This window comes from Otolemur garnettii, unplaced genomic scaffold, assembly GCF_000181295.1.
Source record: "Otolemur garnettii isolate 467f Iridium unplaced genomic scaffold, OtoGar3 scaffold00018, whole genome shotgun sequence".
NCBI classification, from domain to species: domain Eukaryota; kingdom Metazoa; phylum Chordata; class Mammalia; order Primates; family Galagidae; genus Otolemur; species Otolemur garnettii.
This window is the reverse complement of record NW_003852413.1, coordinates 15,903,263-15,971,489: the sequence shown is the minus strand read 5'-3', so window position 1 is coordinate 15,971,489 and position 68,227 is coordinate 15,903,263. Positions and strand designations below refer to the sequence as shown.

The 68,227-nt window shown below is 54.6% G+C and overlaps 5 protein-coding genes across 7 annotated transcripts in view; 1 reads left to right on the top strand and 4 right to left on the bottom strand.

Moving 5' to 3' along the window:
- The window catches only part of LOC100943746 (somatotropin), a 1,466-nt gene extending 937 nt beyond the window's left edge, over positions 1-529 (bottom strand). The window contains exons 1-2 of the mRNA XM_023511171.1: positions 520-529; positions 141-304 (exon numbers count right to left, since the gene is read on the bottom strand). Coding sequence (XP_023366939.1) covers positions 141-304; positions 520-529 — 174 coding nt within the window. The remainder of the gene's footprint in view (positions 1-140; positions 305-519) is intronic.
- Positions 530-9,274: 8,745 nt separating this feature from the next.
- Positions 9,275-12,624, bottom strand: CD79B (CD79b molecule). Its single transcript, XM_003786198.3, has 6 exons — positions 12,526-12,624; positions 11,797-11,847; positions 10,540-10,860; positions 10,212-10,330; positions 9,919-9,960; positions 9,275-9,811 (listed from the first exon to the last, which is right to left on the bottom strand). The coding sequence occupies exons 1-6, from the start codon at positions 12,590-12,592 to the stop codon at positions 9,713-9,715; spliced, it is 699 nt and encodes a 232-aa protein (XP_003786246.1). The 5' UTR covers positions 12,593-12,624; the 3' UTR covers positions 9,275-9,712.
- Positions 12,625-17,295: 4,671 nt separating this feature from the next.
- Positions 17,296-59,832, bottom strand: SCN4A (sodium voltage-gated channel alpha subunit 4). The gene is made up of 25 exons (XM_003786197.3): positions 59,820-59,832; positions 45,313-45,968; positions 45,111-45,229; positions 44,901-44,990; positions 44,483-44,611; positions 43,944-44,035; positions 41,200-41,514; positions 40,339-40,402; positions 39,964-40,105; positions 38,999-39,208; positions 38,264-38,417; positions 36,316-36,554; positions 34,081-34,254; positions 32,912-33,268; positions 28,072-28,548; positions 26,179-26,314; positions 25,505-25,659; positions 24,824-24,997; positions 24,147-24,269; positions 22,629-22,907; positions 22,335-22,388; positions 21,979-22,116; positions 21,349-21,453; positions 20,482-20,752; positions 17,296-19,701 (listed from the first exon to the last, which is right to left on the bottom strand). The coding sequence occupies exons 2-25, from the start codon at positions 45,583-45,585 to the stop codon at positions 18,497-18,499; spliced, it is 5,475 nt and encodes a 1,824-aa protein (XP_003786245.1). The 5' UTR covers positions 45,586-45,968; positions 59,820-59,832; the 3' UTR covers positions 17,296-18,496.
- A 3,723-nt stretch (positions 59,833-63,555) lies between these two features.
- The window catches only part of ICAM2 (intercellular adhesion molecule 2), a 24,463-nt gene continuing 19,791 nt past the window's right edge, over positions 63,556-68,227 (bottom strand). For all 3 annotated transcript variants that reach the window (XM_023511100.1, XM_023511102.1, XM_023511101.1), the window contains exons 6-8: positions 66,703-68,227; positions 65,953-66,215; positions 63,556-64,059 (exon numbers count right to left, since the gene is read on the bottom strand). The exon at positions 66,703-68,227 is cut by the window's right edge and continues 799 nt beyond it. The gene's annotated coding sequence lies outside the window, so the exon portion shown is untranslated. The remainder of the gene's footprint in view (positions 64,060-65,952; positions 66,216-66,702) is intronic.
- The window catches only part of PRR29 (proline rich 29), a 2,135-nt gene continuing 1,210 nt past the window's right edge, over positions 67,303-68,227 (top strand). Inside the window, exons 1-3 of the mRNA XM_012803185.2 lie at positions 67,303-67,362; positions 67,634-67,709; positions 67,910-68,013. Of these exons, the coding sequence (XP_012658639.1) occupies positions 67,303-67,362; positions 67,634-67,709; positions 67,910-68,013 (240 nt within the window). The remainder of the gene's footprint in view (positions 67,363-67,633; positions 67,710-67,909; positions 68,014-68,227) is intronic.

Sequence of the window (68,227 nt, the reverse complement as noted above, 5' to 3'; positions counted from 1 at the left end):
CCCACTCAGTTTATACTCATCTGATTGCATCATCACTCACATGAAACAACCCTGAGCTTCTCACTTTCCTCTTATTACTTCTGCGGGAAGGTCACCCCTCCCTGCCACCCCTCACCAGCACCCATTTCCCTGGAGCTTACAAACTCCTTGTAAGTGTCAGCAGCCAGCTGGTGCAGGTGCTGGGCACGGAGCACAGCATTGGCGAACAGGCTGGACAAAGGCATGGCCGGAAAGGCACCAGCCTCCTGAGGCCAGGGCAGGCCGAGCAGGGCCACAGCCAGGAGCAGGGTGGTGGTGTGAGAGCCTGGGGAGAGAGCACGAGGTCTGTTCCCTCCCTGCCTGGGGGCTTGCCTCCCCCTCCTTCCAGGTATTGAGAAGATTTTCAGCTTGGCTAAATGTTGGGCTTTAAGCATTCATATTCAGAAGCCCCAAACCGGAGAGTTAGTGTCCCCATCCTATCTGCAGGGCCCACATCTCCCTTGGACACACCATGCCCAGAGGGATTCTAGGGGGGCTTACCTGTGGCCATTGCAGCTGGGCGAGCTGTCCGCAGGAGGCTGAGTGGTTCGGGAGCTGGACCTTGGGATCCTGGAATTGGTCCCTTGCGGGCTCTTTTTATACCCTGGTCCCCCGGGGCCCCCACTTTTCTCTGTACATTTATGCATGGGTGTGCTGATGGATAATGTAGCTGATCCTCCCACTCATCCTGGGATCATGTCCCCTGGCCTGTCATCTTTCCCTCCCCACTGTCATCCACCTTGTGAGGGTTCTGCACACAGGGCCTCAGGCAGAGAGACCACCCAATCAAACAGCGAGATAGTCTGCATCCAGGTGTGCTCTGGCAGCGTGTCATTCCAGGGGTATCCACTGGGTGAGGAGGGCCCCACTTGGTCCCCCAAAAGGGAGCAAAGCCAGGAGGGCTGAGCCTTGAGGTCTGTGCCAACTCTTCCTGCTCTCTATCCTGTCCTTTTCCTCCTTCCCTGCATGCTTCCCCTCCACCCACCAGAGATAACTGTGTGCTGGGAGAGGAGGCCAAAGGCAGCCAATTGTTCCTGGGGTTCCTGGGCACAGGCCGGCCCTGGACCCACTTTCTTCATTTCCCTCCTGGTCCCACCCCCTGGGCCAACCTGACCCAGTTGACGCAGTGCTAATACTGACCACCAGAGGGCACCAATCCTGCACGTTGCCCTCCCTCCCCTTGCTGTGAGCCTTCAGGCTCCACCAAGTCCAGGTCCCAGGGGCAAAGGACTCAAACTTGAGGCATTGTCCCTGCCCCTTGGGTCTGCCATAAAGATGCAAACGAAGAAGTAGGAATCCCAGGAACAGACACGGACCACGGATGCTTCCTCCCATGGCCCTGCAACCATCAGAGAATCTCAAAGTTGGTAGAACCCTTAGGGGTTTGTGCCTCTCCCCTAGTACTGGAATTCAGAGCACAGCACCCCGAAATGTGCTCTGCCCAGTCATGACAGCCCTGTCTGCTTCTTTGTCCTCCCCCTCTTCATATTTGTATGGAACTTATCCAGTTGCAAAAGGCCTGCCTGTTGTGTCTCTCATCAACCCTCACAACTGTCTTGTGAAGGAGGAAGCATTATCCTCCCATTGTACAGATAGAGACGGAGGCTCACAGACTGACTTGCGTGAACTGCCTCAGTCAAGGTGGCAGGTCTCCATAGCCTGGCTCTCCTCATGTTGTTTCTTCAAAATCCTTCCTCCAAAGTGGCTCAGCATGCCTCTGAATACAGCATGCTTTCCCTGGTCACACGGGGCCCTTTACCTCACTTTGTCCTTCCTTAAGGGGAATGTTCTCCCTCAATTCCCAGGTGAGAGTGGCCCAGTGGCATGGGGTGCATGCACAGCAGGACAGGACCAGGACAGAGAAGGCTGGGTGGGAGCCTTGTAGTCTCCTGGTGCCCAGTATTGGGGCTGTTTCAGCAGCTGGAGGTCACAGATGTCAACTGCCCCCAGGAATGAGAGCGGGGAAAGAACACACTCCCTGCATTTAGACCTCCCCCACCCCTTGAGTCTAAAAACATATAGTACTTGACCCTGTGGGAAAACAAACAAATAAACAAACAAGCAAGCAAACCCTTCTAGAAGTGGTTGGTTATAGTGTTGGCAACTAACACAGACAACTCACACCCCGGTGGGCTAGGATGTGAATGCTTGGAGACTTGCCACCACCCCCTTTTAGGGCCAGAAGACAGAGCTCCTCTCCCTCCCTTCATTCCTGAACTGTCCCCTGGCCAGTGTTCCTGATTCACTGTCCTCTGGGAGGGCACAGGGGGTCTAGGGCTGTTCTCTAGGCAGGAGAAGGGGGTGTTGTCACAGATCTCCGGAAGATGGAGCCATGGGAAAGGCTGGCGCACCCCCTTCCTCTCCTTCCAGCTCCAGGAGGAGGAGACAGGTGGGAATGGTCTTGGTATTCATTTATTTACTTTTCTTTCTTTCTTTCTTTCTTTTTTTTTTTTTTTTGAGACAGAGTCTCACTATGTCGCCCTTAGTAGAGTGCTGTGGTGTCACAGCCCATAGCAACCAGCTTTTTTTTTTTTTTTTGCTGCTTTTTTTTGGCTGAGGCTGGGTTTGAACCCGCCACCTCCGTTATGTAGGGCCAGTGCCTTACTCCTTTGAGCCACAGGTGCTGCCCTGGCTATTTTGTTGTTGTTGTTGTTGCAGTTGTCATTGTTGTTTAGCTGGCCCTGGCAGGACTCAAACCCTCCAGCCTCAATGTATGTGGCCGGTGTCCCACTCACTGAGCTAGTGGCGCTGAGCCTTCCTTTTTTCTTTTTCCTTTGCAAGTTTGAAATAAAGTTTATTGAGGAAGAGAAAGATAGGATTACAGAGCAAGAGCAGGATAGAGGTTAACTGAACAAGATACATTTGCCACAGATAACCGGACAGGTTCCCTTTGCCCCAACAAGAGAAGCCATGCCAGGCTTGGCGCCTGTGGCTCAAGCAGCTAAGGCACCAGCCACATACACCTGAGCTGGTGGGTTCAAATCCAGCCTAGGCCCACCAAACAACAATGGCTGCAACCAAAAAAAAAAGCCAGGTGTTGTGGCAGGGGCCTGTAGTCCCAGCTACTTGGGAGGCAGAGGCAGGAGAATCACTTGAGCCCAGGAATTGAAGGTTGCTGTGAGCCGTGATGCCACAGCACTCTACCCAGGGCAACAGCTTGAGTCTCTGTCTCCAAAAAAAAAAAATCCATGCCATCAAGGGTATGGACCCCCCCCCCCGCCCATGTCAGAGGCTTTTAGCTAATGCTGGGGACTTTGGGCCATGAGAGAAGTCCAGCCTCCCTTGGGAGTGAGGGCAGCAGGGGACAGAGCTGGGGACTGCTCAGTAGCCACACAGGTGGGCACAAATGAAGTGTGGCTGAGGCTAGAGCTCATCTCACCCCTCACATCTGTTGACCCCAGAATTAGGGTAGTCCAGAAGACTGGGCATTTTGAGGTCCACACTGCCCACTGTCAGCTCCGTCCTTCCTTTCTTGAGGTCAAAGGCTGGTTACTACACCTGGGACATACTCTATCTCCTTTTTGCTACCAAAACCCTTTCCATGAGTCTTTGTTGTTGTTGTTGTTGTTGTTGTTGTTGAGACAGAGTCCCACCCTATGCCCTGAGAAGAATGTACTAGCATCATATCCCACTGCAACCTCAGTCTCAGGCTGTAGGCATCATTCTGCCTCAGCCTCCGGAAGCCGCTGCAATTACAGGCACTTGCTGCGGCACTCAGCTGGGTTTTTCATTATTTTTAGGAGTTGGGGTCTCACTCTCGCTCAGGCAAGTCTTAAACTCCTGAGCTCAAGCAATTCTCCCTCAGCCTCCCACAGTGCTGGGATTACAGGTGTGAGCCGCTGTGCCTGGCCCTTTCCATGAGTCTTAGCACCAAGGTGATCACTCAGCCCACTGGGTCGAGGTCTTTAAAGGACATTATGTGGGGATTCCCAAGGTTTTTCCTGGGGAGATGAGGAAGTCGGGCCATGTTTCTGAAACATTCCAGACATGCTACTGAGCAACAGGGAGCGTGAGTCCCATTTCACAGATGAGGACACAGAGGCTCAAAGAGGTAAAAGTAACTGTCCCAGGGAGTCCCCCAGTTCCTAAGTGATGGTGCCAAGCTTTTTTTTTTTTTTAAGGGACAAAGTCTCACTTTATTGCCCTTGGTAGAGTGCTGTGGGAGTCACAGCTCACAACAACCTCCAACTCCTGGGCTTAGGCGATTCTCCTGCCTCAGCCTCCCAAGTAGCTAGGACCACAGGCGCCCTCCACAACACCCAGCTATTTTTGTTGCAGTTTGGCCGGGGCTGGGTTTGAACCCACCACCCTCAGTATGTGGGGCTGGCACTCTACTCACTGAGCCACAGGGCCGCCCTGGTGCCAAGCTCTTTAGAATCCTCCTCTAATTAATATCGGTGCTACCGATCATCAATAGAACTTTATTCAGAACAAAGCCAGCAGGGCAGGGATCAAGTCCCGGAGAGCAGAGGATGTTCAATGAGGCCAGGGAATTAAATGCAAGGAACTTCAGCTGCAGAATGAGGTATCCACAGGCAGTAAGTGTAGCCTGACTTAGTGAACCAAGTCCTATCATCCTGTACATCCGTATTGCACGTTTCATCATACATCGTTTTCACTTCCTGTATCTCACTGGACCCTTGAGTTTGCCACACGATGTGGCCAGAGGGTTCATGTGTGGAGGAAGGCCCTTGGAGGGTGGGGGGGGGAGGACCAGGCAGGAACTCCTGTGTCTCAGTGGGGTTGTCATTTATACTGCTCGATGATCTCTGGACAACCTAGAAGTACGTAACCATCTACATAACTGGACATGCTGAGTGATTGTCGCTTTGGAGATTGTTCCCCAGGGAGACCATTCCATTGAAAAAGAAGTACTAAGCACGGAGGTGTGTCCAGAAGGTGTGGGAAGTCGGGAGTGCTTTCCTGATGGGTGTCCTCAGCTGGAAGAAACTTCTCCTTCCCTTTACCTTGTCCTACAGTTATTTGTGGACATCTTATTATGCTTCTCAGCCCTTTGGGGCTGGATTCCTGCCTTTCAACTATTCACTCATGCACTCAACTACCTCTTATGCACGCGTTAACTGATCCATCAAGGAGTTGTTGTCTGTCACATATGCCAGACATTGTATTAGGCAGATGGGTGTACCTGGATGAACAAAAGACACAATCCTTTTTGTTCTGGAACATACAGTCCACTGGAGGGAGAGATAATAGCAAACAAGTAAATACATAATGGTAAAGTAGAAGTTTCAAATGCGAAAAATTGCCATGAAGGAAATAGCTAATCTATAGAGGCATAAGCAAAATCCAGGAAGTGGCAGGGCGCGGGGAGCTGATGCGGCTCTAGACCTAGGAATTTAAGCAAATGTCCGATAAAGTGGACTGAACACGGAACAACACCGGCCAAAGAACACAAGTGTCCAGCTGGCTGGGAATGGCAAGGCGACCAGGCTCCATCTGATGTCCTTCTGCTGGTCTACTTATTTTAAAATAACAAGGGCAGGAGCAACCCAGGAATGGATTCACAAACTGTGGTATTTCTATACCATGGAATACTATTCAGCCATTTAAAAACATGGAGACTTTATATCTTTGGTATTAACCTGGATGGAAGTGGAAGGCTTTTTTTTTTTTTTTTGCAGTTTTTGGCCAGGGCTGGGCCTGAATCCACCACCTCTGGTATATGGGGCCAGCGCCCTACTCCTTTGAGCCACAGGGGCCAAACACATTCTTCTTAATAAAGCATCACAAGAATGGAGAAGCAAGAATCTAGTGTACTCAATTCTAATATGAAGGCAGCAGATGCAGGAAGAGGGAGGGAAATGGAGGGTCACGGTGTGTGGCACTTCTCTCGGGGGCAGGATACAATATAAGAGGGACTTTACAAGTGCAATCAGTGTAACCTAATTCTTTGTACCCTCAATGAATCCCAAACAATAAAAAAAGTTATAAAAAATTAAAAAAGAATAACAAGGGCAGGAGATTGAGGGTATGGTGACATGAACATAAAAGAAATTAAACCCCAAAGGAGACAGGGCAGTACACCCATGCTGATTCCAAGCGGACATGAAGGTTCTACACAGGCTCACGACCTACAGAATCTGAACCCCAGAGGTGTCTTGCCTTCCCCCTTCTGCCACCTGCCACATGGAGAAAGTGCTGTCAGGTCTGAGGGGAAAACGCCTTTTTAAAAAATTTTTTGAAAATTGTATGAGGATTAATCTGAATGTGTCTTAACAAACTATACTCTGATTGAACTCGGGATTGAATGCTGGTTGATTTTTCTTCTCTGCAGCCCCCTAAGTTTCCAAAGGCAGGTTCTTGGGTTGGAGAAGGCAAGTGGGTGTCCCAAGTGGAAGGTTTGTTGTTTGCAACTGAGTCAGGAGCAGGACCTGAGGGTGCCGTACCTGGAGTAGCTTGGAGCCCTGGGACACACCCGGGAATGTTACAGGCTGCACTTCGAGCCCACCTCTTGAGGTGGACCAAAGAGAACGACAGAATCCCAGCACCCCTCCCAGAAGCCCAGCCAGACACCTGCTAAGGCGTGAGCACTGCTTGTCATTGCCCCAGAACAGCTTGGCTTTCCACGTGTTGTTTTGTTTTTCTCTCACCTCTGATTCTGCTGGAAAAACAGCCCAACCCCCGGGTCAGACCACCCCAGCCATGGCAGCACCTGCAGCAAGAGGGCCGGAAGTCAAGCTAGAGCGAAGGAGGAAGCAGCCTGTGCTTAACCCAGGGTCCCGAGGGAGCTGGCTGGATTCCCCGGGTGGGTGGTGGGGCATGTGCCCACCAGGGGCGTCAGAGCTGTGCCCTGGGGAGGAGAGGGCCTCGGGAAGGACAGCCCAGTGGCTTCCTCTCCAGGGTACTCACGCCTCCATCTAGGCCCTGGTAAGAAGAGCTGGGGCCTGGGGGCTTCGGAACTTGTGAGTAATGGGAAAGCAAGCCCTCCAAAACACAACCCCCTAAAGACAGAGCTGTCCCTGGCTTCTCTCCCCTGGTCCTTTTCTCCTCCTCTGGGTCAAAGTCATCACTACAAAGTGCTTCGAGGGAGGTGGCTGAGATCTGGTGGGACAAATGCTAGGTTTGGAGTCTGAAGGTCTGTGTGTGGCTTTTGGCCAGTGAGGGTCATTCCCCTGGGCCTTGATGTGCTTGTTTGTAGACCGTGGATGATCTATTCCCTTCCAGGGTTACACTGGGGCTTACGCAAGGCAATGCAATACAAATGAGACAGAGGTGCTCAGTACTGAATACCATTTTACTAGCATTTAGCGGGTGCTCAATATATATTTGTTGGGCCCAGTAACAGTTTCTGGTTCACATTCTGTATCCTGATTATGGTGGTGGTGAGTCACATCTATACAAGGGCTAAAATTCTTAGACTTGTATATTAGAAGAAAACAAACTCAATTTTATCTTGTGATTTAAAAACAAAAAAGCATCTGCTTCAACTCCTTTCCCTTAGGATTGATTCTAAGATTCCCATTTTACAGATAAAACAACTGAGACCGGAGACATTCATCATCCCACCATCTTTACCCAGCTGTTTCCATTGCCTATGTCAGCTCTGGGGGCCAGGGATCGCCCCCCAAAGTCTAAGTCCCTAAAAGAGATCAGGGAGGGCCCCTACTTCATAACCCATGAAGGCAAAGCCTCCATGGTGGATGGAGCAGGCCCTGCTTGGATGATTTTCTGTCAACAACTCAAGTTATTCAATGTTATTAAATAGCCTTTCAGTAAAGTCAAGGGCTCCCTGCACCCAAGGCAGCCCCATGCAGGGGGGACTCTACTTGGGGGAGAAGTGAAGCTTCCAGCCCCTGCCCCCCACCTCGCTGTCTGCCCCAGTCCCTACACAGGCAAGAGGACGGAATTAGTGCCACTATGCAAAGCAGCAGGAAGAGGGGGCTCCAGCTCAGCAGAGGCAAAAGCCAAAACAAGCCAGTTCCCTCTGGCAGCGCAGAGACCAGGGTGGAAACAACGCTTGCCTGGCTTGGCCCAGGATGGTGGGGATTGGCCTGAAGCCCCAGGCGTGGATGTCTCACCTGCCTGCCCCACCTGGAGTTCCGAGAGGAGCCTGGTACAAATCAGGGCTTTTCTCACTGTCCTCGCATGCTGGCCTTGATTCTCCAGTTAAATTGGAAGCTCCCTGAGGGTGGAGAATCTCCTTTCTGAGTTCAGAGCAGGAATGGCAGAGAAGCCTTGCCAGACCCCTCCAAGGTCAATGAAAAGTGGAACACAGCACGGCTTGGGAGGGAGAGGCTCATTGCACTTAGCCTCCCAGGTGTGAGCAGTGCCCAGTACCTCCTATAGTGGATTGGGAGACGCTAGGGACCGTTTTGTGAGGACCTTGAGTTCTACGGGGCCTCCAGTGTGCTGCTGAGAAAATCTGAAGGGGTCATCTAAGAACCCCCAAACTTCACAATGGAAGGAATCTCTGCCTTTCCCCACCCCCTCTTTGGAGATATTGTCTCATTCTTTTGGCCAAGCATGCACAGCTCACTGCAACTTCCAGCCCTGGGGCTCAAGAGATTCTCCTGCCTCAGACTCCTGAATAGCTGAAACTACAGGGACTGACTAGGATACCTAGCTAGTTTTTCTATTTTTTGTAGAGATGGGGTCTCACTCTTGCTCAGGCTGTTCTCAATCTTACGACCTTAATCCACCCTCCTTCCTGGACCTCCCAGAATGCTGGGATTACAGGTGTAAACAGCTATGCCTAGCCAGGAATCTCTGTCTCAATGGCCTTGGGTCAAGCTTAAATAAAAGTCCTGGGTTCCATGGGAGAGTGAGGGGGCGGGAGAGGGGGTGGTAGAGGCAGGAAAAACTCTACACTCTGGGAGCTTCTAGTTTCACCAGGGAAAGGCCCCCATGTGCACCACAAGATCAGGTGGGGCTAAGCCACAGACGTTAGGGCTTGTCCCAGCAGGGCCTGGGCAGAGATGGCTGCAGTGGGAGGGCTTCCTGTAGGTGGGAGGCAGAGCAGGGCTCAGGTGCTGCTTGTTGGTTGATGGAGCACAGGTGAAGGCGTCCCTGCCAAGGGGCAGGGTAGGCCCAGCTGCCCTCTCTCCCATTGCTCTAGGACCAGCTAGAGCCCTAGCAGGCAGGGGTACAAAGCAGAATGTGGCCCCAGGTTCCAATGGGCCTTTAGAGAAAAGGGACGGGCCCACAGGTGCCACATTCAGACAATAGAAGTGCCCAAATAGACACTCCCATCCTCCCACACCCATGAGATGTCACGAGCTTATATATGGTTTCTCAAGACACAGTTTATTCCACGGGATAAAGGACTTGAGGGCAGGGCCTGTGGGGTAGGAGAGGTTGGGAGAAAGGAATCAAGTTCTCAGTGGCCCTCCTGGGGCCCAGGGAAGGGCCATGCCCTTTAAGAAGCTGACTGCTCTGAGTCCATTTGTAGCATCTGCACCAGTCTCTGCCCTCCCCATCCCATGTGTGGGGGTGTATCCCCCCTAGCACCCCTGAAAGGCAGGAGCCAGTCCACCCCAAAGAACTCCTACCATATCACCTCCTGGTTGCCCTTCTTCTCTAGCCCTTGGCCTGGCCCAGGCACTGGAGCAAGGAGGTGGCTCTGGCAGGCCAGCTTCAGAGGCCACTGAGGGCCAGGGGTGGGCTGTGAGCCAGGCAGCTCCAAAGCAGTCACTGAGGCCCAGGGGGCTGCGCCCAGGTAGGGTGGGCTCTGCCCTCACTCCTGGCCTGGGTGTTCACCCACAGACCACTTCACCTCCCCTGTCCGAAGAGTCACTATGTCCTCGTAGGTGGCTGTCTGGTCGATGTTCAGGCCCTGGGGACATGAAATGAAGCTCAAGCCTAGGCCATTCCCAACCACACTGATAGATGTGGCCACTGGCCACATGGCCTTGGAGCTGCTGGGTCCACCCTACTCCTTACCTCATAGGTGTGATCTTCCTCCATCCCAGCCTTGCCCTCATCCTGGGGGATGGAAGGAGATCAGAGCGTTAGTGCCCCCCACTCCCAGCTCCTGCTCAGGCTTTGAGGGCAGGGAGATAGACCCAGGGGATGAGGGGGATGTGGGAGTGAGGTGTGCGCTGCTGGTACAGCTGGACAGGTTGATAGGGGAGCTGGTGGGGTGTGCAGGCTGGGAGACAGAGACTCTGCCTGTGCCCGGCCTGGCCCTCGGCCTCCTCCCTGGCTCCCTGAGGCTCCCCCCACCCCGTGGACACCTTGTCCAGCAGCAGGAAGATGGGCACGACGATGAAGAGGATGATGAGCAGGGTCTGGATCATGATGATTCCGTCCTTCAGCGTGTTCCGCCGCTTCATCTGTGCCAAGGTGCTGAACCCTGGGGGAGTGGGGCTGTAAGCCGGGATGCAGGGTGCCCCAAGAGTGCACCCTTTGGGCCTCCAGTGTTGGCTGACTGCGGACCCCTCAGGACCTGCTACCCAGCGGCTCTCCTGGGTGCTCCAGGGCCATGGCCACCTCCACAGGCACTAGGCCAGATGGGGGTGGGTGTGGATGGCTAAAGGAGCCCCCCTGCTGCCTCACACGCACCCATGACTCGCAGCTCAGTGCCGCAGCCCAAGTTGACTGTGGCTCCCTCCTGGGAGGCCCTGGTGCACTTCTGCTGGCAGAAGTAGATGCCGTTGTCCTCAAACTGGATGGCCTGGATGGCAAGGGTGAAGACGGAGCCATTCTGAGACTGCACCATACGGTCTGTATTCTTCAGCTGCTGGGGCTCCAGGTCGGTCTCCTGCTTCCGCAGCCAGCTCACAGTGCTGGGGGTGCCATCCGTGTGGCAATGCATCTTTGCTGTGTAGCCCCTTTTCCTGGCTATGAAACGTGGGTTCTGCCAGATTTCGGAACAAGTGCTTCCTGTGGGTGCCAAGGCCAAGGCTGGGCTCAGAATCCTGCTTGGCATCTTTCTGAATGCCAGCCTGGACTGCCAGCCCCCTCCTGGTGGCACTGACCCCTGGGTTCCTCCCTGCGTCAGGAGGAACTGAGCTTGTGAGAGGTGGGCAACCTCCTCCCCCAACTGTCTCCTCCTCCTCTGGGCACCTCCACCCGCAACTGCCCCTCCACCCCTCTGAGTTTCTTTGGAATGGCTTTGGGGCCCATGCCCCTCACGTGGGGCCTGACCCAGGCCTCATTTAGGGACTGGGGGCCTGCAGGACAGCCTGTGGCTCCATCTGGTGCTTCTGCCTGTTCCTCGCCTGGGCTGCCCTGCACTGGCCCCAAACCCTCAGGAGTTTCCCACAGTCCCCAGAGACAAAGGCCAAATCTTTGACCTGGCAGTTGAAGCCCTCCTCAGTCAGCTCCTGCCTGTCTTATCCCCACCATCATCCCCTCTTCTCTCCTGCATGGACCTGCCCCACTTTGTGTTCCAGAACCTTCTTTCTCAGCTTGGAATGCTCTCCCATCTGATCTAAGGGCCTCCTCCTGCCTGTTCCCAGTAAGTGGCCCCCTAGGAATCCCTGAGCTGCTTACACTGCAAACCCTGCCTGAAGGGCTCATTCTGAGGCTGGGCCCGACCTCCCAGATAGACAGGGCCTGAGTCCTCTGAGGAACTGGCACCTCTGCCCTGGCCCTGGGCTCAGCCCAGCCTTTCAGCACCCAGGACTGGAGCATATGTGTCTATGGAGGATGACAGGTGACTGGGGGTGGGACCTTGGGGAAGGGATCCTAGGAGGCCTGGGGTGGGGGTCCGGAATGGGGATACCAGGCAAGGACAGGAGATGGGGCAGCCCCTGGGACAGTGGCCAGCGTTGGACACAGACATACTTTTCCTCAGAAGAGGGTGAGGTCACTGACCTTGGAGATTCTCCTTCAGGTCCTGTGTTTTGGCTATCGGCACCATCTGGGCTGCAGGGTGGGAGCAAGTAGGCGGGGCCAGTCAGGCCTTTCCTCTCTAGGCCGCCCTGCCCCGCCCCTGTGCCCTCCACACCCCCAGAGCTGCTTCCTCCTTCCAGGACCCCTCAACCCTCCCTGTCCCTGTGTGGGTAGATAGGAGTGGGATGACGGAACAGAAGCCCCTCTTCCAGCACCCAACCCCACTCCCACCCTTGGCAAGCAGGTATCAAAATGAGACAGGAGGAAAGCTGCGGGTGGGCAGAGCAGGGTGGGAGGCTCTTGCACCTTCCAGATGGGAAGGGGAGCATCTCTGAACCAGCATCTCCCAGGGTCTGGTTGGACAGCTTCTCTCTTGCCTCCCCCTGACATGGAGCCCTCAGGGGCAGGGGTTGAGGAACCACATGTCCCTTCCTCCTGGACCCAGTGCTTCCACAGTCCTGGCTGCCAGCTTTGTTTTGCCCCTCTCACCCAGCTAGGCCCAACTTTGTCTCCGGGGACTGTGGGAACAGCCTCCAGGCAGGAGAGGGCTTTGGGCCACAGACTCCTGAGCCCATCACCCAGTAGAAACGCACAGATCCAGGCCCCAGAGCAGGGAGAGGCAGAAAGTGAGAAAAACAGGATCAGGGAGGAGCAAGCGAGAGACTGAGCCACCCAGATGCAAGGTAACAGGGCCAAATCAGCAGGCTGTACCTGAGAGCAACAGCAGCAATACCACCAGCCAGTTGTTGGGCACAGGAGACAACACCAGGCTAGCCATGGTCACCGCTCTGTCCCAAGCCCGTGACAAGTCTTTCCGAGACTCCTTGAGGGGAAATGTGTAACTGCTGGGGCTGCAGCCTGTCCCCTCCCCGCCTCTTCCCCACCAGGCTCCTTCCTGCCATGCAAATTGAGACCCAGGGGAGACATCAGCTCTCTGGGGACCTGGGGGAGGGTGGGCTCTTGTCAGCTGGGCCACTAAGGCTTGAAGGCTGCCCAGCTTGGGCAGCACAGCTGGGGTCCTTGGTGGATGCCCCTCAGGGGGTGTGGCTTAGTCTTTTAGGGGCAGCCTGTGCTCCTGTCTATGTGTCCCCACCCCACAGCTGGTCATCCCCTGGGCCTTCCAGCCACCTATCTGCAGTCTGCCAGCTCCTTGGAGGTCAAGAGTCTGACAAGTATTTATTCCTAGGCACTTATAATGGTCTTAAGAAAAAATGAATTTGAGCTCGGCCCCTGTGCTGTGAACCAGCCCTCACCCTGCGGAAAGGGGAGCACCGAGGAAGGACAGTGCAGGGGGCCAGGCACCCGAAGGGGCCCAGAGCAAAGACTGGAGTCCAGGTGGCCATGTTGGAAATTGACCCTGTGGAGGAAGGGAGCCACAAAGGTTCTCAAACAAGGGCAGGCCAAGTGTGGCAGCCACTGGGTTCAAGATCTGGTCCAGGCCTTGGAGAGAGGCCTCCTTTCCTCATGTTGTGGGACCTGGCTGGGGGTGACCCAAATGGATGGACATGATTTAGACTCTAAACCATTGGGACTCTAAGCCCCTTAGGTGGCTTCTTCGGGGAGTCCTAACTACTGAACTCTGAGGGCACTGACTGTCGTCTGCAGCTCTAGGGGGTCTTAGGTAGGGGAGAGAAAGCTGGTGGTGGCAGGGGGAGCCCTCAGGTTCCCTGGCTTTACCCTTCCAGTCCTCAGGGTGGCAGAGGAAACCAGAGCATTCAGGGACTCATCTAAGTTTGGCTTTGTGCCTTTCCCCGGGTCCAGTACAACCCTCAGCCCTTGAGAACTGTCCTTGTGCAGGGCACAGCCTGCACAGCACACAGGGCAAGTTTGCCAGCTTCAGCCCCACAGCTGACTCCACTCTGAGTTTTATGTCTCCTGAAGCTGCTTTTCTCCCTCTCATCCCTTGATCTCCAGGACAGGAAGAGGGATGATAAGTCCGCCGTGTCCTCTGTCCATTTCTCACTCTTTCCATGACTCTTCATTTTTCCAACAGACTGTGTTGGCAGGGCTGTCTGGTTTAGGGGGCTACGGCCCTGTCCCTCATGTCAGAGTTGGAAGGTGGAGGGTCTGGGCACCCTCCCCTTACCATTCCCAGGCCTAGGCCTCCCCTGACAGTCCTGGGATCCACTTCCAAGGGGCGCAGGCCAGGACTTGAGCTATGAAAATTGGGGACAGGAAGGCTAACCTTTCATGTGAGGAACAGCTCTCTCTGGGCAGTCCCAGAAGTTCTTGTTTCCAGATGTTCCAAATGAAAAAACATTTCTCTGAAAAGGTGCCAGATGTTCAGTTCATGGAACAGTTCATGGAACAAACAAAGCCCAGGAATATAAACATCACCTGAGGTCAACTTGGGGCCCATGGGCCCCCATGCTTGTGGGGGTGATTGGAAAGAGACCAGCCCTGGGGAACGTGGGGCAATCTGGGAGTCTCTTGGTTAAGTGAACTGCCCTTCCCAAGCCTCCAACAATGGAGGTCTCAGTTAGCTTTGGGACTAGTGTCCCCTTAAAGTTGAGTGGCTAACTGGGGGAGGCTTGGGCACATGCATTTGTGTGTGTGTGGCATGCATGTGGCAGGCCCTGTTCAGGAGCTGGCCCTGAGGCCCAGGTGATTGTAGGGTGTGGAGATTGAGGATGGGGGCAGGTGACTGGCATCCTCCAAACTCACACACATCAACAGCCCAGGTAGGCAGGGATGCAGATGTGCCCTTTGGACTTCGTTCCCATTCACACTGGGCAGGGGGGATGTTCTCAGGAGGGGAGGCAGGCAGCAGGGCCCCCTACACCTCCCCCACCTTACCCGCTGCCTGCAGGGGTTATTTGTCACAGGTGGGGCCGTGCTGTTCCCTCACCAGTGACAACAGCACTGAGCTCCATCCTGGGCTCGTGATGTCCTTTTCATCCCAGAACAGGAGGCCTCGTAAACCCATCCCCGCCTCTGCCCCGGCTGCCCTGAACTGCACGCCCTGACATCTGGCAGCCCCCTCTTTCCAGGAAGGCAGCATCAAAACAATAGATGGGAGCATGGGGGGAGGGAAGAGGGGCTCAGGGATTGGGGATGCAAAAAGGCAGTGACACTCCAGCCACCCTGGAAAGGATGGGAGAGAGGAGACAGCTCAGACCTGTTTCCTTCCCAGCCTAGCCTCCCTGGGTCTGCTGGGCTGTTGGGACCAGGAGGAGGCCGGCTGGCTAAGAAGGATGTGGGTTCGAATCCTGACACTGCAGTGTACCAGCCAGAAATTACCCCCCCACGTTCCCAGTGGTTCCCAGCTAGCCTCCCCCAGTGTTTGCAAATGCACCAGCAATTGCACTCGTCACGTGAGTGGGTGTGGAAGGAGGAGGGACAGTGGCTCACAAAGCAGAGTTTCCCTGCCCCACATGCCAACAGCACCCTAGTTGGGCAACACCCATTTTTAACCTCTCATCAACCAAGTTCCTCATTTGTGGAAGGTAGAAATGCTCCTAATAGCCACCTCAGCACCCAGAGCTGATGCCTGGGGTGGGGGAATGGAGGTGAAGTATCAGATTGTGTGCCCCGTGTCTCCCACCTGGCATTTTGTCTTTCTTCTTCTGTCATTCAAGGCTCAGGGGAAGGGTGGACTGGATGCTCTACAAGTCTTTCTGTCCTTGGGGCCTGAGAAGGCTCCAGGTGAGGTCTGGAGAAACAGCAAGAAGCCCCCACCTCAGGGAGGGAGGCCCGGCCCTTACCTGTAGGGATGCTTAACCCCCTGGACATGCACAGAGAACTGCAAGGTGGCAGGGGACACAGGCAACTGAGGGATGTCTCAGAGGCAGCCTGGAGAGCCCCCTTCACTCCCACAGGAGACCCAGAAAAAGGGGGTGCCGGAACCCTGAAAGGGATCACGCATTTACTATAATGCTGGGAGTCAGAAGTCTTTATAGAAAATAAAATTACATGTAAGATCACATTTCACCCACTGGGTTTGTGGCCTGAGTTCACTACCTAAGAATACTGTCTGTCACAGGTTCATGTGACCCCTGGCTCTCTGGGGTCAGGGGCAGGCTCCTGGTTAGTGCCTCTGAGGGTGCCCACAGGCATCCTGAAATTTCTGAAGGGGACAGAGAAGTGAAGGACTGGGGACACAGTGTCCCAACATGTATTTCCTGTGGCTAGGGGGAGCGTGGTGTTGTCTGTTGGAGGAGGAGGGGGCAGAGCTCTAACCTCTGGCCTCTCAGGCTTTGGAGTAGGGGCAGAAGGGGCACAGCTCTGACCCCGGGCCTCTCAGACTCCAACTAAGGGGCTTTGGAGTAGGAGCAGGAGAGAGCTGGACTGGGCCACAACAGGAGCTGGGGCTCTCCTTCTTCTGCCCTCCTGCACCTCAAGGCTCCCATGTCTTTTTCACCTGGCCCCAATCCCTGCCAGCTCTTCTTCCTTCTTGCTGCTCTGATCCTCATCCCCACCTGCACATAGAGGCACAAATGGGAGAAGCTACACACCAGAGGCACCAGGGAGGGTTTATTGTAAGAAATGTACAAAGGAGCCTGTCTGCTGACCTGGCATGGGGCCTGTTCCCACCTGGACCAGGTGGGAAGGTGTATCAGTCTGCAGGGGAGGGGACCACAGGCAAGGAGAAGCTGGACCCTGCTCATCACTCTTCCTCTGCAATCTGTACACAGTCCACGAGGGAAAATCCAACCTAACAGATTGCTGAGGTTCTGGGGGCTGTGCAAGTCAGGGCCCAGGAGGGAAAGGCAGAGGGCAGGGTGCTGGGGAGGCAGAGCCCGGCCCCTACCAGCTGAGCCTTCTGATGGAAGAGAATCACTGACACTGATGGCCTTAGCTCTGCTCCCCTTCTCCCACTCGTGTCTCCTCTGTGGAAGAAGGCTTCCTCCTCCCTCCTTTCTCCTCCTTCCATAGAGGAGACACAGGTGGGCGATGGGCAGCAGAGCTGAGACCATTGGTGTCAGTTCGACAAATAAGAAGGGGGAAGACAGGTGCTCATGGGGAGTGAGAGAGAGGGGCACCTAGATGGATCAGAAGGGGTGGGAGAGCGGGAAGGACACCAAGGAAGACTCTGGCCCATAGGCATGCAGGTGTGTGTGCACATGTGTGCACACACAATCTTGTTTTGAAGGTTCTGCTGCTTCCTGAATTTTAATCAAACTGTTCATGAGAAAGAAGAAGAAAAAGAAGAGGAACTTAGGCCCACAGGGGACTCCACATGTTCACACTCATCCACACACAGAACAGGTCCACTCTACCACACAAAGGCACACTCGTATGAACACAATTGTACAGAAGACACACACACACAACAGCTATACTCACATGACGTGCAGACACTTTTGGGTGCACTGACACACATATACACAAAAATACCTAGACACACAGCAGGCGCCCATATGTAATTTTTCACATGCACACTTACAGTCACACACTTGAACACACACACAGCTATACACACAGGGCTACTAGCATACAAGCAGACACACACTAACACAGGTACACACAAGTGTGGGTCTCTGCCCTCTTCTTCCAAGCTCTGCCTCTGTTCTTTGGGAGTCAGACAAGGCCTGGCACTGCCATACCCAGATGAGTGGTACAGCAGAAATGCTTTCCAGGCAGCAGAAAGTTGGAGGATAGAGCCTGTGCCAGGTGGGGAGCTTTCCCTGCCATGTTCCAGTGCTGAAATCTCTAACATGAGCTCAACTATAACATCCTTAATGACTTTGAGGAGAAATATGGGGAGGATGAGGAAAGAAGGGATGAGTGTGGGAAGTGCTGAGATCGGGGAGCTCTCTGAGGCTTGGTGAGACCACAAGGAGCCCTGGTGGTGCTCATGGAGGAGTGAGGAAGGGAGAGGGAACACAGGAGAATCCCTTCCTGAGCACCAGGGTCCTCAGCCCTACCCCAGGTCCCAATAATCAGGCCAAGTGCAGTGATCCAGCTGGCAGGACCCAGCCTGTACGGTTCACCCCTGTTTCCTAGAAAAGGACATTCCCAAGTAGAATCCTTCCTCCCCTAGGGGCCAGCCAGGGGAGATGTGGGCCTGGACATGGCCCGGTAAAAGGTTTCAGGAGTCACAATCCCAGCCTGAAGCTTCAGGATCCAGTGGCCAATCAGGCTGTGGAGAGTGATTTCTGGACCAGTCACATTTCCGTTGCCAGGGAATTCCTGAGCTGGCGGGGGAAGCTGTACCCCAGAGTCAGAGGAGGCAAGCTAGCAGTGCCATAGGGTCAGGCGTCTGCATTCACTGAGGTTAAGACATCTTTGTCCAGACTAGGGCTGAAAGGCCTGCGTCACTTCCTGGGGAGAGGCCAGTAGCCCTTAAGACTCTGGTGACAGGAGGGCGGCCAATCCCTCCATTGCAGACCAGCTCCCCACCAAGTGGGAGGAAGAGATCCTGACACTCTGACCTCCCCCAGGCCAAAATGAGGGGCATCAGGGCTTGTGAGAAGGTAAGAACAACTTGAGGGGGAATTATGGAGGCAGAGGCCTCAGGCCCAGCATGGAGCCCCTGAGCACATCCCCAACTCCCATGGCCTGGGGAGCCAGATGCTCAGGCCTGGGTCAGCCCCAGTGTGGCCAAATCCTTCCTGTCCCCAACAAGGGAGCTGGATGCAGTCCCAGACTCAAAGCCCTGCTCCCCCACATAGAATGCAGGCAGCCTGGGGGAGCTTTAGGGGATATGACAGGGCTCAGCTAGCCATTTTGACACTGCCTGTTAGACAAGGGACTCCTTGACCCCTGGGCGCACTGTCTGCCCTGGTGGTGGAGAGGGAGGCAGGGCAGCGTCTGAGGGGCTGACTGGCACAAGTCCCACAGCAGGTTGGGCATTCCCCTCGCTGTGCACACTGCTGTTGCTGTTCTCATGGCCATACATCTGGTTCATGGTGTTAGCGATCAGCCCTTCCTTCTCAGGGGCGTCGTCGCCATTGCTATCCTGGCTGTGGCGGTACATGTAGGATGCCTGCTTCACAGAGCGCTGCAGCAGGTGGCGGCGGTAGGCCCTCTGGATCTTGATGGCACACACCTCCTCGTGCTTCCTCTTGAGGGTGGTGGTGATGGGCTCGTAGGAGACCTTGGAGGGGTTGGCTGCCATGAACTTCTCCTCCATGGTCTGCTTGAGGGCATCCATTTCTCCAGAGTCACCCAGGACCTCTTTGGTGAGGGCAAAGAGGATGTCCAGGCAGTGGATCTTGTCCCCCGGCACCATGGGCAGGTCCAGTGTGATAAGCTTGATCTTGTTGGGCTTGGCGATCCTCAGTGGCTCCTGCAGGGTGTCCACAAAGTCAGAGAGGCGGCTGTAGGCGATGAACTGGGTGGCGTCAGGGTCGAACTTCTCCCATGTCTCGTAGAACATCTCAAAGTCGTCCTCGCAGAGGGGCTCGCTGCTCTCCTCAGTGGCTACGTTGAAGTTCTCCAGGATGATGGCGATGTACATGTTGACCACGATGAGGAAGGAGATGATGATGTAGCTGCAGAAGAAGCAGATGCCGATGGAGGGATTGCCACAGTCACCCTTGACGCTGCTACCCGGGTTCTCCAGGTCAGGGTCACAGTCCGGGGGCCCGCTGTTGAGGATGGGGTTGAGAAGCCCGTCCCAGCCAGCAGACGTGGTGATCTCGAAGAGGCAGATGATGCTGTTGCCAAAGGTCTCAAAGTTGAACATGTCATCAATGCCTGACTCCTTCTTGACGTAGGCAAAGTTGGACATGCCAAAGATGGAGTAGATGAACATGACGAGGAAGAGAAGAAGGCCGATGTTGAAAAGGGCGGGCAGCGACATCATGAGAGCAAACAGCAGCGTCCGGATGCCCTTAGCTCCGCGGATCAGCCGCAGCACACGCCCGATTCGCGCCAGGCGGATCACACGGAACAGTGTGGGTGACACGAAGTATTTCTGGATTAGGTCGGAGAGTGCAAGGCCTGTGGGGAGGATCTAATGAGAATGGCTGCCCTCATGGGAGCTGCCCAGGGGGTGGGGCACGTGGGGCCCAGAAAGTGGTGGCAGAAGCTCAGCCCTCAGAGCACAGCCCAGTGACCTGGGGCTAGGGCCCCAACAACTGGGGGCAGAATCTGCCCGGTTGATGGGGTGTGGGTGAGAAGCATTCCTGAGGCTGTTTATAGATGCCTAAGGGGCGTGTATAGTTATGAGAGACAGAGAGAGAAGACAGACAGATGGAACACCCATGTGACTCTGGGCATGTCTGCCAACTTGTTTGTGACTCAGTTTCCTCACCTGTAAAATGGGGGTGATAATAGTACCTGCCTCGTGGTATTGTTATGAATGAGTAAGATGCTATGCAATGCCTGGGTGTGTGTAGCACAGTGTCGGGCACAGACCAAATGCTCAGTGAATGGCGGCGAGTCACTCTCACACAACCACGCCCTCCTCCAGTGTGTGCAGACCAGAACCATCTCCTTGTGTCTTTCACTCAGCACACAGGCACCTGAGTGTGCCTCTACCGGTCAGGTAAGTGTGTTTCCCGAGGTTCATTTGTGTGTGTGCAGGGGACAGGCTGCCGGTGAGCATACCCTGTGTGCCTCTGTGTGTTAGGAGTGAAGGGCAGGTACATATACACTCGCATGCGTTTGCATGTGTGTGAGGGTGCAGGTGTGTGAGGGCAGGTATACGTGCACAAAGACAGGCCTTCCTGAGTGACTCATCTTGGTACTGCCCCATGGGCCCAGCCCGGCTCCGCTCACCCACAATGGACAAGATGACAACCACAAAGTCGAAGATGTTCCAGCCAACAGTGAAGAAGTACTGCCGCAGGGCCAGCATCTTGAGCAGGCACTCGCCCGTGAAGATGATGATGAAGATCATGTTGATGTTGTACAGGATGTCCACCTTGAGCTGGCTCTGGTCGTCCGTCTCCACCATCATGGTGACCATGTTGAGGCAGATGAGAATCATGATGGCGATATCAAACACCTGGTTGGTCACCAAGTCGTACACCATGCCCTGGACCTTGTTCTGCAGCATGGGTGAGGGTGCCACATGCACATGTGTGGACATGGGCAAGGGCAGCGGTGGGCAGGCAGGAGACACAGGATGACAGGAGACGCAGCATGACAGAGAGGAGAGAAAGAGGGCATGTTGGGGCCTGTGGGGGGGTTGGCCAGGAGAGGAGTGTCTGGGACAGGTCACTCTGTGGGGTCAGTGGGCATCCCTCCTCACGCTGGAACCCTTCTTCCTTTCCGGGTCTCCCAGTCACCCCATCCCCATTTGCCCAAAGTCTTTGCTCCCTGGGGAGGGCATCTGGATATCCTCACCCTCACTCTTGTGGGAGCCTTGCCCCAGAGGCCACTGAGGGTCCCAGGTGAGGAGGTGGAAGCTGGGGGCTTGAGGGGGGGGGCTGGGTGAGGGGTGAACCAGTCCCTGGAGCTCAGCAGGAAGATCCTGCCTGTGCATATGAGGCCTCTGTGCCACTCCCGAGGGATGTCTCTCCCTGCAGGTGGACCTAGCCTCACCTAGGGACACAGCCTGGTGAGCAGAACACAGGCTGCATTTTTACCCCCTTGGGCAGGAGCGCAGTACAGGCCACAGGAGGAGGGCCCAGAGTGGGGTACCTGGGGCCGGGGAATTGGCTTCTGTGGCTTCTTGGAGCCAAGCTTCTTCATGGCATTATAGTATTTCTTCTGCTCCTCCGTCATGAAGATGTCTTTCCCTCCAAAGTATAGTGGGATAGAGTCCGTAAGGCTGAGATAGGGATCCCCTTCTGTGCCTCCAGGAACCCCACCTCAGGTACCACCCTTATGATAGTCCCACCCCCGCACAGAGGCCTGGTGGGAAGGGGAAGGGGGACCTAGAGGGGCCAGAGATGGAGGAAAGAAGGGGACAGAGATGGATTAAAGATCCAGAAAAGGGAGAGGAGGGGTGAGGGCAGAGGGAGGGGACCAATGCTGTCTTGCAGGCTGTTTGGGGCCAGATATCTCACAGATATCTCACTGGGTCCTCGGATTAGTCCACCAAGGTAGGTGCATTAACCTCATTTTACAGATAAGGAAACTGAGGGTCAGGGAGGCCAGGTCACTTGTTGGAGGTGCCCTGGTGGAATGGGGACCCATGCTGGCTGCCCCAACAACACTGCCAGTGACAGCACAGTGGTGCTCAGGGAGCACCTGTGAATGTATGTGGCAATGAGTAAGCAAGGGAGGGAGGAGGGAGACCTGGCGGGGAGGCCCAGGCTAGATACTTATCTTCTTCTTCTGCTGGTTGAAGTTGTCAATGATGACACCGATGAAGAGGTTGAGGGTGAAGAAGGATCCGAAGATGATGAAGATGACAAAGTAGAGGTACATGTAGAGGTTCACCTCATACTGCGGCTGCTGCTCCTGCTGCAGGGGCCACGGACGGGAGGGGCTGGGTGCATGCACTGGCCTTTGTCACTCCGCAAAGCACCATGGGTAGGACCCAGCCACCCCTGGGCTGCCTGGTCTCAGGGCTCCCAAGGAAGTGACATGGGGGCCAGGGAGAGGCAGAATGTGCTTTTGGTGTCTCCCTCTGCCTGAGTCCTGACTCACTCACCAGCCACAATCTGGAGACCCCAACTTACCTCCCGGGAGTCCACGGCTGCATACATGATGTCCATCCAACCCTTGAAGGTGGCCTACAAGAGTGTTATTGGGGTGTCAGGGGAGGGGCTGCTTCCTGTTCCCACCATCCATGAGCTTCCTTCCCCTGCCCAGCCTGGCCCTCCCCAGAGATCTTCCTGAGAGACCAGAGAGGCCTAGACACTGTCCTGGGGACCCACAGCATTGACACGGAGTGATAGGGGGCTGAGGTTCCAGGAGAGGGACTGCAGGCACGTCTGTCTTGGTTCCCAGCAGGGGCAGCAGGTCCCACTCACCACCTGTAGGAGGGAGAGGTAGCCCAGGCCCACGTTGTCATAGTTGACCTTCACGTTGAGCCAGCGCACCTGGCCTGTGTGCATGAGGCTCTCGCATTCAGACTTGTTATTGACCTCAGAAATGTCGAACCTCTCGGAGGTGGTCGTGTTGATGCAGTAGTAGAACTTGCCGGCGAACAAGTTCACGCCCATGATGCTGAAGATGAGCCAGAAGATGAGGCAGACGAGCAGCACATTCATGATGGAGGGGATGGCGCCCAGGAGGGCGTTTACCACCACCTGGGGGACAGGGGGTCATTGCCAGAGCCTCTCTGTGCCTCGACGGCAGGGTTCCCCACCTGCCCACTGCCCAGGGGACCAGGCAGAGCTGGGAGGTCTTCTAGAGAAGGGCTGCTCTGAGCCAGGCCCGGAGGGGAGAAGCCATGTGCTAGGGTGCGCATGGAGGGAGGGATGAGAGCTGTAGGCTTGGCGGTCAGGAGGGCTCTCTGCTTGGCTAGAGCCATCAGCCCAGAGTGGGGGCGCTGGGTTTCTCTGGAAGTAGCCCAGTCACGGGTCACCAGGCAGGAGACAAACACTCTTTCCTCAGCCCCCATAGGAAATTCAGCCCATGTGACCTGTCCCCACACATGGGTTCATAGCACCAAAGACACAGAGACAGATAAGGCACAAAGAGGCCACCGGGTTCTTCAAAGCAACAGGAGCCCAGAACTAAAGTCCTGTCCCCTCAGTGCTGGTCACACAGGCCTTCCTCCCTACTGCAGTCTGGGCTGAGTCTGAGAGCCACTCCACGACCCCCAGACAGAGTGGGTGGCACCAGCCTGCTGGTGCCCAGGGGAGCTCTATTCCTGGCTGGGGCACCGACCAGCTGTGTGGCCACAGGCAGGTTATTTCCCCTGAGTAGGGAGGGGTCCCTGGCTCTGGGGGTCGGAGGGCTGGGCAACTGGCTGGTCGTGGCATAAACAGGAGGAGCTGCTGTGTGGCACTCGCCACTGGCCTGCCTGTGCACAGGGATGTGTCCCTCGGGAACAGGTCTTCATCCCAGCAAACCTCCCTTCCTGGGGAAGTCCCATGTGTCTTGCTCAGGCCCTGTGTTTACCTGTCACTTCTGTTCTTAAGGGCCTGAAAAGCACTTCTCAGAACTGACAAGTGCATGACCCTGGCCATGACCCCAAGCTGAGGTGGGGAAGCTCAGAGCCGTTACTTGTGTTTCAGAGTCCAGGGGCCCACCCTGAGGTTGGGGAGGGACACCCATAAACCTACCCCTAAACCACCCCTAAACTCCACACACTTCTGCCTTCCTTCCTCCTCTTGCCCCTCTTGGGAGCTGTCACAGACTCTGCTTCCCTCTGGCGGCAGTGGCAGAGATGAGCTAAGGGTGCCAGAGAGGGCGGCAGGCAGCAGGTGTGCTCAACGGCTGGGATGGGAAGAGGTGGCTGGACTGCAGACATGCACCCACCACCCTGCCCTGTTGCTGCTCCCCCAGCCCAAGCCCACCCCAGAGGTCCCCTCAGCACCCACCCTCATGCCCTCAAATCGGGATAGCGCCCTCAGGGGCCGCAGGGCCCGCAGTGTCCGCAGGGATTTGATGGGTCCCAGCTCTGAGTAGCCCAGCCAGTTGGCCACCAGGCTGATGATGGAGACCTGCAAAGGGAGGGTGGGGTGATCAGCAGGTTCAGGGCCATGGACACAGCCTGGGGGTCAGGCCCACCATAGGCGACTGCCTACTCTCACCCTCCTGGATGTCTCCCTTGGCCTCCCTCCCTGGTGGGGAGTCCTGTCTGGTGTCTGGTGGGAAGAGCAGCCCTTGGGCCTATCCCGGTACCCACAGGGGCCTGAGCTCCTCCTCAGCAAAGTCACCAGTTAGCTAGAGATGATGGTGACCAGGTAGGACATGCCCACCACCCTCATAGGGTGGTGAGCCCACTAAGGAGGATAAGCGCACCCTCCACCCCTGTGAGTGGGCAGCCTAAGGAACCCTCCTGCTTCTGTCTTGGTCCCAGGGCCCCCTCTCCCTTAGGAGAAAGGAAGGTCTCCCCAGCCCCTCTCTGGGCAGCTGCATCTGAGCTGGGGTATGACTCTTGGACTGGCCTTGGGCAGGTCCTGCCCCTCAGGCCTGGGCTTCCCGAGGTCCTGGGCCGTAGAAATAGCCTCTGGATCTGGCTGCAGGGCTGGGGCTGGGGCTGGGGCAGACTCACATCCACAATGAGGAAGTCGAGCCAGCACCAGGCGTTGGTGAAGTACACCTTGAAGCCATAGGCCACCCACTTGAGCAGCATCTCCAGGATGAAGACGTAGGTGAAGACCTTGTCGGCATATTCCAGGATGGTGCGGATGACTCGCCGCTGCTCAATGTAGATGTCCTCGAAGGCCTGGGGACACCAGTACTGCCAGTATACCCAGGGCCTGGCAGCCACGTCCCCTTCCCTGCCTGACGCTGCTGGTTCCCAGGGGTCTGACAGAGGACCCAGCCCAGGGGGCGAACTCACATCTCCCAGACCTCCCTGCCCATCATGGGATAAGTGAGTTTCCTGCGGGGAGAAATCCCCAGCTCCTTTCCCAGCAGCAAATCTCAGTCATCTACCTGGGGCATCACAATGACCCATCTTCAGTCCTGCCACCCCCCACCCCCCCGCTTAACCCCAACTCCCAGGGCCCTCCTGCCCTGTAACTAGGGGCACACGTACGTCAGTGCCCACACTGACAAGGGAGGCCCATCTGTCCTATTAAGAAACACATCTCAGAAGTGCATGAGTTCCTTTAGGATTCTCAGGGTCTAGGACTGTCCCAGCCACGTCCCTCCCTGTGTGGGGAGTGGGCTCCAGGAGGGCCTGCCTCAGGCCTGGCACCTGCCCTGTCCAGTCCCCCGTGGTGCCTACCAGGGCCCCACTGCTGAGCAGGATCATGAAGACAATGAAGGTCTCGAACCAGTTGTGCTCGACGATCTTGAAGCAGGCCCTGCGCAGGGTCCACCACATCTTCCCGCGGCCCTGGGAGATGTCCACGGTGAGGCAAGGGTAGCGCTGCACACAGGCTAGAAGAGGGTGGGGGCAGCACAACCTCATGGTCCTGGGGCTGTCTCAGGGTCCATGGTCAGCATGTTCCTGTGGCTCCCAGGATTCCCTCTAAAACCCCCACCTTGCTGCCCCCAGACCAGGGCTCCCACCTCCTCCCAACACCTGGCCACTCTCCCCACATGCCAACTGATGGACATGCAGAGGAAAGACCTTCTGAAAACAGGCTCAGGCCCCCAGCCTGGGAACTGCAGCTTTCAGCAGTGCCTGTCCCCCCACCCCACCCAGGTGGCCTTCACTCTGCACAGCCCAGAGTAGATGATGATGTTTCTCCAGGGCTCTCAGCTGAAGAGCTGGGCAGGCCTCTCTCTTTGAAGAGGAGGAGGAGGAGGAAGAGGGGTCTCAGGAGCTGACATTGGCACTCCTAAACGTTAGAGCCAGGCCTGTGCTGTCACCACTGCACAGGTTCAAGGTCGCAGGCTGTGCCGGCTGTTGCCCCCTCTGGCCTGACCCCTAGCTGGCAGGGGGGGCACCCTCACCCTCAGTGAAGCACTCCTCAGGCTGCTCCCCCTCGGGGTTCTCCTCAGCCTGCTCCTCAGGGTCCTCCTCCGGGGGCTTGTAGTCGGCTGTGCTGCAGACGGAGGAGTCCCCATCATAGAGGGGCTTTAGCTGCTTCTGCAGGCGGGGGGGGGGTTAGGGGGGGCACCAGGTCACATGACCAGGCATGGCAAAATGGGTGATCAGAAGGGAAAGGAGGAAGAGAGGGTGAAGCAAACCCATCATTTATTCATTCCTTCATTCGCTCACTTAGCCCAGGATTACCATGTCCTGTGCAGAAGAACCACAGGGACCGAGACAGCCTCCATCCTGCCCTCATGGCACACACCTTTGGAGTGGGCAGGGCTGGGGCCTAGGAAGGGGACATGAGGGCCTTGGGTGAAGGAGGAGGCTGGGAGGGGAGGCGTGAAGAGTGCCAGCAGAGGCAGCAGAGTCTGAAGGTACTTTTGAGGGGTCAAGAGTACAAAAGGGGCCAGGATGGAACTGGGACGGCCACAGCCCACAGAGAATGGCAGGTGGCGCCCCCAAGGTCTGCTCCCAGGGTCCTTTTGGCAGATGAATCCAGAAAGGGTGGAAAATTTTCCCCAGCCAAAGCCCTAGTCCAGTGCCAAGGGAACCTGATCGGAGTGGGGGTGGGTGGGGAGAGGCTGGTGCTTGGGCCCAGCCAGGCCTCCTCCCACCCCTCCTGGGGCAGTTCCAGGCTGGCTTCCTGGCCCCAGCCTCTACTCCACAAGGGGACCCCTGTATGACAGAGATGGGAAGGCCCTGAAGAGAAAGACAGAGATGGCAGCTTGGTTGGGGAGCCCCATATCCAGAATGGTAACCAGAAAACTAGGGTATCTGTGTTCTCAGTGGACAGAAAGGGAAACCAAGGCACAGAGCATTAGGTCACCAAGGCTATCTACTGAGCTGCTTGCCCCAAATGTATACTCCAACTCCCTCAGTGCCCCCAGAGCCATGCCTGCCCCCCTCAAAAAGTGTTCCCAGTCCCTCCCCTGGCACAGCCTTGGACCTGGGTGCTCCCTATCCCTCCCCCACCCCTGTGTCTCATACCGAGGTTGGCGCCACATTTCCCGGGTATTTATAGCTCAGCGGGCACCCGGCCCCCTGGTAAGTCAGCATGCCACATACTTGGGGGGCATAAGGAGTCAAGAGTTTTCAGGGCAAAGTTCATCAGGCCCCAGTGCCCAGCCAGGCTCAGAGCTAGGCAGTGGGTGAAGGGAGCTCAAAGTCAGCACCCCTGGAGGCCCAGGCAGGGTCCTAGCCTCAGCACAGCTGCTGGGGGTGACTGCTGCTGCGTTCCAGTCCCTTCTGCACTGGGGGAGGGGAGGATGGAGGAGGGGCAGCAGACCCTGAACACCACTGCTCTCACTCTCTGCTCTTCTGTCCCCAACTCCTATTGGCCTCCAGTCCCTCTCCTCAGAGTCCCCTGGCTGGACTGACACATTGGCCCACCCTGGGAGGTGAGGAGCAACCCCAGGTGGGGTCTAAGCAGAAACAGATGATAATGGCAAGGACTTGGCAGGGGCTTCATGCCCAGAGGGCGCTTTAAGAGAGGCCTCTTGGGTCTCAGTCCCAGGGCTGAGGGGCCCAGGTAAAAGCACCCTGTCCAAGGGTGCCACCTGCTGGTGAGAGTGGCCCAGGTAGGGTTTAGGGACAGGAGTGAGGGGAAGAGACCAGAGTATGGAGACAGGCCCGGGCAATCACAACACCCATGTTAATAACTTGGAGCTTACCGTGTGCCTCACACACTGAATCTCAAGTAACACAGCGCTCCCATTTTACGATGGAGAAACTGAGGTTTGGAGGGGACTTGTGACTTGTTCTAGGTTACACGAGAGCCAGGTCTATCTGAGTCCTGGGCCCTGGCTCACCTTGCTGTCTTCAGGCTCAGAGAAAGTGTCCGTTTCCTCTTCTGTGGGCATCTCCAGGTCGGACTCCTCAGAGGCAATGGGCACCTGTATGGTCAGGTAAGGGTTGTTAATGAAGTTGAGGTGGTCCAGCTCGATGCTGGGCGGGGGGCCGTCGGCCAGGCCCACGTGGTTCAGGATGTGATTGTCCTTCTTCAGGTCCTCCTCAGGCAATGGCTCCTTCTCGTCCTTGGGGTCACTCTCCCCGGCTTCTTCGGCCTCCTCGGCCCCCCCAGGCTTCCCGAGGCGGAGCATTATGTCCTGTGGGCTCAGGATCTTGCCGTGCAGCAACCCCAACAGGAAGGCCTTGGCGAAGCCGATGCCCCACTTGATGCGCCCGATGGCGATCTGCAGGTTGTTCATCTCGCCGTCCTCGTCCGAGGCTGCCAGGCTGTCAGCGCTGAAGGAGCTCAGCAGCAGGGCCAGGAACAGGTTCAAGACCTGGGGGTGGGGGCCAGGAGGCCTCGATTCAGCCTCTGGGACCCTGAGGGTGCCACCTCCAGCCAGCACAAGTGTTCTTGGAACCATTAAATGCTGGGCATTCAAGGGAACATCCATGACTGCCCAGGGAGGTGAGGATGGTTCTCGCCACCCCCTGTGCAGATGTGGAAACTGAGGCTTCGGCATGTTAGAGGACTCTGCTGCTCAAGGCAGAGGTAGGGTTTGGGGAGGCCTGTTGGGGGACAAGGGCCCTTTCCGTGACTCTGTCCTCTACCTCCACTTCTGGAGGGTGCAGAATAAAGAACAGGGCTCCAGTCTCCAGGTCGCCAGGACTTACTGGGAACCTTATCTTTGGGGCCTTCTTTTCCTCATCTGTTAAGTCGGACTTTTAACAGACCCAGGCTCAGATGCCTGTCCCCTGTTGCCCTGGAAGGGACATCTGACCTTCTGCTACTTACCTCATTTTTCTCCTCTTGTGGGTTCCCTTCCCCACCAACTCCTGGTTTTCTTCCCACATCCCTACTGAGCGGGACCTAAGAGGCTACTGCTCTCCCCTCCAGCCGCCCCCCCCTTTATTTTCCAGCAGATAGGCATTTATTGAGCCCTGTCACTGTGTGAGTGGCCTCAGGGGGCTCCCAGCTCAGGAGAAGCAATTGATCAGATGCATCTAATTCTGTGTGTGTGGGGGGGGTGGCAGCAGACTGGGGTGCACAGGTTTTGAAGCCATGCTGCCTAGATGAACCCCAGTTTACTAGCTGTGTGTCCTGAGGCAATGTGCTTCACCGCCCTGTGCCTCAGTTTCCACATCTGTAGAACAGGGCATGTCTAGCATATCTCACATGGTTGTGAAGATTACAAGACCAACCCGGACAGACACACGGAGGTACTCCAAATGCATGGGCTGTTATTACATGCGCTGTTTGAGAAAGCTGGACAAGGTGCAGGGAAGAGCCCTATTAACTCCAAGGCCAGCTCAGCATTTTATAGATGAGGAAACAGTCCCAGAGGCATGGAGAGACTTGCCCTAGGACATACAGTATGGCCAAGACTAGAACCCAGGCTTCTAGTCACTGAACAACTTTCCAGGGGATCATTTACTTAGACTACTATGTTAGACTACAATGTGAATGGCAGCCCGGGAGGCTCACCGTGTGGTGGCCTTCCCCTCCACCAGTCTGCTTGTCCCTGGGTAGCGGGGAGGTAAAAGGTGAAACATGGCTGAGGCAGGGGTGGGTCCAGGCTCCTGTTAGCCAGAGGCATAGCCAGGTTTTAACTCTGGGGGTCTGGGCAGGGCTGGGGTGTGAGTAGACATATAGAGGTAGGGGAGCCCACGCATGTGGATCTGCCACCCTTGGCTGTCTCCTCCATGTGTCTCCCCACTAGTTGTCACTAGTGTCCTCCAAGGTCTTGTAGTCACTGCCTTCACTATGCTATGTTAATTATGTTAACATTACTATATTTTAATATGCTTAAAAAACATATTAAAATCCCCTCTGAGAGAATGTCCTGGGGGGTGCACTGTCCACTCCCCACCCTACCACGTCCCCTCGTGAATTCTGTGCCTTTGGCCCCTCCGATGTATTGGTCTTTCCTGTCCCTCTCTCAGGGGAGAGGCATCCAGTTGCCAGAAACACATCTGAGATGGGAATTAGCTGCTCTCTGGGTCAGGAGGGTTTGCACACGGCTCCTGCCTAAGACAGAAATAGCCACCTTGGGCCAGGCGAAGGGAGGGCAGGGGAGGGGGCCGACATCATGCTCCCTGGGGGCTCTGTGTGGTGGGTTACTTATGCCCTAGTCACTTCCTCTTCTTCTTCACAATAACCCAGAGGAAGTGACCAAGCGCCATGGGCACAGGACACATGGGTCCCCACAGTCCCTGGCAGGGTGTCCTTTGGCAGATACCTACTTCTCTGAGGCCTGGGCGGGGGAGGGAGAACAGGAGAGTACAATGCCCAAGGAGGTGACAGTGCTGCCCCCCTCTGGGCACAAAGCTGGGCTAGAAAAGGGTGTCAGTGAGTGGGGGTGTGTGCAATGGGGGTGACACCCACACTAAAGCAATGCCATGTGGTGTTTTTGGACTCTGGGGCCAGATTGTTGGGGCTCAAATTCTGCAAACATTACCAATCCACCTCCCAGAACCTGCGCTTCCTAATCTATAAAACAGCACGTGTGACCACAGAGTGGACTAATACGGGTAAAGTGTTGGGAATGCTGGGTAAATGCTAAATAGACACCAGCTGTCACCATCCTGGGGTTGACATCACAATAATGCTGCTATTATTGATGTTATTATGACTGGAGTCACACAGCCCTGGGTTCCAGTCTGGTTCAGCTTCTCACTGGCTGTGGTTCCAGGCAGAGCCTCCCCGACAGTGTGCAGATAACATTACCTGCCTCTCAGGGTGGCTGAGAGGATTAGGGACAATGCATGGAACACCCTTCACACAGGTACTGGCAGGAGCCAAACATCAATACAGGAATGTTAGGGCTGGGCACGGTGGCTCACATCTGTAATCCTAGCACGCTGGGAGGCTGAGGCAGGTAGACTGCCTGAGCTCACCGGTTTGAGGCCAGCCTGAGCAAGAGCGAGATCCTGTCTCTAAAAACAGCCGGGCATTGTGGTGGATGCTTATGGTCCCAGCTACTCAGGAGGCTGAGACAAGGAGATCGCTTGAACCCAAGAGTTTGAGGGTGCTGTGAGCTGTGACGCCATAGCACTCTACCAAGGGTGACAAGTGAGACTCTGTCTCAAAAAAAGAAAAAAAAACCAGGAGAGTTACACCAATGGCTTCCACCTAAACTGCCCCTGCTGCCCCTGCATGCTTGGGACATCTGAGCTCCCCTGGCCACGAAGCCAAGCTTTGCTAAGTACTGACAAGTGTCATGTAATCCTTACGACCACCCAGTGAAGTAGGTCCTCACCATCATCACCCACATTTTTCCAGATAAGAAAACCAAGGCTCAAAGAGATTAAATCACTTGCTCAAGTTTCCCAGTCAGTCGGTGGCAAGGTGGGGGGCTTGAGACATTCTTGAGTTTCTACACATAGAGACAGAAGCCCCCTGAAGACTCTGTTACCCCTAGGCCCTTGAATGTATATCCAGAAACTACTGGTTAGGGCCCACTAACCTCCACCTGAGTCCTACCCTAATGTGGGCTCAAGCACCTTCTCTTCTCTCTCCCCCCACTCCCTAAGACCTTCCTTTCAGGGACAGCAGGCCTGGGTTCTCTCTAGCTGCCCCATGGTGTCCTCCTCCAGCAGAGGTGACACCCCCTTCCTCCAGCCGCCCCTGCCCCCAGCCGGAGCTCAGCGTTATCTGAGAAGTGCTGAGCTGGCAGCTCAAGGATTCCACAGGCCTTTTCGGAACGTGGGGACAGGCGACTTCCCACTCCCTGTTGCCCAGGGCAGTGCCGGCCACTGTAGGGGACAGCTGGTACAGCACTGTGGCAGGAGTGACCCTCACCCACACCCCAAGAAGGGGAGGAACTGGGGTCAGCAAGGTGAGGAAATACTCTTCCACAGGCCCTAGCCATAGAAATGCTAGTGGGCTGGCCATGGCCCTGCGTCCCTGGCCCTCCCCTGTGTACTGCCCCCCTCGACAGCCCTGCATACCAAGCCCTAAGCCACAGAAAGCCGAGGGATAGATGCAGCCAATTCCCACCCTGGGTTCTCTTTCTCAGAGCCAGGACCCGCTAGCCTCAGAACAGAGGAGGTTACGAGGGTGAGGAAGGCCCAGAGGAGCAAGGGTCCTGGTCCCACCCAGGCTGTGACTTCCTGCACACTATGGGGGTTAGTCTCCCCAGCAACCTCATGAGGTACTTACTAATTTTTCTTCTGTGTGACAGAGAACCAAGACCAAGGAGAGAGCAGTAATCGGTTCAAGGCCAAACAGACAATGGTGAAGGAACAGGGATTGGAACACGGGGCTGTTTGACTTGTTATTGTGTTAATTTACTCAGAATACCAGGTTTCTGCAGTGTTACTCACAGCCTGGTCCCTGGACCAGCATTGGCATCACTTCAAGTTTGCTAGAAATGCAGATTCTGAGGCCCCAGCCCAGAGCTGCTTGATCAGATTCTCTGGGGGTGGGTCCAGGAATCTATGGTTTAAAAAAGTCCCATGTGATTCTTTAGCAAGTTAAAATTTGAGAGCCACTTTGTTAAACTGCATAAAATTGCCATTTGGCGGAGAAGGGGTAGGGGAGATAGAAAATAGTCAACTACCAGTGATTTCCTACAGATTGGGCGACTAGGGAAAGGCCCTGGAACGACAGCCTGACACGAAGAAAATGAAGGAACGGAGAGCGTCTTGCACTCTTCCTGGGCATGGGTGGTGGGGAGCCACGCAGCCAGCTTCACTCACCACCAGGTTGCCGATGACCATGACCAGGAGGAAGACGGTGAGGCACATGGGCTGGCCGGCCACCTCCATGCAGTCCCACATGGTCTCGATCCACTCCCCACACAGGATGCGGAAGACGATGAGGAAGGAGTGGAAGAAATCGTGCATGTGCCAGCGGGGCAGGCTGCAGTCCGAGGCGATCTTGCACACACACTCCTTGTAGCTCTTGCCGAATAGCTGCATGCCCACCACGGCAAAGATGAACACGATGATGGCCAGCACCAGCGTCAGGTTGCCCAGCGCGCCCACTGAGTTGCCAATGATCTTGATGAGCATGTTCAGCGTGGGCCATGACTTGGCCAGCTTGAAGACCCGCAGCTGCAGGGGGAGAGGGAGGGCGAGGGCAGGGGTGAATGAGGCCCCAGCACCAACCCAAGGCAGCTCCATCCTTAGGAGAAAAGGTGCTTTGCAGTAGCTTGAACCCGCCTGCCTTGAGCCATCTGAGGACTCAGTTGGCCTGTTAAGAGGCTATAGTCATACCCTACCACCTTGTGCTCTTCCTGTGTTAAAATGGGGGGAAAAGTCCTTATCTTTTAAATATACAGACAAAAGTATTTATAGGTGAAATTATATGTGGGGCTTTGCTTTAACGTACTGTCCCCCCCTCATAAAAGTTGGGGGGACAGATGAAACAAGAATTGTAGAATGTTGATATCTGGTGGAGCTGGGTGATAGGTACATGGAAGTGCACTATTCTGTCTCTACACTTTCATGTATATGTGTACAGTCTCGTCATAAAGGTTAAAAAACAATAAAAGTGGTCCTTATGGGATGGTAGAGAGACACTCCTTCAGAAGTCTCCATCCCATGCCTAATGAGCTTCCAGAGCCTGTTTTTAGGTCTGCACTAAGGGCCCGGGGTCCCTGCTGTACTGTAGCCCAAGGACGTTAATTAAGGAATCAAACTGAGTGTTGGGTCCTGGGCCTGTTGGTTTGGTCTCCCGTCAGCCCTGGGACAAGAAGGGAGGGTCCCTTTTCTCCCTCTTTCCTAGGTAGGAAAGGTTCTGAGAGGTCAAGGGGCATGCACAGGGCAGAGGGGTCTCATTCCCAGCCCTCTGGCTTCCTCCTCCCACCTCCTTCCTATCCCACTCCCACACCCCTCTAAGCCCCTAGCCCAGGCAGCTCAAGTACCAGACGGAAGGAGCGGAGCACAGACAGCCCCTGCACGTTGGCCAGACCCAGCTCCACCAGGCTGAGGGTGACGATGATACTGTCGAAGACGTTCCAGCCCTGCTGGAAATACTCATAGGGGTCCAGGGCAATCAGCTTCAGTACCATCTCCGCCGTGAAGATACCGGTGAAGACCTGTGGGGTGGGGTGGGGTGGGGTCCCTGTCACAGAGCCTCAGGGAACCTGGGGCCTTGAAAGTCTCCCATCCCACTCCCACCTCCTGGTGGAGGCTATGGGGGGCTAGGAGAAGGGGGCCAGAGCCCAAAGAGGGGCCGGTGGTAGGACTCTCAGCCCACATGTACGTATGTAAGAGGGGGATGGGCTCAATGGGCAAGCCATGGGGCAGAGGTGGGTACAACCCAGAGACCTGTTCTCATCTATTCCTGGCCTTGTGACTGTGGGCAAGTCACTTAGCTTCTTGAGGCCTCAACTTGACCATAATATTCAACATGTAGAGTGCTCTGCGGATCACACTGTAATCTCACTGGTACCCCAGTCTCTATAAGATTGGGAGGGACTAGGGCACTCGTTCCACAGATGAGAAACTGAGGCTTGGTGAGGTTAGTAGCTAGCTCTCAGTCATGCCACCCCCAGGGATTAAGTCACAGCTCAAGCCCTGGTCTTGGGGTACTCAGTTCCGCCTCCTCCCTGTATACCCTATAGGCACTCCACTGGGCCAGTCCAGGACGCAGCAGATCTTGGTGGACTCAGATGTCTAGGGCAGGTGCCCAAAGGGACAAAAACCAGTTAGTAGAGGCCAGCCTTGGACACAGGGCTCTGAGGGTTGCATAGTCCCTGAAAGTTCCCTGGGTACTGACCCCCTCCTGCTAGTCACCAGCTGCCCTGGGTCCACAGCCTGCCTGGGCACATGCTGAGCCCCTCCCAGGAGCTGTCTCTGGCCAGAGCAGGTGCCCAGACAGCAGCCTAGTGCAGGCAAGGGGTGGGCAGGCAGGCAGGCCTGGCCCTTCACGCACACCCCAGCAGCTGTGCCATGAGTCCAGAGCACGTCCTTGCCCTTCCAGCCTGGCCTGGCCATGGCTGCCTCGGGCACCTCTATGGGATAGATGTGCCTGATCGAAGGCTGGGGAGTCCAGGGTCTGATTCTCGTGCCACCTACCCAGCCTTGGTCCTCTCCCAAACCCCACATCTTACTCTGCCTGGCTTCCTGTCACCCATAGGGTTAAGGGAGCATCTGCCCACTTGCCATCCAGGAAAAAGGGAAAAATTGCAAAGAGACGTGGGAAGGGTGGAGCAGGGCTGGAGGAGGCAGCGGCTTTTTCCCTTTGTCAGGCTCCAGTGGGGCTGGCAACGAGGTGATAATGCTCCTAATGGGCCAGGATAAGCGGGTGGATCAGTGTGTGTCAACAATAGAGAGCAGGAAAGAGCAGGAGAAGGGAGCCGGGGTGGCTTCACTGGGAAGCTGGAGAAATGGGTGCGGGGTGGGGACTATTCCCTGGGGTCTCCTGGGTCTGGGTGCACATGGCTATATGACCCACTGCCTTTCAGGCCCATGGCAATCTCCAGAAGTGACAGGCTTGTCAGACAGCCCCCTCACCCTCATCTCCACACCCCTACTCCCCACCCTCATCTTCAGGGTGTGGTTTGGACTCCAGATGCCCAGGAGTCCTGATCTTTTTATTTTATTTTATTTTATTTTATTTTTTGAGACAGAGTCTCACTATGTAGCCCTTGGTAGAATGCTGTGGCATCACAGCTCACAGCAACCTCAAACTCTTGGGCTTAAGTGATTCTCTTGCCTCAGCCTCCCAAGTAGGTGGGACCACAGGCGCTTCCCACAACACCCTGCTATTTTTTTTTTTTTTTTTGCAGTTGTCATTGTTGTTTAGCTGGCCCAGGCCAGGTTCAAACCCACCACCCTTGGTGTATGTGGCTGGCACCGTAACCACTGTGCTACAGGCGCTGAGCCAGGCTTCTTAAGAAGCCCAGCACCACCACTCCCACTCTCCCTGCCCCCAAATGCCCTGAAGCCAAAATTATACATGCTCTAGATCCCCCATGTACCTCCTGTACATCAACTCATACCCCTATATGCTGGGAAAATAACATCAACCTGTCCACATATGGCCCCCAACAGTGCCCCATATTTCCTCACAGCCCAGACAGCCCCACTGGGCCCTGACACCCTCTCCCATCCTGTTCTCCAATGGCCACCCTGTCCCCTTGTCCCCTCCCTACCAGGTTGCCCACAGAGAGCACATTGTCGAAGTGCTCTGTCATGGGGTAATGTTCCATGGCCATGAAGAGGGTGTTGAGCACGATGCAGATGGTGATGCCCAGGTCCACAAAGGGGTCCATGACGATCAGGTGGATTATGTTCTTGAACTTTACCCATGGAACACAACAGTTCCATATGAGCACCTTGTGGGCACACTTGTACCACCATGGTGGGCACTTCTGGTGGGCCTCTTCCAGCTCTGGGGGTGGGGTTGTAACAGGCAGCTGATGATGATTGTTTACTCATGTGTCCCCTGCCTCTACTAGATCTTTGGGCCCTCCTTCCAAACCCCGCCTCCCCAGCGTTCCACTTCTCAGATACCAACCCCCAGCCAGGCCTACTCGGAGCTCCTACTCCTCTCAAGTCCCTCCCCCAAGCCCCATTGCAGCCCTGTCCCCTTGAGGCCCCGACTCCTCAAAGTCCCGCCCCAAATACTAGTCCCTCAAAGGCTTACCTCCTCAGCGAACCTTTCCCCAAGCCCTGCCTCCTTGGCACCCCACCACACCCCAAAGTCTCACACCTCAGTGAGCTGGGCTGAACACCCACCCCACCACCAGCCTGGCAGGTGAGACACCCTGATTCCTGGCTGGGTTCCAGACTTGCCAGGGAGAGGTGGGAGGCCACTGCAGGGACCTGAGTTCCAGTACCACATGCATCTGGCTGGTGCCACTGGGGCGCAGTCAGAGATCCCCCTAAGGGCTCTCCCGCTTCTCTGGCAGGAATATGAGCCCCTCAAAATTGTCCCCAGTAAGTCCATCCTCAGCCACCAGAGTGGCCTTCTGGAAACACCCTCTGTTCTTACCACGCCAAAGCTAGGGGGCTCTGCAAGGACCATGGCTTGAAGCTGCTTCTCCATCTGGCCTCCATGGTCCTCCTAGCCTTGCCTGATCTCATTTACTCACCACTGAAAGTTTTTGAGGCAGATTATTATTAGTGCCTTCCATTTCAAAGGTGAAGTAGAGGGACCGAGGGTCTGGAGGGGGTAGCAGCCCCCGGAACCCGGGGTTGGCCCTGGTGGTTGGGCAGCCAACCCCCATCCCAAATCAGCAATCAGCACACTAAACCTCTCTCAAAGGCTGCGGGGAGTCTACCCTGACTGTGGTCCCCACCCCCACCCGGTGCTGCAGCAGGTGCCCCAAACTTCTCAGAATGGTCCCAGCAATGGCCGACTTTAGAGGCTTCCTCCACCAGCCCTGCCCAGCATTCCCTAGTCACTCAGATACCTGGACACCTGTCATACAGTCAGGTGACACAGTGCCCTCTAGAGGGCTGTACAGTCCAGTAAGACCCCAGCCCCCCCTGCCCCGCCCCCCATAAGCCAAGCAGGCCTGGGGAGGGGGCCAGATGTTTTCTCCGTGTCATACTTCCTTTTTTCTCTCCTTCCTCCCTCCATCTTTCCTGTGCTTCTCTTCCCCTCCCTCCCTCTCATCCATCCATTCATCCACCTGCCTCTTCCCGCACCTGTCCATCCATCCACCCATCCCTCCCTGTGAGTGTCTGTTCGTGCTCCCCTCATTACAGCATCCTTATTCCTCTCCTGAGACTTGCGGGGCGGCCTAGGCACTGGGGGAAGTCTGTGATTCTACCTGGGCAGAGTTTGACCTGTGACTTTTACTCAGAGAAACACTTGAGCAGGATGTCCAGTTTCCGGAACACTGGGCCTCTGGCTGGTATTGTTAGCCTGCCCTTCCCCATCACCTTGGCAGCCCCCAAGGCCCTCCCGGAAGCCCCAATTCCCACAGCAGCTTGACCTCATGGGTAGAACTGGGCTAGGTTAAGACAGGACTATATTTATCACAGCCATTTCTTCTATGGCACTATTAGGTTACTGCCTTCCTGCAGCTGGGTCCAGCCAGGCCTCACCCTGCCCTATGGAGCCTGAGTGGGCAGAGGGCACAGGGCACTCACCTTCCATAGCATCCGAGATGCCACTGTCTGCGCTGCAGCTCTGCCTCGGGGCTCCCTTCTCCCCGGTTGAGGCATCCAGGTTGCCATTGCAGTCTTTGCCATGGGCTGGGTCCCCATCTGCCTCTCCACCTTCCAGAGCCTGGGCGGCCTTGGCCTGTAGATCAGCAAGGTGATGGACATGAAGTTCTTCTCTGAGCGAGGGGAGGAACTAAGTGTTGGAGCTCCACTCCTGGGTCCTGCAGAATGGTGGCCCCTCTTCTAGGCCTGTGTCAAACCTAGTGCAGGTAGGGAAGGAGCCAAGCTTGGTGGTGGAGGGGGAGACAGAGTAGTGACTAAAGTGACTGAGGACCTCAGTCCTGAAGACCCTCAACTCTCTGATGCAAGAGAGTGAGCAAATAGGTAGCTGCTCCTGAGGCCTCATCAGGACCTGCCCCTCCCTCTGTGTGGACCCACGTGCTGCCTAGACACAAGCATCAAACCAGAGATAGTTGAGGTGGAAGGTAGCTCAGATCTGACTACTCCAGATTTCTTGTTACAGGTGGGGGAACGGAGGCACAGAGCAGGGACATACTCCTTCTACTACCTAGATGCTACCCTACCAGCCTCAGGCGTTCTATTTCTCCTGGCAACCCCTGCCCCATGCCTTCCCTCACCCTTGGCCCGCCCAGGAGAACCCAGGGACCAACTCAGGGAGAGCCCTGAGTACTTGGCCTCCTCCTCCTCCTGAGTCCAGACCTTTTCCAGCTCCTCTTGGTGCTTCTTGAATTTCTCAAGCATTTGCTGAAACTCCTCCTCTTTCTCCTTGTTCTCGGCCAAGGTGGCCTCGTTCTGCTCGGCGTAGGCCATGGCCACCACGGCCAGGATCAGATTGATGAGGTAGAAGGAACCCAGGAAAATGATGACCACAAAGAAGATCATATAGGTCTTGCCAGCTGCTCGAAGGGTCTGGGGGTGGGGGAGAAGAAGAGGGATCTATGGCATCTGCCTCCTTTCACCTGCTGCCCCTCTCCACACACCCATTACCCAGACAGGTAAGCAGAGAGGCTCCTTCACAGAGCCTGAAGATCTGAGGGCTTCTGAGGCAGGCTATGGCCATCCTTGGCAAACTAAGCCACATTCTAAGCCAAAATAAGTACATGAGACCCAGACGTTCCTGGTCTCCTGGCTCAAAGAGCTTGCAGGAGCCTAGTCAGGGATGCTGAGATCAGAGAGCCAGGATAGAAATTAGTGGGCATAGGTTTGGAGTAAGCTTGACTCTTAGGTTTGCCATAGTACCAGGCACCTAGTAAGAGCTGAACAGAGAGTAGTATCATTATTGCCATCATTGTGTGTTATTATTAACATCCATGTTAGAAATGTCATCAGGGGTCAGCAGACACCATTGCTCCAAACTCCTGCCCTGAAATTTTCCCTAAAAATAGTGGAAGTTAAATAATTGCGTATGGGTAGAACTGAATTTCTAAGCTGTCCTACTGGTTGCCCAGACTGCCACTCTTAAAACAAAGGTGGGGAAAGAAGTACAGCCACGGATTGGCTCTGGGCAGGTGCCCAGTGTTTGGGGCTCCAGGCGCCTATAGGGACACCGGGAGGGTCCCATAGAGGAGATGGTCCACTAGGGCGTTGGGCCTCCTGGGGTGGGCCCTGTCAGGATGGAGGGGCAGTGGCTATAGAGGTGAGGGGCAGGGCAAGGGCAGTGGTACCAGCTGGAAGAGGTTCTCCCAATAGTCCTGTGTCATGAGGCGAAAGAGAGCCAGGAAGGCCCAGCTGAAGGTGTCGTAGCTGGTGTAGCCATAGTTAGGGTTCCGTCCGGCCTTTATGCACTCATAACCCTCAGGGCAGTGCCTAGGGATAGGATGGGGACTGGCTTTAGGGGGGAATAGCTCTAGCTGGGGACAGATGGAGGACCCCAAGAGAAAAAAATCCCTCAGTCTTTCCTGTGTCCCCAACACAGAAAACTATTCCATCCATGCCCCTACGTTTTCTTCCCACTCCCATCCACCCTGGGTCCTTGTCCTTAATCAGCCTCCATTATCCCAGAGCCCTGGGGCACCTTTATCCCAGCCAGTGTCACTCACCCAGCGTCACTGCTGTTCCCACAGAGCAGGGCATCGTTGGAGCCCTCCAGGAAATAGAAGTTTCCTTGGGGAGTCAGAGACCACAAAGAGGCACATCACGCACGTGGACACACTGCGAGCACATGCACCCATTGCACACCTGTGCACAGGTCTGTGTGCAGCACGCAGGCCGTGTAGATGCTCCGAGTTTCCCTTTCCCCCCTAAGGACAGCCCCAAGTTCCAAGGTCTCTGGGTGGGCACCAGGGAGCTCAGCTGCAACGGTTGTTGGTGCGGTCCCTTGTGTGGGCATAAAGTCAGGACACAGCAGGACGCAGACAGAGCCCAAGGGATCGTGTGTGCATATGCATGGGACTTCTGTGTACCTGAGCAGGACCCTGCCTGAGGAGTGAGCAGGGCTAGAATGCAGGTGCCAAGGTAAAGAAGAGGGACCGTCCCCTAATTGGTAGGAAGGCACCGTGCAGACTGATAGTGGCAGGGTGCGAGTGTGGTGGTGTATGTGGCTGGGAAGGACAGACATGTGAACAGATGTGGCCCTGCCAGGCTGTGAGCACACAGTGTGATGGGGGAGGACAGGGTTGCACAGGTGAGGGGAGAGGATCTGTAGATGGTTGCTTTGTTTAGTGAGCGTTTAAGGATTTTTAAAGCAATCTGGCATTTGTTGTCACACTAACCCCGGAAAGGAAAGTTTTATCTCAGTTTTACAGGTGAGGATTCTGAGGGCTAAGGGAGATGGAGTCACGTGTCCGAGGTTACCCGAGCTGGTAAGTATGGTTTATGTGTGTCAAGAAAAGCGGAGGCAGGGGCTGCTCTGGAGGCAGGGACCGGCCCCCCTTGCCTGCCTGCCCGCCCCCAAGTCTGACCTTCGTCACTGATGTAGGCCTCCCAGTCAAAGGTGTAGTTGCCAGCCCAGGTGTCGTTGCTGATCCAGGTGTCACTGCCATGCCACGTGTCGTTGCTGTACCACGTGTCATTGTCATACCAAGTGTCGTTGCCGTACCACGTGATATTGGTGTCGTTGAAGGGCGGTGGCCAGCGCACACACTTCTGCCGCAGGTTTCCCATGAAGAGCTGCAGCCCCACCAGGGCAAAGACGCTCAGGCAGAAGACAGTGAGGATCATCACGTCCGACAGCTTTTTCACCGACTGGATAAGGGCCCCCACAATCGTCTTCAGTCCTAGTCACAGATAGCAGACGAGTATTGGACTCGCCAACCCCCACCACCCAGCCTCTGTCTAGTCCATCTCCAAGGCTTGACTTACGAGGCACCATAACCCCACCCACCTTGGATCACATCCTCAATCAAAGGCCTTTGGACCGTCACAGAATCTCAGCCATGAGGAGAATGGACTATAAAGACTTGATGGGCTATTGCCTGGCCTGCATGCAATGGAACTTAGTAAATGTCCCTTGGTTAGCACTCCCAAAGTGTATTCTACAGAACACTGATCTCCCCTTAAAACATGGGGAGCCATAAAAAGATGGAGACTTTACATCTTTTGTATTAACCTGGACGGAGTTGAAGCACACCTCCTTCGTAAAGTATCAGAAGAATGGAAAACAAGTGTCCCATGTACTCAATACTAATTTGAAGCCAGTAGATGAACTAATACACCCTTACATAAGAGAAAAACTCAATTCAAGTTGGCAGGAGGAGGAACTCAGGAGAGGAGAGGAAGGAAGGGTGTGCTCCCACTTAATGGGGACAACATAAGGGTATATGGCACCCCTCTTGGGTGCTGGACACAACTACAAGAGGGACACTACCTAACAAATGCAAACATTGTAACCTAGTTATCTGGATCCTCACATTAACCTGAAATTAAAAACAAATAAAAAAAATTTTTTTAAATAGGCTCAGCACCAGTAGCTCAGTGGTTAGGGCACTGGCTACATGCACGTGTGGAGCATGGTGGGTTCGAACCAAACAAACAAAAACAATAGCTAGGCATTGTGGCGGATGCCTGTGGTCCCAGCTACTCCGGAGGCTGAGGCAAGAGAATCGCCTAAGCCCAAGAGCTGAAGGTTGCTGTGAGCTATGATGCCATGGCACTCTACTGAGGGTGACATAGCAAGACTTTGTCTCAAAAATAAATATATAAAATACATAGGGTAGTCCATAATGTTTGGGGAAAGCTGTGCTGTATATTCTGCTGTTGGAGAGTCATTATGCTCTGAAAAGTTCAGCAGAAATAAAGAAAAAATGTAATACCATGTTTCCTTACCATATGTATTTGACCATGGACCCTAACTGGTTATAATGACCAGTAGCACCTGAACACCAGCAGGGTTCACTCTGAGAAGCTCTGGACTGACCTTGAAACATCATTACATTCTTTGGACAGACACAGGCATAAACAACACTGACAGGATTCTGGGACGGATTCTGTTGGAAAAACGATTACTTCCTCCTTGAGCCTACTCATAGTGCCTCCCATTTTAGTATGAGTCCATTTCCTCTTCATATCCTGACACAGAAAACAAATGCTCCGCAGCCTCCTTATAAAACCCTCCTGATTCCCAAGGGTGCGGCGGTCTGGCATAGAGGACGGAGGCCTGGGCTAGACCCAGTGGTCAGTGTGGCCTTCAGTCAGCACTTGCCCTCTGGGTCTCTCCTTCCTTAGCTGCACTCAGAGAGCTCTGGGTGGGAAGAGAACTCAGGCGCTTTCTTGCACTTGGGTTTAGCAATGTCCCCTCCTTCCAGAGCCTGCTCTGGATCCCTTTCCAGATCATCTTCCTCTCCCTTAATGAGCCATCTCTGCTTTTTCCACATGTTTTTCTGAGGGGCCAAGTGACCCAGATTCTATCAATTTTTTTTTTTTTGAGGCAGTCTTATTATGTTGTCCTAAGTAGAATACCGTGGCATCATAGCTCACAGCAACTGCCAACTCCTGGGATCAAGTGATCCTCTAGCCTCAGTCTCCAAAGTGGGTGGGACTACAGGCACCTGCCACAACACCTGGGTAGTTTTTAGAGACTGGGTCTCACTCTTGCTCAGGCTGGTCTCCAACTCCAGCAATCCCCCTGCCTTGGTCTCCCAGAGTGCTGGGATTACAGGTGTGAGCCACAGCAGATTCTATCAGTCTTGTGCTTTCTGACTTTGGGGTTGCCCAGACCCTACTGCCCAGCAGGTATGTGGTGTGTTCCTCATTGAGCACTCAGGGCTGAGACCTCCCCTCACTGAGCCCCTTAGCTCTGCACTGCTCAGTCTGCTTATTTTGTATATCACACACCATGGGGCAGGGACTGTAAGTGCCTTAAAACAATCCAATGAGTGGTACTATTATTACCCATATTTTACAGATAAGGAAACTGAGGCACAGGTACAGTAAGATACTTGCCCAAAGTCAAAGTTAAAAGTGGTGGACTGAGAACTGAGCCCAGGCAGTCTGGCTCCAGAGTCAGCTCTTGGCCAGCTTGCTATGCTGCCTCTCAAATGCCCACCCGCCCACCTAGGGCCCCTTCTGCCCCTGGCCATGTAGGCCCCTCTGTGTCCAGGCTTTGGTGTGGAGTGTTGTGATGCTGGGTCAGGTTCTCAGGTTCCAGGCCTGGGCACAGAGGGAGGCCTGCTGGCTAAGGCAGAGGGTCTCTGCACCACACCAGTACCTGGGATGACCGTGATGGTTTTCAGGGCCCGGAGCACCCGGAAGGTCCTCAGGGCTGAGATGTTGCCCAAGTCCACAAACTCTGTCACGTACCTGGGTGGGGGGTTGGGGTGGGGACTGAGTCAGAGCCAGGGTGGGTGGTAGAGCAGAAGTCAGGGCTTCTCCAGGCCAGGAGAAGGAATTGGGGAAAGGGGACAGGGAGCAGGCCGGACACCCCTAAGGTTCCTACTGGGGCCCAAGAGTTGGGAAGGACAGTGCAGTAGCTTTGTTGCTGGGGAGTGGGGGTGGCAAGGATAACCTGCTTACTCTGTGGGTCAGCGCCCTCACACAGTCATCATGATATGTAGAGGGGACATGAGGACCACTTCCAAGCCACACCCTGGAAGTCATGGCTCCTACAACTGTGTAGCTTACTATCTGCCCAACTGATCATTGTCCCCTGCAGTCTACCTTCTGAGATGGTCAGCCCAGTCTGCTGTCCTCTTTGAGGCTTGGCCCCCTCCCCTTTATCCCAGCTTCAGGAAGTGAGCCCCTGCTCACGCCATCACGATGACACTGAAGTCCAGCCAGTTCCAGGGGTCCCGAAGGAATGTGAAGTCATCAATGCAGAAGCCTCGGGCCAGCATCTTGATGAGGGACTCAAAGGTGTAGATCCCTGTGAAGGTGTACCTGGTGGGGAGAGGGCCAGCCTGGGCATGTCACCTGGGCAGGGATGTGTGTGCCAATGACAGAAGGGAGGGCCACAGAAATGAAATATGCCACTTGCGGGGCTGAGGACATTGGTGAGAGTGACAGTATGTGCTGCCCTGGGGGCTTAAAGGGGTGCTGAGGGTCACAGGGTCAGTGGGCCTCTCCCTGGAAGATAATAGCAGTGTCAGTCCGAGCATCCTCAGATGTGCAGACACCTGAGATGAGCTGTGTCCCAGGGATGGGGGAGTTGGGCAGTGGGGAGACTTACTCCACGTTCTTAGACCAGGGAGGTGGGTCACTCATGGTCATGAACACACAGTTGGTCAGGATGGTGATCATGATGAACATGCTGAACAGCGTGGAGGGTGTCAAGGAAAGCAAGAGAGCAGGTGGGAAGAGGAGGTGGGTGGAGAGTCCCCTGGCCCAGAGCACCCTGTGCCATCCCTCACCCCCGTGTCTCTCTACTCAGGCAGGATATGCGTGGATGAGCACCTTGATGGCACCACGCCTGATGATGCTGAAGGGGCTCAGCAGATAGAGGGCAGGTGTGGCAGAGAAGCGGAAGATGGCCTTGCCCTTGTTGAGTACGATGAATGTCTGAGGTAGGGAGAGAGGCTGTGAGCCCTAAGGACACACAATCAGATGGATGATAGACAGAGAAAGCCCTCCCAAGCCCAGACCTTCTTGTCACTGTAGTATGGGTCTAGGTCCTCCAGGGGGATGCCGATGACTTCTGGCGGGGGGTCCCCGTAGATAAGGGGCAGGTTCTTGCCAGCCTCCAGGTCACTGCGTGGCTTCCGTTCAGGCTCCTCGATCTCCATCTGCCTGTTCCGCTCCTGCCGTGCCACCTCCTCCACTGCCCGCTGTTCTATGGCTGCCAGGGACTCCCGTGTGAAGGGGCGCAGGCATTCGGGGCCCAGAGGCACCAGGGTTGCCAGAGACGGTCTGGCCATCCTTGCATCCTGGGCTCAGGGACCAGGAAGGTGGCAGGAGGCGAGGGCAGCCTCAGTGTGCAGCCCCCAGAGTACTGGATGGTCAACCTGCCCTGGGCCTGCTAACCACTCCTCACCGCCTACCTGCCCAGAGGCTGGGTGGGGAGGGTGGCGGGCAGGCCCTGTCAGGGCTAGGAGATGCGCCTGCAAGGCCCAGGTGCTGCTGCTGCTGCACAGGGGCTGGGCCCAGAGCATCACCCCGGACCCCACACCGTGCTCTATCCCCAACAGCAGGGTGGGCCGCCCTCAGGACTGGCAGCAAACCAACTAGATCCTCTTCAGCCAATGCCCAAGTGCCCTCAACTGCCTCCTGGGTCAAAGCTCCAGAGATGTGTAGCTTCAGCCTGCAGAGACAGAGAGAGAAGAGCAGCTGGTTGTGTCCATCTGACCTCTGGATTGGCCAGGAGAGAGGCCTGCTGGGATCAACCTAAGGCAGGACTGGCAAATGGGCCTCACCCCGAGGGCCAGTGTGGACGCTGATGTTAGCTACCTGGAGACGTAGGTGGAGACCGCTGAGGCAGTGACCAGACACAGTGTAAAAAGAGAGCTGTGATTTGTTTAGTGATGTCTGCCAGGGGCACGGGAAGGAAGAATGTGGTGCGTTTGCCATCCTGGCCCAGAAGGAAGGGAAAAGGGAGATGTCTGGTGCAGAGTCCCCTTTCCTGACATTTGTGGTGTTGGGCTGAGAAAGGGAAAAAGGAAGGGGCAAGGCTAGAAATCCCAGGGACTGTTTTTGGCTTGTGGTCCTGACATGAGCTGGATGGGGGGAGGGGCACCTGTGCCTTTGAGGCCGGTGAGCACCGTGTGGACTGCGTCCTGGGCCACTCCCTGGCTGGGCCCCTTTCCCCTCTGCCCAGCCCTCCACAGCCTGCTCTCTGCAGAGGTGATGTGGCAGGTCACTTATCCCAATTGACCCTGGGGGACTGATGAGATCAGGATGCAGGCACAGGGAGACTACTGCAGCCCAGCCACACCAGGACACCAAAGGGCCCATGTGGACAGACCCTGGAGCCATCCCTGTACCATAGGGACAGACCCCCAGAGCTACATGGGAGGGCAGCCCCCTCCCAGCAGGCCTGCCCTGGCCAGTGGGGCACTTCTCAGCCTTTGTCAACAGGTGGGGAGGACGGCCAGGGAGTGGCCAGAGCCACTGGGCCAGCAGGCCACACCCCTGCGCCCGGCTCCCCAGCTGCTCCCTGCCAGTACCCAGGGAGTCGTGTTTCCACGGGGATGACTCTGCTTATTCCTGCGACCCCATCCCTCAGCTGCTCATCAGCCCCATCATGAGCATGGACATTCGTGTGTGTGTGTGTGTGTGTGTGTGTGTGTGTGTGTGAACCCTTCATGCAAACTCTCCTGGATGTGTCCACATGGCCTGGTCATACACCTGGCCACCTTCCTCCCCCCTCCCCATACACACCCCACACTCTGCTTGCCACTGCACAGATGACGCCGACATACCAGATACCCTGGGGGAGGGAACCCCACAACTGCTGCACACCCACCCAGACCACAATCTGCAGTGCCACAATCCTCTGATTTTGACACTGCTCATACTCTCCGTCACAGGAGCCCAAGTGGGACCATAAAACCCCAGAGACACATAGTCTGGCTCCTGACCCAGCACTCGAGGAAACTACTCTCTCTGTACCTGAGTCACCAGAGGCCCCCAGTGGACAGACCTGGCTGTTTCTTCCAGCCGGCTCTCCCCAGCATCCTAGGCTATTGTGCCTGCCCCTCTGGCCACTCTGCCCCTGGAAGACACTTCTCCAGGGCCTAGTCTGCAGCCCGTTTTCTTTGCACAAGGCACATCTCTCCCTTTCATCCTAAATTCCTTTCCTCCTTCCCTTTCATCACCCCTGAAGTCTGGCTGTTTTGTTATGTGAAGGGAAGAATGGTTGGTTTGGCCCTTTGAAGCTGGCTTTGCTTAGTAGCTGCCCGAAGCATTGCGGCTGTAGATCTGGTCAGTTCCTGTGCCTACTGAGGGTCCCCCCTGCCAGGGTCGCTGTCCTCTCCACTCACCCCTCACCTGTTCTATTTAGTAATCTCTCACCTGCCTCCCAACCTCCTTCCAGGGTCCCCTCCAATCTGCCATCTACAGACATTTCTAAAAGCACAAGTCTGACCTTGCCACTCCCCACTTACCCTTTTCACTGGCTTCCTACTGCTTACCAGTCCAAAACTCTTCCCCAGGACTTCCAAGGCCTCCACCATCTGATCCCTTACCTGGGCACCTCCCCATAACCCTGCACTGTCTGGCCATGCTTCCTCTGTTTCACAATCAGGTCAAGCTGTTTCCCATCTGCTTCCCTCACCCCCACGCCTTTGCTTGTGGTTCGCTCACCTCCTGGAACACCCATCCTCTTGAAGAGCTCAGTGTGTCCCACCAGACTTAACCAACACAAGAATCACTTCCTCCAAGAAGCCCCCCGGGGACCCTGAAACCCTCCCCTCATTTGTGCCACCAGCAAGCCTAGTAGTTCTCAATAAAAGTTTATCGAGGCTGGATGCAGGCTCATGCCTGTAGTCCCAACTACTCAGGAGGCTAAGGTAGGAGGAGGATTGCTGGAGCCCAGGACTTTATGGCTGCAGTGAGCTATGATTGGACCACTGCACTCCAACTGGGTGACAGAGTGAGACCCTATCTCTAAAAAAGAAGAAAAGAACGGGTAGCGCCTGTGGCTCAAAGGAGTAGGGCACCGGCCTCATATGCTGGAGGTGTCAGGTTCAAATCCAGCCCCGGCCACAAAAAAAAAAAAAAAAGAAGAATAAAAGAGTGTCGCCTATGGCTCAAAGGAGTAGGGCACTGGCCCCATATGCCAGAGGTGGCGAGTTCAAACCCAGCCCTGGCCGAAAATAATAATAATAATAATAAATAATAAAATAACAAACTGCAAAAAAAAAAAAGAAGAAGAAGACGACGAAGAAGAAGAAAAGGGCGGTGTCTGTGGCTCAAAGGAGTAGGGCACCAGCCCCATATGCCAGAGGTGGGAGGTTCAAACCCAGCCCTGGCCAAAAACTGCAAAAAAAAAAGAAGAAGAAGAAGAAAAGAAGTTTATTGAATGAATAGGTGATGAATGAATAACAGGGTCCCTCCGCCCGTAAGCGTACCCTGAACCTAAATTGTAACTAGAAACCGTATCTCCTCCATCATCACCACTTCAAGCTCTCCCCTCCTCCTGACCATCCTAGGTCTGCTTTTTGGGAGCCAGCCCCAGAGGAGCTGGACGCTACTAGAGAGATGACACAGCATGACCAGGCCGGGTTCACATGGAATTTGTGACTATAAACTGTGGGTTTCCCCTCACTTCTGCCAGCCCCAAAGTGTGGATTTGTCTGGTAGGCTCCTTTTTCCACTTATTGAGAACAACGATTTCATGCCTTCTCTTCTTTCCTCAACCCCCCTCCCCACTCTTCCCAAGACATTCCCAGCTGACGACCTTGCTTCGCCCTTCACGGAGAAAGTAGGCGCCATCCTACACTGTCAAATCTCCAGGACTGTCCACTGCCCCAGCCCTTTTGTCCCCACCCTGTTACAACAGCATAGTAACAAGAATCAAGTCCAGCCTTCCAGGGGGCACAGCACCGGACCTCTCTTGCGTCCTGATGACCCTACTCTTCCAGTGTCTTCTCTCCCCTTGTCAGTGTCTTCCCATCAGTGAGCAGCTGTCAATGTCCTCCATCTTAAAACAGCGGCAAGGATGACAAAACCACCCTCCTGGCCCCACATCACCCTTCATCCATTGCCCTATTTTTCTTTTCCTCTTCACAGATAAACTTCTTGGAAAGTATCTACACCAGCTGTCTCGACTCCCTTACCTTTCGTCCCCTCTTCAACCCATTCCAACCTGGCTTCCGTTTCCCCTTCGACTGAAATGGCTTTTGTCAAGTCACTAACACCCTCCCTGATGCCAAGTCCAGCAAACATGCTTCTGTCTTCACCTCCCTCAGTCTCCCAAGCATTCTGCCCAGCTGGCCTGTCCCCTTCTGGAAATGTGCTGTCCTCTCAGCCTCCGGGGACCCAGGTTCAGGGTCTCCCTCTCGTTCGCTTCTCATTACTTTCCTCGGCTTATCCCTTACTCAGTCTCTCCAGCTTCTCAGGGCTCAATCTGATCTGGGTGGCATCATTCCCATGGCTATCAGTGAGGGGAACGGGATAAACCTCTCCTGAACTCCAGGCTAGTATATTCAACTGCCTCCTGCCTGGGGCCAGGTGGGCAGCTCGCAGGCCTCCCTACTGGGAGGGTACATTTGACTCTTTCATTGCTCCAGCCACACTCTCCCTCAACCCAGGAGATGGCAACACCCCTACCAGTTGCTCAAGTCAGAACTTGGGGTATCCCCCCTTTTGTTAAGAAATAGAGTCTTGCTTTGTCACCTTAGCCAGAGTGCAGGTGGCTCATGCCTGTAGTACCAACTACTCAGGAGGCTAGTCATAGCTCACTGCAGCCTTGAACTCTGGGGTTCAAGTTCTCCCACCTCAGCCCTCTAAGTAGCTGAGACTATAGGCATGTGCCACCGTAACCTGGCTAATATTTCTATTTTTAGTAGAGAGGGTGTCTCACTTTTACTTAGGCTTGCAAACTCTTGGCCTCAAGTGATCCTCCCACCTCGGACTCCCAGAGTGCTGGGATTGCAGCCGGGAGCCACTGTGCTGGGCTCAGGTGTCTCCTTGAATTCTCTTTTCCTCTCACCTTCTATATCCAACCTGTCCAAAGTTCCATTAATGTCACCTCCAAAGTACACCCACACTCCAGCTTTTCCCATCTCCCCTGGTCCATACTATAATAATCTCTCACAATAGCTGGTGTCCTGCTATTTGCTTTTGCCCCTACACTCTCCAGATCAGCCCCATAAAATAACTAAAGATCTTTTAAAAACAAACAAATAAAAAAACTAATCACATGGCTTCCCCTGTGAAAACACCCTAGTAACTTCTAGTTGCACTTAGAATAAAACCTGCATGGCCTACAGTGGCCTCCCAGGCCTGGTGATGGAGCCCGGCCCACTGCCTGCCTTTGCCTGCTGATCTATCTGCTGCAGTCCCAGTGGTCTCCACCCAGCTTCTTGACCACTGAGCCCGTTCCTGCCTTTGGCCTTTACCCAGCTCCTGCTCACTGTGGGGCTCTTGTCCCCTCTCCCTTCACATGGAGGTCCCTTTGCGTCTTTTGTGATAAACACAAATGTCCCTTCTCCAAGGGGCTTTCTCTCTCCTTCACTCTCCATCACAATCTCCTGTATTTTCCTTGACATTATTGAACATAATTTATATTTATTTATTTATTTTCTTAATTTGTTTATTTCCCCCACTAGAATAAGGTGACCAGACGTCCCACTTTTGATGGGACAGTCCCAATTTTTAACAATTTGTCCCGCATCCCGCGGCATTTTTAAAAAGTCCCGGATTTTTGGAAAGAATGCACCACAAGCTAGGGAAGGGCGGGAGAATGGGAAGGGAATATACGGTTTTCTTCAGCTGCTGAAAGGTTAATGTAACTCCATTTGGGAATGAAGAGGTTAATGTAACTTCATTTGGAAATGAAAAGGCTAATGTAAACTCCCTACTCCCCTCCTGGGGCAAGGTGGAATCTATCAGAAGGATACTGGCTCCCTCCCTCACTTCTAGGCAAGGACAATTAACTCAGGAGCCAAACTGGAACAAACAGGTAGCTCCCCCCACTCCCAGGGTCCCTAACCATAAACAGTTCAGCCAATAGTGCATGCCCCTCCCCATCAATGTCCCACTTTACCAATGTTAAAATCTGGTCACCTTACACTAGACTGAAATGCCAAGAGAGCAGCCCCTGTGTCTGTCTAGGTCACCAAGGCCAGACCCAGCACCAGGCACACAGGTTTGTTGAATGTATGTGTTTGTTGAATGAATGAATGGATGGATGAGGCCTTGGATGCCTTTCCAGGGATACAGTGGATTCTGATGTTTCATTCATTCCTTCATTCTTTCACTCTGTTCATAGGCCAGTAGTCGAGCTAGCCATGAGTAGGACGCTAAGAAGCCTGCAGAGCTGGAGGCATCGTCCAGCTGGAGGCCATATCCTGGGAGGTGGATGTGGCCACACACTACTGTGACATGGGGAGGAGGGGTGTGATTGTGATATGGGAGTTCAGGTGGATGAGTGGTTACTGCCAAGTAGGTGCAGGAAAGATGTGGTTTTTCAGTTCGGTCTTAGAGGATGAGTAAGTTAGGGACATGGCAAGATGGAGGGGAAGGACACTCCAGGACAGGAAATAGCCAAAACAAAGACAGAGGCAGGGCCCAGGGGACTCAGGTGTAGCACAGAAGCTGTCTCGGAGCCTTGGGGAAGCTGGGACGGCAGCTGGGCCTGGGCTCGATGCCAGGCCTGAGGGTCTGGACTTTATCTTGCAGCCTTAGAGGCCCACTCGTGGGGTGGGGGTTAGGGCGGTGCCATAATTGGCCAGGACAAATGTTCCTAAGGCCCTTTCCATGTGTCTGGAATAGATGAGACAAACTGTTATTTTCAATGAGCACTACTGGAGAAAAGAAAGGACATCTGGGATGTATGAACGGTGACTTCCTGGCAGGGACAAAGCACTGACGGTTCCATAGCATGAAGTAGGTGACATGCTGTCTGATCTCCATGTGGCTCCTCTGGCCACTGTCAGGAGTAAAGGAGGCCGAGGGGACAGCTCCAACTCTTCTTCCACTGGTCTCTGCCCCCACTCGTTCCCTGAGATGTGGCAACTGAGGGTCTGGGAGTCTCTAGGTAACTCCTTCCCAGTGAATTGAAGAATGTAGGAGTGGCAAGGGTCTGAGAGAGCAACGAGACTGACTCCAGCTCCTTTTTGTTCTTGTTCTTGTTTTTGTTTTGTAGAGGTAGGATCTTGCTGTGTTGCCCAAGCTGCACTTTGAACTCCTGGGCTCAAACTATGCCCCCTTCAGCCTCCCCAGGAGCTAGGACTACATGCATGCACCATCACACCCAGCTAATTTTCCAAATTTGTTGGTAGAGGTGGGTCTTGTATGTTGCCCAGTCTGGTTTTAAACTCCTGGCCTCCAGTGATCCTCCCACCTCAGCTTCCAGAAGTGCTGGGATTAGAGGCATGAGCAAACGTGCCTGGCCTATCTCCCTCTTTTTACAGATGGGGAAACTGAGGCCTAAAGAAGCACAGCAACTCCCCCCAGATCACACATTTATTCATTCAACAAAGCTTTTGTAAGCTATATGCTGGACTCTGGTCTGGGTGCCAGGGTAGATCGTGCGGTGGCAAAGTCCCTGTCCTCACTGAGCTTGCATTCCAGAGGGAGGAGGCAGGCAATAAATGGGGAAGCAAATAAGATAATTTTAGATAATGATAAATGAGAAGCTGAGCCAAGGCTAAAACCCAGCTCCTTAGGAGCCAAGCCTGGAGCCCATTTAGCAAGTGAGAAGTCCTGCTGGAACCTCTGTCAAAACGGAAGTTTGGGCAGAAGTGGTGGGTAAATCAGGCCGTCCTGGGGGCCTGGCAGTGGTAAGCAGACAGGGATGGGCTGGGGAAGGGGCGGAGCCAGAGAGCCAGGCTGGGGCCAGCTGTCAGCAGGCAGGGAGCCCAGGCCAAGGACGCCAGAGGGGAAGCAGCTCTTCTCTGGAGAGGGTCCAGCCCAGCATTGTCTCTGTGGGGCAGCCAGATCGGAACACCCAACTCCAGATATAGTCTGACCACAGAGGCCTTTTCTCCCTGGCCTGGCCAACCTTTGTGATCATTCATCCATCCCAAGATGGCCTTGCTTTTTGGCAGCCCACTCACAAGATGGAGTTTGCAGTCACACCAGGGTCTTTTCCTCACGAGCTGTGGTCTAATCAGATCTTCCCCTTCCTACCGCAATTGATTTGTCTCTTTTAAATCCACATGCACCTCAGCAAAATATAATCCAATAACGTATGAAAAAGATTTTACGCCATGATCAGGTGGAATTTATCTCAGGTAGTTTCAACATTTCAAAATCAATTAACGTACTCCATCACATCAACAGACGAAAGGACAATCACATGGTCTTATCAATAGATACAGAAAAGGCATTTGACACAATGCAACACTTACCTGTGATGAAAACTTACAGCAAAATAAGACTAGAGAGAAACTTCCTCGAGTTGATAAAGAATATTTACAAAACCCCCCTACAGCTGGCATTGTTCTTAATGGTAAGAAACTCAACACTTCCCCACAAAGACCAAGAAGGGACGGGGATATCCCCTTTTACAGCGGCTTTTCAACATCAGAATGGAAGCCCCAGCAAATGCAATAGGACAAGAAAAGGAAATAAAAGGTATTTCCTACTGGGAAGGAAGGAATAAAACTGTGTTCACGGACAACTCGACTGTCTATGCACGAAATCAGCCAACAACAACAACAAACCCCTGGAACTAAAATGCTTATCACAAGGTTGCAGGCTAGAAGGTTATATAAGTCCAGGCGTAGGATTTTACAATGGCCTCTGTTCCTCTCACCTCTTCCCCTCCAGTCTTCTGGGAAGGTCTGTTGGATCTTGATTTGCCCTCAGTTCAAGGCCATCCCTCACAGCTGGGTGTCTGTGGTCCCGATTGTCCCAGGCAAAGCTCAAGGCAGACACCCTCTCCTGCCCTCACCATAGGCTTCTAGAACTTTTCCTCCTGGGACACCTAAGCTTTTGTAGCAGGTTCTTCAAATATCCAGAAATCTACTCAGCTGTGCTGCATCACCCTGAAATCCCCAGGTGGCCTCAGCCACGGCCCTGCCAGTGTGGGCTATCAAAGCCACTGTGAGAAACTCTCCTGAAAGATTGAGAGTGGATGTGACCTGCCTCTCACAGCCTCCCCCACTCACGCCAGGGCACATCCCATGGCGGGGAGCTTGCTGGCCTTGCTAGGCCCCAGCCACCACCCCTCTTGCTAACCAAGCATGCCCCTTCATCTCCAGCAAAGCTGTTGCCCCACCCCCACCCCAGCCTACCGCCCCTGCATCTGGCTCTTTTGTTTCTTTGGAGATTGGGAGCAAAATTAGCCCGAGCTGTATGTGGCCAATGAAGAACCTCCTCTTCCAGCTTCACCTGCACTAGGGGCTCAGAAACAGAACTTTCTAGGAGACCAAAACAGACCAAACTTTTCTTTCCCAGCCAAAGATAGCACTGGGCATCTGGGTGGCCTTCTTCCAAAATTCCTGCGCTCCCATCATGGTCCAGCTCCAGGACAGAACATTGATTCCCATATCCACTAGTTTCAAGTCTCAAGTCACAACTTTTTCTCAGCTGGGGCAGGCCAGGGTGGGGATGGGAAGGGGGTCACTGTGTTGTTTCTCTGCCAACAGTTAGGGCCCAAAAAGAAGAAAGGACAATCTCTACCTTGGCACATCAAAGCCTAGAGGAAGTCACCCCAGGTGGTCTTCCCCTCCACACTCTGCAGCGGAAATTTCCAAGAGGCCTTGGAGAGCAACCTGGAGCCAAGAGCCTGGGGTAGAAACCTCCGAATACTCAGGGGCCCCAAGAGTTCTGGAAACCAAAGGGGGTCATGGGATGGGGGCGGGGGGTCCTGGGAGAAGGGTAGGCTAAGGCTGATTGCATTTTCCACGGGGGCTCATGGAAGAGACAAGCCTTGTGTGTAAAAGGTTCCGTTTTTCTTCTGAGATGGAGTCAAGCTCTGTTGCCTAGGCTAGAGTGCCACATCAGCCTAGCTCACAGTAACCCCAAACTCCTGGACTTGGGGGATCTGCTTGCCTCAGCCTCCCAAGTAGCTGGGACTATGGGTGCCTGCCACAATACCCGGCTAATTTTTCTATTTTTAGTAGAGATAGGAGCGGGGGTCTCACTCTTGTTCAGGCTGGTCTCAAACTCCTAAACTCAAGGGATCCTCCCACCTCTGCCTCCCAGAGTGTTAGGAGACTATAGGTGTGAGCCACCAGGCCCGGCCTCTAAAAGACCCTTGATTCGACTAGGCTGACGATTTGTTCTACTGAAGAGCTAAGAATGATAGTGGTGGCCACATTTATTCTGTACTGTTCAGGATACATTGTCAGCCGCTCCTTTCACAATCAGTCCTGTTTCCTGCCAATCTCCAAAGGGCTCTAAGAACGTTGGTTAGTTTCCCCCAGCTTCTGCCTCCTCTCCCGAGCCCGACTCTTTTTCTCTCCCCAGAGTGCTCAGGTTGGCTCGGGCTGTTTGGTGGTGCACAGTGCCCCCTTCCCTTGACTCTCCCATCTATTGACCCTAGAAGCCTTTTCTTCCCAGAAGCAAGGCCTCAGAATGGGTTTCTTCTCCCAAGTCTGAGCTTTAAGTTAAAGGAGTTTATCCCAAGATGTGGAATCCTAGGCTTCCATCAGCTTGGGAAAGATTCTCCTTGGAGTGGGAGGGGTTGGTTCCCTGTCCCCCAAATTTCAGCACATTCACCTGCTATGCTGATGTACACAGATCTACAAGGCAGAAGCTTTAGAAATACTCCTTGACAAAAAGTAATCATGGCCACATTCATCTGGTGTCCATCACATGCCAGGCACAGTTCCAAATGCTTCACTTTCATCATCCCAGCTAATGAGTGGCAGAGCCAGGACTTGAACGCAGCACTCTCTCATGCCAAACCCACGTGGCCGCTACAACAGACTCAGCCTCCCTCCAGCCCTTTGGGGAACCAGGCAGGGCATAGCCACTCTCCCCCAGTACAGGGCCTGCCCAGGTACAGGGCCCATGCTGGTTGCACCCTGGGCTGGCCCAGCCTGCAGCCATCTGTCCTCTTCAAAGGGCAGGCCAGAGTCCTTGAGCTGAGCTGCTAAAAGGTTGGGTGAGCGTCCGGCAGGCCCTGGCAGAACTGTGCTGGGCTCCCAAGCTTCATGCAGGAACTGTGTGAGACAGGGGTGGGGGCAGCCACAAGTCAACTTGCACCAATCAACTGTCACATACCCCCGACCCTTACTGCGGCCCACCGGTGGGCGCACTCTCTCTCACACACATACTCTCAGGCTCACTCATCGCCTCTATGAGTCATTTCCCAGCTGCTCAAAAGGGTGGGGAGGCTGATTTGTTCCACCCAGGCCTGGGGCTTCCCACCCTGTCTTGGCTTGGATCTTTTTTCTCTTTCTTTGTTTTTTACTTTCTTGCCCAGTCTGGCCTTGAACTCCTGGGTTCAAGAGATCCTCCTGCCTTAGCCTCCTGAGTAGCTGGAGCTACAGGGGCATGCATTCGGCTTTTCTTAAGGTGCCCCCAAGCATGGTGACCCAGACACTGTGGGTCCCCCCTGCCCGACTGGTGTGTGTTCATGCTCGTCTACACACACGTGTAAACTCATAAACTCACCTCACTGGCCCTTGGACACATTCCCCCCATCTCCTGCCCGGCACATAGAGCTGCCAGCCTCACCCTGCCTGCTCCTCCTAGCAGTGAGTCCTCCAAGATAACTTGGTCAGACCTGACCCTGGGCAGATCTTACTAGAAGGCGAGCTGCAGGGACTTTGCCTTGCTGTTTCCAGCAGCACCTGTGGACCACAGGCCTTTGTGGAAGGGACTTTGCAGTCCACTGTACAGAAGGACCTTCCCCTGAGGGAGACCATATATGACAAACAATCCACCTCCACTCTCTCACCCCCACCCCCTACCTGAACGGCGCCCAGGGCTGGGCAAGGCCGTCCTTCCTGCAGCTCCTCCCCCCTTCTCTCATCCTCATGAGGACACATTTTAATTCAGGGTCATGGCCTGATCACAGCCATACATAATAATAATAGTGACCACTTATATAGAGCCCACCACATGCCAAGCCCTGTTCTAGGCGCCTCACATGTCCATGAGCACATTTAGTCCTCACCACAATCCTGCTATCACCCCATTTAACAGATGAGGAAACTGAGGCAGAGAGCAGGTCAGTAACTTGCCAGATGTTCCTTATATATAAACCTGGACTGGAAGGCCGACCCTCAGGGCTTAAGTGGGATCCTGGCTCTAGACGACTGGGCCAGGTTGCTGCTCCTGTCTAAACTGGACCATGACCTTCTTACAGCCATGGGGTGGGTGGGGACACCTGGTTTCACAAACCAGTTCAAAAACAGTGTGGTCCAGTGACTACTGTTGTTTCACCCTTTCCTGAGAGGGGCGCAATGGCTCCTGCTGCCCCAACTGTCCTCTGGCTCCTCAATCCCCTCTCCTCCGGCTGCCCCATCCCCCAACAGCAAGGGCTGTTGACTGAAAACTTGGAATAAAAATAGCTGTTGCTGATGCAGCAGAATGGGGGCCAGCCACGAGTGGCAGGGGCAGGGGTGGCAGAGAGCACTTGGGATCCCCCCAGCAAGTACCTTCTAACAGAGACATGGGGAGATCTAGCCTGTCCCTGCCATTGCAGGGCTGGGACCCCTGCAGGAGTTGCCAGAACAGCCTGGAACACCAGCACAGCCTGGAAAACCAGCACCTAGCCCAGCTCTAAGGATCCATTGTCCCTAGGTCCCAGGAGCATGCCCTGCCTCCACCTAGCCCTGTTCCAAGAGCCTTAGCTGCCGTGCACCCTGGGGAAGTGATAGTACCCCTCTGAGACTGAGGGTCACAGAACTGACCATGAGCATCACCTGTAGTGTGGTCCTCGACATCCACCCTCCCCTGTCCCCTGCCTTCTCCTTGTTTGTTCTCTAGACCTCTGGGCCAGACGTTCCCCTCCTCCCCAAGAGCTCTAGTGCCTGCCCTCCTCGCTGGCTCTGCCTCCTCCTAGAAGTCTTCCCCTCACACTACCCACACTTTTCTCTGTTCTGGTGGCCAGAGTTGCCCCCAAAGGCAGGGACCTTTTGAGAACAACCCCAACATCTAAGTAGGAGCCTGTGCCTTCAGCATCCCACTTGGGGCTTTCCTGGGCCTAGCCTGGGTCATGGCAGGGCCCCTGGTGACAGGAGCCAGCTGAGTAGGCCTCAACACTCAGGCCAGCCTGGGGCTGGGGAGGTGACCCCTGAGTCCTGAGCCCCCACCCTATGCAGGTTTTCAAGCAGCCATGACATGCACGGCCAGGCTGGGACAGGAGCTATCTAGGAAGGACCCTTAGTTACCTTCCCCAAACTCCCTAAGATCCCAGCACATACCTTGAGAGATGGGACGAAGGTGGACATAGGAGGCAGGGGCCCCGCAGGCCCCCATGCCTGGCTTACCTATGCTCTGACGCCCTGCCTGACACAGTAGACTGCCAAGGCCATTGGGTAGGTCTAGCCCTCTCCATTGTCCTGCACAGGTGGTGTGGTTCCAAATGCTAATACAGTAACCACAGCTGTCCACACTACTGCCACACTAAGTGAGGCCACTGGCCGCAGGCAGGGGACTGGGGATGAGCCCAGAAGAATCTAGAGAGTCCTGGGAGCAGCAGCCCTCCCTGCCTCCAAACCAGGTCCCCCCAACTCCACTTAGACCATTCCAGCCATGGTCTACCCTCCCTCCTAGGATGCTGGCAGAAAGGGAGGAGGGGGCTTCAGCTTACCTCCCACCCCCACCCTCGGGCCCTGTGTCTCCTCCTGAGTCCCTCCCAGAGTCCCCTCAGTGTGGGGCTCCATCTTTCCCTCTAGCTGGGCTTTCCAACTCCCTGTGCTTTCGTCCTCCTCCCCTTCCTGGGGCTCAGCGCAGCCCAACCATGTTGATGGGCCAGGGGAGGGGGACGGAGGGCAGAGCCTGAGATGTGTCCTATGCCGGCATCTTGAAGATTCCTGTTCTCAGCAGAGCAAAGGAGCCGCTGGCGCTACTAGCCACCTTCCACCCCGGCCTCCTGCCACTCTCCTCCCCCCACATCCCTGCCCCTGAGCCACAGAAACAGCCAAGCCGAGTCACTGTTTTGGCTCCCCCTGTTCTCCTCTCCTGAAGCAACTGCAGTCCAGTCCCTGTCCCTTGGGTTGCCCCTTGCCTATCCAGAGTGGAACCTCAGCCATGGGGCCATTTGTAACCATGGTAAGGAACCTTGCTGAGAGCAGGAATGGCTCAGCAGGCAGGGGCACAGAGAGCATATGACAGGACAGAGAGAGGCAAGTTTGGGGACAAAGAGAGCCAAGTGTGGGGACAGAAAGAGGGTCAGGGTACAAGAAGATTTGGCAGAGGCAGCCAGGCAGAGCGATGTCCGGGACGGCAGAGCCCTGTGTGGGCAGAAGGTCAGCAGTCCCCAGAGCATAGTGTCGACTTCCTCTGAGCCAGGCTGGGGTTGGGGTGGGTGGCCTGCTCCTTGGGGTACCCAGCCCCAGCGGGTATAGAGGGGCACAGTACTCACTATTGGATGGGAGCAGAACGGCCGCTGACAAGCCAGGAGCGTCGTGCCCACCTCGGGCTGGGGCTGGAACTCCGGGGGACTTGGCTGGGGGGCTGGGCCGGCCGGGACAGCTGCTGCTGCTGATGTCACAGGGTCATGAGTGAAACCTGAGGACTGGGCCAGTCTTCAGGTGGGAGCCTCGGCCACACTTCCCTTGCCGGGTGTGCTCTGGGCTCAGCCTGGGCTCTCAGCCTCACTGCCCCGGCAGTGACAGACTGTGCCACACTTGCCCATTCACACATATACACACACACACTGGACACACGTATGAGCCCACATAGGCAATTCCTCCCCCAAACTTGACAAACGTACACAGGCATTCTCACATTGGAATCCCCTCTCACACTTATTCCCAGGAGCACTCCCATGGCACACACTGACACACTCACAGAGAGTCACTCTGGTAAGCACTCGTGTACACCCCCATACTGTGCTCCCACCCACTCAGCCCTACACACAGATCCCCCTCCGTACATCCACACAAACATTTCCGCTGCTGTTATACCGTTCACACACACGTCCCCAGTTCACATTTACACACTTACACTCCCTGTTTGCATCAGGCTTGGGCATATATGTACATACAGCTTATATACTGACTCATAGGCACACACATGCCCCGATGAACACAAACGTCACATGTCATGGACGTGAGACTTTCACTGAGTTGTGTGTCTGTGTGTACACACAGCCACACCCACAGTCGTGCTCATGCATTTACGTATTTTCAGTCCTGTGACTTATATTGGTGCAATGGCTTGTGCCCACACACATGTGCTCTTGATCACAGCGACCAGGGCCATCTATCATGTCCCTAGACTTGTGTTAAACTTATGCCAATCTGTACACCTATGGCCATGCCTCACATCACACATATAGAGACACAGACACACACAGAGCTGTTTAGCTGGACCACACAGAAGTCTCCAGGGGGTGTTTATGACCCCTCCATCACCACCCCACTGACTAGACATCTGTCTCCCGGCTTAGGGAGCAGAGTGGAGGGGGAGGAATGGGGTTGGCTCAGGCCCTTGCCCCACCTCCCCACTCTGGGCTGTGGTGACCTCTAGTGGAGCTGTTGTGAAATGCCTCACAGCGGGTGTCAAGAAACGCTGGGGGAATCTTGTCCCCCAAGTGGCCCCAATCTTCCTAAACAGGCCCTTTGGCAGTCCCCTGCCCATCTCTGACATCATCTGTCCTGGCAGCCCAGAGCTTCCCTGCTACCTGGTGGCCCCCAGTGAGCTGAGGCCAGGACAGAGTGGCCTTTGAGAGGGGCACAGAGGAGACCTAGGGAGTGATAACCTTTGACATGGGATGGGTCCAATGGCCCCTGTCCCCAATGGCAACTCTGCCCAGATTCTGTGGACACAGCCTCAGTGTCCACTTGGACCCTTCTGGGGAGCCAGCCCTGTTTGAGAAGTTCCTGCCAGGCTGAGATTTCCTGCATCTTAGTCTTACTCACGGTGGCCTTCAAAAAGAGTCACCTCGCACCCTCAGGGGTGTTCCCTAAACTCAGGCATAAGCATTGCTGTCCTCCATAGAAAGGATCCTCAACTTAAGACTGTTTGACTTGGGATTTTTTGACTTTGCAATGGGTTTACTGGGATGTGGCCCCACTGTAAGTTGAGGAGCATCTGTACGCAGTTCTTCATGCCGCTTTGTTTCCTGACCTTTCTGACAAACGTTCCCATGTTTTGTTCTGATGAAATCCAAGTGCCCACCTTCCCCCATCTCTTCTTTGCAAGGGTCTGCTGCTTCTCGCATCCAGAGGGAAAGTGAACATGTCTTCTCATAGCCTTCCCACAATGTCTCCCTAACACTGCTTCTCGGGGTCCTTATCATGCCCAGCCCCACCGTGGCTCCAGTTTACTTTGCTGCCAGTCACTGTCTGGAACTCCTGGTCACTGCCCCCTTTCTGTGGGGGTGGGAGGAGAAGTGAAGGAGTCACTGTCAACCTCATTTATGGGTCTGCCCTTTGGTCTCTGCCTGCCTGGCCACTGCCCACAGCCCTATGGGGCAAGATTTGTCATAAGAAGGGACTGGAGTAATTGGAGGGGATTGCTACAGCTGAGGGCAGGGCCACTACACTCAGTTGTACAAGTTGTGCACTACACAATTCTGGGCACCAATCGCATTTGAAGTCATTATAGATTAGTATATTTGAGATGGTAATTTTCTGGCAAAGGGCAGCAAAACGTCTAGGGGAAGGGGCTAATTTGTCTAATTTGTACAGTCTCATTTGGATTAGGGAAGGGGGGAACTGGAATCAAAAACTGTATGTTAAATAGAACTTTTTCCCATAGCCCAAGGGGAAAGAATGCTTCCCTATCTTGGTAACAGTATATCTTCTTTCTTTGGAGGGAATTCTTCTCCTCTACCCCAAATATGTAATTCTGTGCAGCTGCTAATTACAGGATGGCCACTCTATCCCTGCCACAGGGACAGGTCACATATATCTGGCCAATCCTCATGGCCATAGAGGTTGGGCCCAAAGCTGGGCACATGACTCAAGCTGGGCCAATCACTGTCCGCCCCTGAGATTTATATGTACTGAGGCAAAAAGAAAATCTCCCTCTTCTTGACAGTCTCTAAGTCTGTCTGCAGTAATTGAAGTAAGTCTGAAGGTGCCTGTGGTGTGTCTCTCACCTGTGAAGGAGGGAGCAAGACCATCACACACAGAAGGGGCGATGCAGGAGAGGGAAAGAAGGAAAGAGAGAGGGGTCTGAAGACACGTTTGGTCCCTGAGACAGTTAAACTATAGGACAGCTCCATCACTCTCTGAACTGAAAAACCACCCTTTCCCCTTACCCTAGTTTAGACTGAGTTTTGGTCACCCACAAACAAGAGAAGTCTTTTTTTATTGAGAGAGTCTTATTATGTCACCCTCGGTAGAGTGCTATGGTATCACAGCTCACAGCAACCTCAAACTCAGACAAGAGAATTCTGAAAAAGAGAACCAACTCTCAGAAAATCCTATTCTGGGCCAGCCTTGGTGACTCATGCCTGTAATCCTAGCACTCTGGCAGGCCAAGGCAGGTAGATTGCTTGAGCTCAGGAGTTTGAGACCAGCCTGAGCAAGAGTAAGACCCTGTCTGTACTAAAAATAGAGCAAACTAGCTGCCTGTATTCCCAGCTACTTGGGAGGCTGAGGTAAGTGGATCACTTAAGCCCAAGAGTTTGAGGCTGCTATGAGCTGTGATGACACCACAGCACTCTATCCCAGGGCAAGAGAGTGAGACTCTATCTCAGAAAAAAGAAAAGAAAAGAAAATCCTACCCTGTGTCCTGGCACAGTGGCTCATGCCTATAATCCCAGAGCTTTGGGAGGTGGAAGGGAGAAATCACTTGAGGCCAGAAGTTCAAGGTTACAGTGAGCTAAGACTGTGCTACTGCACTCCAGTCTGAGAAACAGAGCAAGTTTCTGTTTCTTAAAAAAGAAAAGAAGGCAGGATGCCGTGGCTCACGCTTGTAGTCCTAGCACTCTGGGAGGCCGAGGAGGGTAGACTGCTTGAGCTCATGAGTTCAAGACCAGCCTGAGAAAAGTGAGACCCCCGTCTCTAAAAATAGAAAACTGAGACAAGAGGATCACTTGAGTCCAAGAGTTGGAGGTTGCTGTGAGCTATGACGCCACGACACTCTACCCAGGGCGACAGCTTGAGATTCTGTCTCAACAATAACAACAACAACAACAAATAGCACTATGTTGAACACATTTGAGTATAATTTTTTCCCCCATGTTCAGCTTATTTCCAGATAGAGATTTAGCAAGGCAGTTGAGGAGGACTTTCGGTATGTATTGTTTTGAGACAAAAAAAGAAAACCCCAAAAACAAAATCCAAAGATGAAAACAACAGTTTGAGAAAAAGATGAAAGGAAATAGGTGGAGTATTCAACATCTCGAAGAAAATAATAGTAGACGGGGCACGTAGCCGGAAAGTCACCTCCTATTCTGTTGTACTGACTTGAGTTCTTCTGTGAGTGAAATACTTCAGGCAGATAGAAAAACATGAGTCCCCTTTCTTCAACCAGTATGTACTTCAGTTTCCTTTCACAAAGAACCCAAATTGAATACCAGAAATAAGATAGCTTGGTAATCTTGGTCTTGTTTTCTAAATTACCAATTTCATGTGTGGTTAACATGCAACCTTCAGCTTGCTCCGGGCTTCATTCAGCAGCGGTCCTCAACCTGTGGGTCGCGACCCCTTTGGAGGGAGTTTGTAACAATGAAAATATATCCTGCATATCAGATTTTACATTACGATTCATCACAGTAGCAAAATTACAGTTATGAAGTAGCAACGAAAATAATTTTATGGTTGGGGATTACCACAACATGAGGAGCTGTATTAAAGGGTTGAGAACCACTAATTTAGAGGGATGGTAGCCTCCCTGCCTCCAGCTTTACCTCCATTGAATCCATTGGCCCAGACTAATTTTCTTCAACACCTATTTCACTTCCCTGAATACAAATGTATCATGTACTACTGAAGTCACTTTGTCCAGGAATTTTCAGCCTGGTGGCAGGCATGGAGAGAGGAGGTGGGCCTTGAATCAAGGATTGGGAAGCAGGTGGTTTCTTTGGAAGGAGATCCTGGGAGCACGATGAAGGAGTGGAGAAGGGAGTGGGAAAAAAGAAAAGCCAGTAAAGTGTACACCATGAGTGGCCCTCTGTAGGGACAGCTGGGGTGCAGGCCCATGGCATCACCAAGAGGCTCTGAGAAAGACACCTCAAGGTCGGAAGCAGTGGCTCACGCCTGTAATCCTACCACTTTGGGAGGCCAAGATGGGTGGATTGCTTGAGCTCTGGAGTTTGAGACCAGCCTGAGCAAGAGTGAGATCCTGCCTCTAAAAATAGCCAGGTGTTGTGGCAGATGCCTGAAGTCCCAGCTACTTGGGAAGCTGAGACTAGAAAATCACTTGAGTCCAGGAGTTTGAAGTTGCTGTGAGCGATGATGTTACGGCATTCTACCAAGGGCAACATAGTGAGACTCTGTCTCAAAAAAAGAAAAAAGAAAGGCACCTTAGAGCTGTCTCACTGAGGCCAGGAGGGTGGGAACTTAGCTCCCTATGGTCTGAGGGCTGCCCCTGGGCCGCCTTCTGGCCTGTCACCTAGAGCCAGAAAATGCCCACAGAAGGAAGGACAGAGAGTGAGGGTAGGAATCCTCTGCAGAAGATCCTGGGGGAGGCTGGGAGTTGTGGGCCAGCTTGGACAGCTTCTCTACAGTTAAGAGCTCTCTCTCTATGTATACAGATGGTGCCAAAAAGTGTATACACATTTTAAGAAAAGAAAAAACTATATTAAATTTGTCATGTTTGACTCCCGCAATTATGACAGGTATTGAATGTGACTTGTTACCAATATATATTTTGTATTACAATTTTAATACAGTTTTTTCCTTTTTTTCTTTTTGAGACAGAGTCTGACTTTGTTGCCCTCTGTAGAGTGCTGTCATGTCACAGCTCACAGCAACCTCAAACTCTTGGGCTTAAGTGATTCTCTTGCCTCAGCCTCCCAAGTAGCTGGGTCTCAGTTTTTTTTCTTTCTTAAAATGTGTGTATCTTTCTTGATCCCCTCTGTATACATACACATGCACACATATGCATATATACATATAGATGTGTATATGTATTATTTTTAAAACAAAAATAAGATCTTACTCTGCTTACTAATATTACTGCTCAACTCTCTTGGACCTCGTTCCACATCAGTAGAGATACCCTATCCTCTAAATGGTCCATGGATGAATAGCATTCCTCTATGGGGGAGGGGATGTCTCCATCAGGCATTTGTTATTTATAATCCACTCCTTTCTCCACTCCTTCGTGTAAGGAACAGATGTATCTTCCACATCACCCCTTATTTCTCTCCTGCTTGAAACCCGCCAACGGTTTTCCATTACCCATAGGGTGAAGCCTCAATTCCACAGCTTGGCATTGGAGTCTGACCCATAACTGACTGGGCTACTGGGACCTCTGCTCTCTGCCCTGTCCCCCCTCCCCAGCCAGTTTGACCCATAAGATCATGGTTCCTGTCCATTCCTGCATCTGTGCCTTTGCTCAGGCTGTGTCCCCAGCCTGTGTGACCTTGTCCGTACCATGATGCTTGGTCCCCATCATGGGCCGCTCTTCCTCAGAACTCCATCTTTCAGTGACCAAGTCTTCCCTTTTTCATTCTCCGTGGGGTATAGTCTTATATTTCTGTTCTCTCTTCGTAGGTACATTTTCAGTTTCCAACAATGCTGGACTCAGGGACAATACCCCTCTGTGTCTCCAGTGTGCCGACAGCACTTTGCCCACACAAGCACTGCCTTGGTCAAGGTTTGTTGATGGCTAGTACGATGGTTGGTTTTCTGTCTACCTGCAAAGTGGGTGGAGATGAGAGATGCGCCTCTGTGCTCCATTCACTGCAGCCTCTGACCACACTGCCCAGATCTCAGCTTATTCATGGTTCTTGAAGCAATGAGACCCACTGAGTCAAGGGCACCACTCACAGCCCCCTCCCCCAGGGAGGGAACAAAGGGGGGGTGGTCTTTCTGATTCTAGACTCCAGGACCCGCAGGAAGGGGAGCAGAACCCAAGTGGAGGCTGAGGGAAGGGCAATGCAGGGGGTGCTAATCCCAGCTTCCTGTCTGGATTTTCCTAGACTGCTGCTCAGGGCCTATCTTAGGATGGTCACAGCTGCTGAAATAGATCTCCCCCTTCACCTGTTCTGAAGCACACAGACCTTGCTAACTTCCTGTCATAAGAATGCACGCTTTGGTAACTTTTCCAGTAACGGGGGACAGTCCTGGGGAGGAGGTGCTGAACTCATCACAATCCCCCGCCTCTGAGGAGCAGCGGCTCACCTTGGCCAGGAATCAGTGAGAACAGCTGTGAGGGGCGAAGCCTGGAGGCCGCCATGCGCTTCCCGCCAGGGCCCCGGCCCCTTCCGCAAATCCGGCCGGTGTTTCCTTCCTTGGGCACGCCAGAAGCCTCTCTGTCCGCAGGACGCACCGGTCTCTGGCTGACAGAGTAGCAGGAAGCAGAGCCTCTGCCCTGCTCACTCGCTTGCCCTGGCCCTCCAAGCTCGCTCCCACAAATTTCACTATTCCTGTAGAATCCATCAAATGAGTCAATCGGGTTCTGGGATCCCAGTCATTCACTTACTCACTCAACAAACAGTCTCTCTCGGCCCAGTCTGGGGATGAACGAGGGTGGGAGGGGCAGGAGGGGCAGGAGGGGCAGGAGGGGCAGGAGGATGAGGCCAGGCGCTGTAGACCTGCTGAGGTGGGGTTTGGAAGTGAACACCGGGGAGAGGGACCAACCCCCCTGGTGATGGGGCGGAGCGCCCCAGGAGGAGCCCGGGGCGAGTGTGGGAGGGGCCACGAGTTGGGATGTGCCTCGCGCCTGCGTGCGAAGAGATCTCCGCGTCGCCGGCGTCGCCAAGGTAACCGTGACCGCCGGCCATGGCCTCCGGGGCGAACGGGAGCTGGGGTCGCTCCGCACCACAGAGTGCCTCCCCGACGGTGAGGGCTGAGCCTACCTGCCTCGGGGGACGGCGGAGTAGGGAGCGGTCCCTGGACAGGCTGGACCCTGGAGAAGGATGGGGCCGGGGGGGAGGAGAGACCCCAAAACGAGAGGAAGAGGCTTGACTGGGCGCTAGGAGGCTGTGGGGGCGGGGAGGGAGAGCCGGGTTCCAGCAAGGTTAGGGAGGTGACTCGCGGGGAGAAAGGTGGGGCTTGTTACGTGCCCCCAACTCCTTCCTGCCTGGCTGAGTCTTCCCCCCGCACGCTGCAGCCCTGGGTGACCGTCCTGCAGTCCCCGGCGTGGACCGTCCCACCTGCGCCCCCGCAGCCGAGCCGCGTGAAGGAAGGTGAGACTCTGGAGTCAGCCTCGCATCCCCTTTTGCCCCCCCCACCCCCCGTCTCTCAGGGTTCCCCCTGCACAAATCCGCTCGCTCCCCGCCATTCCGCGCCTGCGGGGCTGGGCATCGAGGGAGAGACCTGGGTACCCGGCAAGGGTGGCAGGGGGAGGAGAACCCCGGCGTGGGCTGGCAGAACCCGCGTCCCGTAGACCTGCTGGAGCTGATGATGCTGCAGAACGCGCAGATGAACCAGCTGCTGCTGAGCCGCCTGGTGGCAGGGGCGCTGAACTGGCCTGTCCCGCCCAGCCCACAGGTGCGTGGGGGTACGGCCCCGGGAGGTCGCCCCATGGAGGTCCAGGGGTGGAGAAACACACGGGGTCCCTCCTCGATTAAGAGGACTGGGGAACAGAGGAGCAAAGGCCTCCACACCTTTCTGGCAGGGACTTATAGGCCTCTATTACATGTGTATCAGGCCCTGTCAGGCCCATGTCAGCCTCCACTGGGGAAGCGGGGCCTCCCGAACTAGA

Bases quoted from the DNA above. Each gene is read 5' to 3' on its own strand.
- SCN4A (XM_003786197.3), bottom strand. From the start codon at position 45,585: ATGGCCAGACCGTCTCTGGCAACCCTGGTGCCTCTGGGCCCCGAATGC. The intron at 38,418-38,998 runs GTCTGGACTCAG...GCTGATCTACAG, and splicing joins ACCAAGAGGAGCTGGAAAAG to GCCAAGGCCGCCCAGGCTCT. The intron at 24,270-24,823 runs GTGAGTCTGCCC...CTCCCTTTGCAG, and splicing joins TCGACTTCCTCATTGTGGAT to GTCTCCATCATCAGCCTGGT.
- CD79B (XM_003786198.3), bottom strand. From the start codon at position 12,592: ATGGCTAGCCTGGTGTTGTCTCCTGTGCCCAACAACTGGCTGGTGGTA. The intron at 9,961-10,211 runs GTGTCCACGGGG...TCCATCCCCCAG, and splicing joins TCTTCCTGCTGCTGGACAAG to GATGAGGGCAAGGCTGGGAT. The intron at 9,812-9,918 runs GTAAGGAGTAGG...TCATGTCCCCAG, and splicing joins AGGAAGATCACACCTATGAG to GGCCTGAACATCGACCAGAC.